This window comes from Scyliorhinus canicula, chromosome 12 (assembly GCF_902713615.1).
Source record: "Scyliorhinus canicula chromosome 12, sScyCan1.1, whole genome shotgun sequence".
Taxonomy (NCBI): Eukaryota; Metazoa; Chordata; class Chondrichthyes; order Carcharhiniformes; family Scyliorhinidae; genus Scyliorhinus; species Scyliorhinus canicula.
Genome location: NC_052157.1, coordinates 160,155,496 through 160,225,217, shown reverse-complemented (window position 1 = coordinate 160,225,217; position 69,722 = coordinate 160,155,496). Strand labels below are relative to the sequence as shown.

The 69,722-nt window shown below is 46.7% G+C and overlaps 2 protein-coding genes across 6 annotated transcripts in view; one reads left to right on the top strand and one right to left on the bottom strand.

Annotated features, from left to right (window-relative positions):
- Positions 1 to 9,181: 9,181 nt before the first annotated feature.
- On the top strand, positions 9,182 to 57,050 carry LOC119975136 (transient receptor potential cation channel subfamily V member 3-like). Its single transcript, XM_038814701.1, has 17 exons — positions 9,182 to 9,277; positions 26,237 to 26,291; positions 28,930 to 29,001; positions 31,047 to 31,159; positions 31,919 to 32,071; positions 34,832 to 34,972; positions 36,284 to 36,564; positions 39,577 to 39,753; positions 42,838 to 42,993; positions 45,139 to 45,222; positions 48,934 to 49,007; positions 50,155 to 50,320; positions 50,840 to 50,906; positions 52,000 to 52,271; positions 54,075 to 54,172; positions 55,130 to 55,203; positions 56,036 to 57,050. Exons 3-17 carry the CDS (start codon positions 28,934 to 28,936, stop codon positions 56,317 to 56,319), a joined length of 2,208 nt encoding a protein of 735 aa, XP_038670629.1. The 5' UTR covers positions 9,182 to 9,277; positions 26,237 to 26,291; positions 28,930 to 28,933; the 3' UTR covers positions 56,320 to 57,050.
- An 8,456-nt stretch (positions 57,051 to 65,506) lies between these two features.
- The window catches only part of fam222ba (family with sequence similarity 222 member Ba), a 48,704-nt gene continuing 44,488 nt past the window's right edge, over positions 65,507 to 69,722 (bottom strand). For all 5 annotated transcript variants that reach the window (XM_038814696.1, XM_038814698.1, XM_038814700.1 and 2 more), the window contains exon 2: positions 65,507 to 67,341. In XM_038814696.1, the coding sequence (XP_038670624.1) occupies positions 66,002 to 67,341 (1,340 nt within the window). In that variant the 3' untranslated portion in view covers positions 65,507 to 66,001. The remainder of the gene's footprint in view (positions 67,342 to 69,722) is intronic.

The following is a 69,722-nucleotide window of genomic DNA, read 5'->3' as shown; positions in this document are numbered from 1 at the left end:
GTATCATGGAGTTCACCTGACCCACAACTTTTAATAGATTGTGGTATGGGGAGCACACGGCCCACTCTACAGGTGTGGTACAGCAGAAATGGAAAAGTATTTTTTAAAGCAAAACAATGTTTATTCTATGAACTCAAGTTAACCTTTTAAAAACATGCAGTGAACATCTTAGCAACCATTAATTCAAATACAACCCCCAAAGAATACAACACTATGTAATCCTTAAGCTGTCCTTTTAACATCCAGAAGACTTTAAAAAAAAACTTTTAACAGAAGCACATTAGGTTAAAGTCACTACTGAGAGCAGTTATTAGTTTTAAATCACTAAAGGATTGATTTACAGTCTTTAGATTACAGAGAGAGATTCATACACCTTCTGGCTGTGACTGCAGCTATCCAGCTCTGAAAACAAAACTAAAACACACCCTGCAGCAAACAGCATAAAACGAAAGTAAAAAGCTGACAGACAGCCCAGCTCCACCCACACTCTGACATCACTGATAAACACCCATTTCTTAAAGGTACATTTCTTAAACACCCATTTCTTAAAGGTACTCTCACATGACAACACACACACACATGCCTGGCTGGGTCACACACATACACAGACACACACACATACAGATACACACGTGACCTGGATGGGTCACACACAGACACACACACCTGGCTGTGTCACACACACAGACACACACGCGGCTGGGATGGGCCACACAAAGACACACACACACAGACATACATGGGCCTGGATTGCTCACATACACACACACACATCAAGTTCAGGCACCTTGTGGACTTTGTTTCAGATACCGTTGCCACTCATTTGCCATACATACATTTTGAAAATGTTGAAAGCTGGAACACAAGAGGTCATTCTGCCCCTCTGCTCTGCTCTGCTATCAATCTGTATTTTAACTCTATTTATCCATCTTGGATCCATGACCCTCAATACTCTTACCCATCAGCAATGTGCAATCTCCGTTTGGAATTTTCCATTGGTCCCCAGTCCCAACAGTGTTTTTGGGGAGCGGGCTGCAGATTTTGACCCTCCTTTCTGTGAGGAGGTGATGCCTGACATCACCCCTGGATGGCCTGACTCGAATATTTCAAGGTTCTACCTCTTTGCCCTGGACGCCCCCCACCAGAGGAAATACTTTCTCTTCATCTATCCTATTGTTACCTCTGATCATCTTAAACACCTTGATTAGGTCACCCATCAATCTCCTGTAAAGAAGGCTAACGGTCGGACTTTGTTCTGTTACAGCTTGTCACTGTATTGTGAATACGTCCCTTTCAAGGGACGTTTTAATAGGGTGAGATGAACAAGGAGGACAAGGGAGCTCATGTAGACCAAAAACTTTGGTCAATTGGACTGTTTCGGTGCTGTAATTTCTCGATTTGCGAGCAATCCGATGGAGATAAGATGGAGTTTGGGGTGTTGTTGCAATGATATATATCAGCAGCTTAAAGTAAAAAATATGATACGGAGAATGAGCCACTCAGGCTAGTCTCTCTAAAAACCTTTTGGTGGTGCAGTGCGTTAGCCCTGCTGCCTCATGGCGGCGAGGTCCCAGGTTCGATCCCGGCTCTGGGTCACTGTCTATGTGGAGTTTGCACATTCTCCGCATGACTGTGTGGATCTCACCCCCACAACCCAAAAGATGTGCAGGTTCGGTGGATTGGCCACGCTAAATTGCCCCTTAATTGGAAATAATGAATTGGGTACTCTAAATTTATTTTTTTTAATGTTTTGGTGCGTGTGGAGTTTGCACCTTCTCCCCGTGTTTGCGTGGGTTTCGCCCCCACAACCCAAAATTGTGCATGGTCGGTGGATTGGCCACGCTAAATTGCCCCTTAATTGGAAGAAATGAATTGGGTACCCTAAATTTATTTTTAAAAAAGTTTTGATGATACTGTTGGTAGTTGGAATTGGGACTGGGGTTAAATCTGATGATAGTTTCCAGCTCTCTATTATACTCATTGCCCTGTTTCCCATCCGATTGATTGATAGCTGATTTCCCACTACTGCCAAAGACTATCTCATCCCTTGGATTTTTCCATCTGGCAGACTTTCTGAATTTAAGGGAACTTAATCGTGAATTAGAATATTGAAAACTTAAGAGTTTACAAGATATTTTGTGAAGGAATTGTCTCCTATGTTTAACCACTGTTGAAATATGTCATTAAATTGTGTTATCAGGAAATTCCAATCTTTGTATCTCAGTTACCTTTTAATAAATGTAATTATTTTTAAACTTGTAACAAAGGAACTACATTTGGAAACTTAGAAGAGGCAATTCAGAAAGAAATGGGAGTGATCATCTCCTCCTCCCTCCTCCCCTACCCTCCTCTCATAGTTACATCCCTGCCCTCCCTTTCTCTCAACCTCTCTCCTGCTCCCTTCCCCTCCTGGCCTGAGCCCGTTTGTGCTCTAACGCAGTGTTTTTCAAACTTTTCCCCGGGACCCCTTTTTGCCAATTGGCTGACCCTTGCGACACACGCCACATTCACTCGCCTTTAATGGGACACGTGAGCCTGCTTGGTCTGAACGATCTCACTCCAATCAGGTTCAGAGGAGGAGAGGGCAGTGTACATATCAGGTGCAGGATTCAGCCGATTCCTTTGTGCTGTCTTCACCTTTGTGCGAACGCAAATTCCAACCTCGCACATGTAGGTCGTTGTGAAAGGCAATACCAACAAAATTCCTGTTTTACTCAGCACTAGATACTCCTGGGATACTCCAGAATGCTGACAGACTCATGGATTTTGGGCATTTTTAAAATGTTCTGTCACAGGTCAGGTGCAGCAGTGTAGTCTTTTCATTTAGAGTCAGCTATAAGTTAATAACTGACTCTGGGGTGTCAACTTCAAAAGGAATTTTTCACCCACCTCTGAAACTTCTCCCATTTGCCAGTACTTCCCTGCATATAACACACATGGGCTTTGCATCCTTATTTGCACAAAATAATTATTGACAAAACCATTCCTCAAGAAATCATTTTTATACTGCTTTGTTCCGGAGTTAAGTTTCTTCTTCGTAGGCTATTAAGCAGAGGCCCTGGAGCTCTGCACAGCAACTAACGCTGCTCTGTCCTGCCCTGGACTCTCCTGAACAGCTCTCTCCAGCAGATTCAGATGTAAGTTTTTGGTCAGTAGATATACTGCCTATTTGTGTCTCTGGCCATCTCTTCCTTACAACAAAATAAGAACATAAGAACTAGGAGCAGGAGTAGGCCATCTGGCCCCTCGAGCCTGCTCCGCCATTCAATTAGATCATGGCTGATCTTTTGTGGACTCAGCTCCACTTTCCGGCCCGAACACCATAACCCTTAATCCCTTTATTCTTCAAAAAACTATCTATCTTTACCTTAAAAACATGTAATGAAGGAGCCTCACCTGCTTCACTGGGCAAGGAATTCCATAGATTCACAACCCTTTGGGTGAAGAAGTTCCTCCTAAACTCAGTCCTAAATCTACTTCCCCTTATTTTGAGGCTATGTCCCCTAGTTCTGCTTTCACCCGCCAGTGGAAACATCCTGCCCGCATCTAGAACATAGAACATAGAACATAGAACATTACAGCGCAGTACGGGCCCTTCGGCCCTCGATGTTGCACCGACCTGTGAAACCATCTGAAGCCTATCTGACCTACACTATTCCATTTTCATCCATATGTCTATCCAGTGACCACTTAAATGCCCTTAAAGTTGGCGAGTCTACTACTGTTGCAGGCAGGGCGTTCCACACCCCTACTACTCTCTGAATAAAGAAACTGCCTCTGACATCTGTCCTATATCTACCACCCCTCAATTTAAAGCTATGTCCCCTCGTGTTGGTCATCACCATCCGAGGAAAGAGACTCTCACTGTCCACCCTATCTAACCCTCTGACTATCTTATATGTCTCTATTAAGTCACCTCTCAGCCTTCTCCTCTCTAACAAAAACAACCTCAAGTCCCTGAGCCTTTCCTCGTAAGACCTTCCCTCCATACCGGGCAACATCCTAGTAAATCTCCTCTGAACCCTTTCCAAAGCTTCCACATCCTTCCTATAATGCGGTGACCAGAACTGCACGCAGTACTCCAGGAGTGGCCGCACCAGAGTTATGTACAGCTGCAGCATGACCTTGTGGCTCCGAAACTCAATCCCCCTACTGATAAAGGCTAGCACACCATATGACTTCTTAACAGCCCTATTAACCTGGGTGGCAACTTTCAGGGATTTATGTACCTGGATGCTGAGATCTCTCTGTTCATCTACACTACCAAGAATCTTGCCATTATCCTATCTATTCCCTTCATAATTTTAAATGTTTCTATAAGATCCCCCCTCATCCTTCTAAATTCCAACGAGTACAGTCCCAGTCTACTCAACCTCTCCTCATAATCCAACCCCTTCAGCTCTGGGATTAACCTAGTGAATCTCCTCTGCACACCCTCCAGTGCCAGTATGTCCTTTCTCAAGTAAGGAGACCAAAACTGAACACAATACTCCAGGTGTGGCCGCACTAACACCTTATACAATTGCAACATAACCTCCCTAGTCTTAAACTCCATCCCTCTAGCAATGAAGGACAAAATTCCATTTGCCTTCTTAATCACCTGTTGCACCTGTAAACAAACTTTCTGTGACTCATGCACTAGCACACCCAGGTCTCTCTGCACAGCGGCATGCTTTAATATTTTATTGTTTAAATAATAATCCCGTTTGCTGTTATTCCTACCAAAATGGATAACCTCACATTTGTCAACATTGTATTCCATCTGTCAGACCCTAGCCCATTCACTTAACCTATCCAAACCCCTCTGCAGACTTCCAGTATCCTCTGCACTTTTCGCTTTACCACTCATCTTAGTGTCATCTGCAAACTTGGACACATTGCCCTTGGTCCCCCAACTCCAAATCATCTATGTAAATTGTGAACAATTGTGGGCCCAACACGGATCCCTGAGGGACACCACTAGCTACTGATTGCCAACCAGAGAAACACCCATTAATCCCCACTCTTTGCTTTCTATTAATTAACCAATCCTCTATCCATGCTACTTTACCCTTAATGCCATGCATCTTTATCTTATGCAGCAACCTTTTGTGTGGCACCTTGTCAAAGGCTTTCTGGAAATCCAGATATACCACACCCATTGGCTCCCCGTTATCTACTGCACTGGTAATGTCCTCAAACAATTCCACTAAATTAGTTAGGCATGACCTGCCCTTTATGAACACATGCTGCGTCTGCCCAATGGGACAATTTCTATCCAGATGCCTCGCTATTTCTTCCTTGATGATAGATTCCAGCATCTTCCCTACTACCGAAGTTAAGCTCACTGGCCTATAATTTCCTGCTCTCTGCCTACCTCCTTTTTTAAACAGTGGTGTCACGTTTGCTAATTTCCAATCCACTGGGACCACCCCAGAGTCTAGTGAATTTTGGTAAATCATCATTAGTGCACTTCCCTTACCATCCACTCTGTCCTTCCGAATAGTTTGACACCCTCGGATATTTAACTCCCAGTCGTGACCATCCTTTAACCATGTTTCAGTAATGGCCACTAAATCATCGTCATTCACGATGATTTGTGCCATCAACTCATTTACTTTATTCCGAATACTACGAGCATTCAGGTAAAGTACACTTATGTTGGTTTTTTTACCTCTATTTTGAATCTTAACATCTCCAGTTTTATTCCTTTTAGTGTTACTGGGCCTATTCACTGAGCTCCCCTCAGTCACTGTACCTTGTACTGTCGCCCTTTTGATTTTTGACTATGTCTTCTCTGCCTTGCACTTTTCCCCTTACTTCCTTTTCTTCTGTCCCTGTTTTACTACCTTCCAATAGAAATGTAAAAATCCTCTTTTCCAAAAATATACTTGATTCATAAAATTTATAAAACTGCATATCAAAATATTTCAACATGAAAATTACAGTAAGGGCAATAAAATTCAACTTATCTCCATATTCCATTCCTCAGTGCCTCAATACAGTTCCAATATTCTAGCTAATTACAATGTACATTCTATGTCAGGCACATCCCAAGGGGTTCTCCAATGTTATCGGTCCCCTGGTGTGCTGTGACTGAAAGATCTTAGACCGCGACCTTTCCTCACTTTAATCTTTGAAGCAGCTGCCCCAAGGACATAGTCCTGAACGTTGGAATGTGTGCCAGTCTGCATCCACGCGGCAATGGACAACATTCTGCCCAGGTAAACCGACTAAAGAATGTCTGTCACCAAGTTGATGATCCTCCAGCCGCAGTTGGTGTGTACCTCTGGGAACAGCCCGTGGAGTGCAGTGTCACGAAACTGCTCGCGATCAATCTCAACAAAAACCCCTGCATCCATCTCTCTTCAGACCTTCTTTGCAATGACACATTCCGGAGGAGGTGGACAGCAGTCTGTTCCCCGCTACCGCCACCTCAGGGTCATCGCCAGAAGCAGGTCAGACCCTAGGCAGACAGGGAAGATCTGACGGGGAGGGTCTTTCTCACCACCAACCAAGCTATGTGTCGCTGTTTGTAAGGGAGTTCTGCCAATCAGGCATTCTGCCAAATGACTTTGTCTGTCTGCTCAGCGAACCTTCTGACAAGAGTTTCTCAGATGTGACGTGCAGACCACTGCCTGATGGATTTGTGGTCAAAGGTGTTTATCTGCATAAACCTTTCCACAAGGTCCAAGCCCAACACATCCTTCGCAATGCCAGGGGCAGGTAGAATCTCTTGGTGTTTGCATACTGAGGGTCCGTGCACATCTTAATGCAGCGACTCACAAAGGTGTTCATCAGGATCAGGGTGATATTGGGTTTGGTTTTTCCCCTTTACCTAGAGGTTTGTACATTGTGTCCCTTTGAACGTCGACCTGAGTCAGCTCTTAAAAATGATGAAGAGGCTCCAAAGTTTCGATGTGAAAAAACTGTTTTCACTTTTGGGTCAGTCCAGAAAGGCATGGATAGAAGGTGGTCACTAACAGATTCAATTAAGAATTTAGGAGAAATTCCTTTACACAGTGTGCATTGAGCAGGTGGAACCTGTGGTGTTCTTTGTGTTGCTTCTACTCGGGATGGATTTGTAGTGTACACAAAGACGACAAAAAGCAAAGTCAAATAAACAAAGCTAATATTTATTATGCTACTAATTATACAGTTCGATCACTATTCCTAAAGGAAGCAATATTCTGACTAAAACTGCACTATACTAACACTTGTCTCATGTACACTATCTTAAATTATTCTCTGCTCTGCTCCTAGTCTCTCTAACCTTCTCTCGCCTTCTCTACACTCTCTCCCAGAAGCCTGAGAGGCATTCCTTTTTATAGGCCTGTTGCTCAGCCCCATCTAGTGATCGGTTATAATATTACATTAACCCTTTATGTTCCAGACATTCTACGTAATGTCACGGAACCCATTGGAGCAGAGAACAATGTGCTTGATGCACACATGAGAGAGAATGTTCATATCAAGCTCATATCAAAGCTCCAAAACCTAGGACTTGGCTCCCCACTCTGCAACTGGATCCTCAATTTTCTGACCAACAGACCACAATCAGTAAGAATGAACACCAACACCTCCTCCACAATAGTCTTCAATACCGGTGCCCCGCAAGGCTGTGCACTTAGCCCCCTACTCTACTCCCTGTACACACACAACTGTGTGGCAAAACTTGGTTCCAACTTCATCTACAAGTTTGCTGATGATACGACCATAGTGGGCCGGATCTCGAATAACGACGAGTCAGAATACAGGAGGGAGATAGAGAACCTAGTGGAGTGGTGTAATGACAACAATCTCTCCCTCAATGCTGGCAAAACGGAAGAGCTGGTCACTGACTTCAGGAAGCAAAGTACTGTACACACCCCTGTCAGCATCAACGGGGCCGAGGTGGAGATGGTTAGCAGTTTCAAATTCCTAGGGGTGCACATCTCCAAAAATCTGTCTTGGTCCACTCACGTCGACGCTACCACCAAGAAAGCACAACAGCGCCTATACTTCCTCAGGAAACTAAGGAAATTCGGCATGTCCATATTAACCCTTACCAACTTTTACAGATGCACCATAGAAAGCATCCTATCGGGCTGCATCACAGCCTGGTATGGCAACTGCTCGGCCCAGGACTGCAAGGAACTTCAGAGAGTCGTGAATACCGCCCAGTCCATCACACGAACCTGCCTGCCATCCATTGATTCCATCTACACCTCCCGCTGCCGGGGGAAAGCGGGCAGCATAATCAAAGACCCCTCCCACCCAGCTTACTCACTCTTCCAACTTCTTCCATCAGGCAAGAGATACAGAAGTCTGAGAACACGGACGAACAGACTCAAAAACAGCTTCTTCCCCACTGTCACCAGACTCCTAAATGACCCTCTTATTGACTGACCACATTAACACTACACCCTGTATGCTTCATCCGATGCCAGTGCTTATGTAGTTACATTGTATATCTCGTGTTGCCCTGTTATGTATTTTCTTTTATTCCCTTTTCTTCCCATGTACTTAATGATCTGTTGAGCTGCTCACAGAAAAATACTTTTCCCTGTACCTCGGTACACGTGACAATAAACAAATCCAATCCAATCCAATCCGAATGGAATAAAGGTGGAAATAAGAAATTATTGGGAAGATAATAATAATCTTTATTATTGTCGCAAGTAGGCTCACATTAACACTGCAATTAAGTTACTGTGAAAAGCCCCTTGTCGCCACATTCCGGCGCCTTTTCGGGTACACAGAGGGAGAATTCAGAATGTCCAATTCACCTAACAGCACATCTTTCGGGACTTGTGGGAAGAAACCGGAGCACCCGGAGGAAACCCACGCAGACACAGGAAGAATATGCTGACTCTGCATAGACAGTGACGCAAGCGGGAATCGAACCTGGGACCCTGGCGTTGTGAAGCACAGTAAGAAGTCTTACAACATCAGGTTAAAGTCCAACAGGTTTGATTCAAACACGAGCTTTTGGAGCGCAGCTCCTTCCTCAGGTTGTTGTGAAGCAACAGTGCTAACCCCTGTGCAGACTATAGAGACAAGCACAGACCTGTTGGGCAGTGTGGACTGGTTCTGTTCTATAGATTCAATGTAATTCTACACGAGAAACATTTACCCTTATGTGCCATTCTCGAAAAACTGGAAATGCAACACCTGACAACAAACGGCATCAGTAAGAGTTACAGAACAATCACTATTGGACAGAAAGGACTGGGAGCATGCCCCAGGCACTTTCTGTATCAGCAGCTGACGTGAGAAAATTTTCAGAACTCTATTTCTACTCTGTATTCATCGGCAGGTAAACAATTTATCCCTTGATTTGCAATTTGGATTGGTTTCAGATCTGGACTATGCCTGTCAGGATGCAAGAGAGAGACTGTGAAACCATTCTGTTACATCTCAGATACTCTGTAAAGTGCTACCGAGAATTACGTCTGAATGCACTACCTGCAGTTTCATTTATTTGTTCACAGGTTGTGGGCGTCGCAGGCTCGGCCAGCATTATTTGCCTATCCCCTTACATCTTGAAAGGGTGGTGGTGCGCTGAATTTTAGAACTGCTGCAGTCCATGGGGTGTAGGCACTCCTTGTAAAGTAAAGTAGCCACAGTCCCAGATGACCATAGGTTGCTTTCCCCTTTGAGGGGGGGGGGAGCTGACTGGTGGTGGTTTAACCTGAGGGTCGCCACACCTCAGGCGAGGGGCGAGGTTGAGAAGAGGGGCCTTCGTGAATAACCTCAGCCAGTACGGGAATCGAACCCGCGCTGCTGGCCTCGCTCCACATCACAAACCAGCTGTCCAGCCAACTGAGCTACCACCTACCAGGCTGTTAGGAAGCGAATTCCAGGATTTTGACCCAGTAACAGGGAAGGAACGGCAATATATTTCCAAATCAGCATGGTGAGTGGCTTGGAGGGGAACTTGCAGGAGGTGGTGTTCCCAGCTATCTACAACCCTTGGACTTCCAGGTCATAGAGTTCTGACATTGGAAGGTGCTTCCGGAGAAGTCTGTTGGTTGTACAGAGTGCGTCGGTGATGAAGGGAGTGAAATTTGAAGGGGGTAAGTGGGGTGCAAATCAAGCAGTTGCTTTGTTCTGGAAGATTCTTGAGTATTGCCACTCATCAGACAAGTGAATGAATGAAATGAAATGAATCGCTTATTGTCACAAGTAGGCTTCAATTAAGTTACTGTGAAAAGCCCCTAGTCGCCACATTCCGGCGCCTGTTGGGGGAGGCTGGTACGGGAATAGAACCCGCGCTGTTGGCCTGCCTTGGTCTGCTTTAAAAGCCAGCGATTTAGCCAGTATTCCATCACACTCCTGACTTGTATTTTGTAGATGGTGGACAGGTTTTAGGGAGACTGGGGGTGAATTACTTTCTGCAGGATTCCCAGCCTCTGATCTGCCCTGGTAGCCACAGTATTAATGTGGCTGGGTCCAGTTCAGTTTCTGGTCAATGGTAACTCCCAGGAAGTTGATAGTGCAGGAATCAGTGATTGTAATGTTATTCGGTGTCAAGGTGAAATATTTATATTCTCTCTTGTTGAGGTGGGCATTGCCACTCATATGGCATAAATGTTATTTGCCACCCTAAGCCTGAATCTTGCCACATGAACAGTACTTGAGGAGTCGCGAATGTTCCTGAACATTGTGCAACAGCTCGCAGCCCCAATTCTGACCTCACGATGGAAATATGGTTATTGATGAAGCAGCTGAAGATATTTGGACCCTGAGCAGCTCCTGCAATGATGTCCAGGGACCGAGATGATAGACTTCCAACAACCACAAACATCTTCCTTTGTGCCAGGTATGAAACCCTGATTGCCACTGACTCCAGTTTCGCTCGAGCTTCTTGCAGTCTGCTAGATGCCATCTTAAAGTCAAGGAAAGCCACTCTCACCTCAGCTCTTTTGTCCATGTTTGAACCAAGGCTGTAGCGAGGTCAGGTTCTGAAGGACCCTGGCAGAAGCCAAACTGAGCAGGTTATTGCTGAGTAAGTGCTGCTTAATCGAACTGTCAACAGCCCCTTCAATCGCTTTGCTGATGATTGAGAAAAGGCTGACAGGGCAGTAATTGGCCGGGCTGGACCGTACCTGGGCAATTTTCCCCATTGCCGGATAGATGCCAGCGTTGTAGCTACACTGGAACAGCTTGGATAGGGGCACAGCTACGTCTGGAGCACAGGTCCTCAGCACTATTGCCAGAACATTGTTAGGTGCAATAGCATTGGCAGTCATTTTTTGATGCCACGTGGAGTTAATTGAATTGGCTGAAGACAGGCATTTGTTGGGCACCTCAGGAGGAGGCCGAGATGGATTATCCACACAGCATTTTTGGCTGAAGATTGTTGCAAATGCCTCAGCCTGATCTTTAGCCCAGACGTGTTGAGTTCCTCCATCAATGAGAATGCGATATTGCTCCTCAAATGATTTGCTTAGTTTGTTCATCACCATTCACAGCTGGACATGGCAGAACTGCAAAGCTTAGATCAGATAGAGAAAATACAGCACAGAACAGGCCCTTCGGCCCACGATGTTGCGCCGAACTTTTGTCCTAGGTTAATCATAGAATTTTGGACAATTTTTCATGGCCAATCCACCCAACCTGCACATCTTTGGACTGTGGGAGGAAACCGGAGCACCCAGAGGAAACCCACGCAGTCACGGGGAGGATGTGCAGACTCCACACAGACAGTGACCCAAGTCGAAATCGAACTTGGGACCCTGGAGCTGTGAAGCAATTGTGCTATCCACAATGCTACCGTGCTGCCCTTAAGAAGTTAACCTACACTCCATTATTCTACCCTAATCCATGTACCTATCCAATAGCCGTTTGAAGGTCCCTAACGTTTCCGACTCAACTACTTCCACAGGCAGTGCATTCCATGCCCCCACTACTCTGGGTAAAGAACCTACCTCTGATATCCCCTCTATATAGAACAGTACAGCACAGAACAGGCCCTTTGGCCCTCGATGTTGTGCCGAGCAATGATCACCCTACTTAAACCCACGTAACCCGTATACCCGTAACCCAACAATCCCCCCATTAACCTTACACTACGGGCAATTTAGCATGGCCAATCCACCTAACCCGCACATCTTTGGACTGTGGGAGGAAACCGGAGCACCAGGAGGAAACCCACGCACACACGGGGAGGACGTGCAGACTCCACACAGACAGTGACCCAGCCGGGAATCGAACCTGGGACCACTGGAGCTGTGAAGCATTGATGCTAACCACCATGCTACCGTGAGGCCCCCAATATATCTTCCACCATTTATCTTAAATTTATGTCCCCTTGTAATGGTGTGTTCCACCCGGGGGAAAAGTCTCTGACTGTCTACTCTATCTGTTCCCCTAATCATCTTATAAACCTCTATCAAGTCGCCCCTCATCCTTCTCCGTTCTAATGAGAAAAGGCCTAGCACCCTCAACCTTTCCTCGTATGACCTACTCTCCATTCCAGGCAACATCCTGGTAAATCTCCTTTGCACCTTTTCCAAAGCTTCCACATCCTTCCTAAAATGAGGCGACCAGAACTGCACACAGTACTCCAAATGTGGCCTGACCAAGGTTTTGTACAGCTGCATCATCACCTCACGGCTCTTAAATTCAATCCCTCTGCTAATGAACGCTAGCACACCATAGGCCTTCTTCACAGCTCTATCCACTTGAGTGGCAACTTTCAAAGATCTATGAACATAGACCCCAAGATCTCTCTGCTCCTCCACATTGCCAAGAACCCTACCGTTAACCCTGTATTCCGCATTCCTATTTGCCCTTCCAAAATGGACAACCTCACACTTGTCAGGGTTAAACTCCATCTGCCACTTCTCAGCCCAGCTCTGCATTCTATCTATGTCTCTTTGAAGTCGACAACAGCCCTCCTCACTATCCACAACTCCACCAATCTTCGTATCATCTGCAAATTTACTGACCCACCCTTCAACTCCCTCATCCAAGTCGTTAATGAAAATCACAAAAAGCAGAGGACCCAGAACTGATCCCTGCGGTAAACCACTGATAACTGGACTCCAGGCGGAATATTTTTCCAATTAAGGGGTAATTTAGCATGGCCAATCCACCTACCCTGAACATCGTGGGTTGTGGGGGCGAGACACACACAGACACGGGGATAATGTGAAAACTCCACACAGACAGTGACCCAGAGCCGGGATCGAACCTGGGACCTCGGCGCTGTGAGGCAGCAGGGCTAATCCACTGCGCCACCGTGCTGCCTAGATCTGATCTGTTGGTTGTGGGAGCATTTAGCTCTGCCAATCTCATGCTGCTTCCGCTGTTTAGCAAACAAAGTAGCCCTCGAGTAATAGTCACCATGTTGACACCTGGGACTGCATTCTCTGATTCTGGGGCTATGTCCCTCCGCCAGTGTGGAAACGATGGTGTTTTACGCCAGAAAAATGATGTGAAATGGCCATCGATTCCCCATTTTGCTAGGGACTAGCATGCCGGCAGCGTAGAGCTCCCAGCTCTTGCTGTCGATACGGCCCGAAGAATTTCCGGGTCCACGGCCGCGCATGCACATGGCGGCGGCTGACAGAGGCTGCGCCGTACAACATGACGGTGGCTGCTCGCAGACCCAGCCCGCAAAATAGTACCCTCCTTCGGCTGGCTCGCCTGCCCCGGCCCCCTGCTCCCACAGTGCCCTCAGCCCCGAGTAATGTCCGTCCCCCCCTTTGCCCGCAAATCGGCCTTCCTCCAACTGAGTCCGCAGCCACCACGTCGAGCTCACGATGGATCAGACCACATGTGACCGACGCCGTCAGGAACTCGGCCGATCGGGGTCGGAGCACGGAGGGGGGGGGCGGGCTTCAGGCAATGTCCTGAGGCCGTCGATATGTGGTGCGAGTACGCCGCCTTGGAGGACGGGAGCATCCCGATAGCGGTGCTGCCCCCGATTTTGTTGTGAACTTTGATTCTCTGGCCGATTGCCGAACACGATTTCGCCGTTGGCGACCAGAGAATCCAGCTCCTCATCTTTCATTATGCCTAGTTCTGCTCCTGTCGTGCCATTCTGCACTCTTCCTTAAACCAGGGTTGATCCCCTGTCTTGGTGGCAATGGCAGAGCGGGGTATATGCCGGGCCATGAGGTTACAGATTGTGGTTGATACAATTCTACAGCTGGTAATGGCCCACAGCGCCTCCTGCAGGCCCAATTTTGAGTTGCTTGGTCTGTTTGAAATCTATCCCAGCTCGCACAGTGGAAGGGCCACACAACACAATGGGAGGCATCCTCAAAGTAAATATGTAAACGTGGAGAGTTATGTCTGTGATCCAACACTCAGGAACAAGCTGACTGAATAACAAACCGGTTATTTATTCAGAGATTTTGTTTGACTAGCTCCACATGTCCTTTCTGTGATCCCAATCTCACGGGATTTAGGGAGTGAAGGACTGCCAAGGCTTTTAAAAGTTGATCTTTTTCTAAAAATGAGTTACATTTTGCACACAGCATCTACCTTAACTTCAACCTTATCTTGCAGTTTCTTTCAGTGGTAGTCAGCAGTAAACTAGCTGTCTGCTGGTGGCAGTTACACAGTTAGTTAGTTAGGTGGCTAATTAGATCTGCTAATTACAGAGGGTGACTCAGCCCTTTGGAGGTTTTACCAGTACACAGGAGGTTGGCTGAAACATGGAGTCCAATTCTAAGAGTATTAACCCAGTAGAGGGTCCAGTGTCAGCACAGAGGGGTGCGGGGGTAGAGGAGGGTGGGGGGTGGGGGGTAGAGGAGGGGGGGGGGGGCGGTGGGTAGAGGAGGGTGGGGGGGGCGGGGGTAGAGGAGGGTGGGGGGCGGGGTAGAGGAGGGTGGGGGGGGCGGGGTAGAGGAGGGTGGGGGGGCGGGGTAGAGGAGGGTGGGGGGGCGGGGTAGAGGAGGGTGAGGGGGCGGGGTAGAGGAGGGTGGGGGGGGGGGGGGCGGGTAGAGGAGGGTGAGGGGGTGGGGTTAGAGGAGGGTGGGGGGGGGCGGGGTAGAGGAGGGTGGGGGAGGCGGTGGTAGAGGAGGGGTGGGGGGGCGGGGTAGAGGAGGGTGGGGGGGGGGGTAGAGGAGGGTGGGGGGGGGCGGGTAGGAGGGGGGGGGGGCGGGGTAGAGGAGGGTGGGGGGGGGGGCGGGGTAGAGGAGGGTGGGGGGGGGGGGTAGAGGAGGGTGGGGGGGCTGGGTAGAGGAGGGTGGGGGGGGCGGGGGTAGAGGAGGTGGGGGCGGGTGGTGGGAGGGGGTGGGGGGCGGGGGTGGAGGGTGGGGGGGCGGGGGGTGGAGGAGGGGGGCAGGGGGGGAGGGTGGAGAAGGGGGGCAGGGGTGGAGAAGGGGGGCAGGGGTGGAGAAGGGGGGCAGGGGTGGAGGAGGTCAGAGATCCAGGCGAGGTCAGTCTGTGGACCGACATTCCTGTGGAAAACAAAACCAGACTGTGACATCAGTGGGAAACAGGTAGTAGATCGGTTGGTGAGGGTTTTTTTTGTCATTTAGACTCATAGAATCAAGAGGGTCTACGCTAGGATTCTCTCAGAGGTGGCAGCCGTTCATCGACTTTCTCGGGGAAAATTAAAATGTCAGCAGCAGCAGCAAACCGTAGGGGGGGGGGGCGTGGGAGGGGTGAGGGGGTGGGGGGGTGAGTGCTTCATTGGGATGGTGTGGGAAGACTGGGTCGTGTGGGGTAATGTCCATTTAATTGTTTTGTATATTCTCTTTTTACACTATGTTGATGATCACACTAGTTTGTTTTGTTATTATTGTTACTACCGTTTTATTATGAAAAATTCTGCAAAACCGTAATAAAAATAGTTTTTAAAAACAAGAATCATAGAATCATAGAATTTACAGTGCAGAAGGAGGCCATTCAGCCCATTGGGTCTACACTGCCCCTGAAAGAGCACCCTACCTAAACCCAAACCTCCACCCTATCACTGTAACCCAGCAACTCCAACTAATGATTGGACATTATGAGGCAACTGAACGTGACCAATCCACCTAACCTGCACATCTTTGGACTGTGGGAGGAAACCGGAGCACCCGGAGGAAACCCACGCAGACACGGGGAGAACTTGCAGACTCCGTACAATGACCCAAGCTGAGAATTGCTCCAGGGTCCCTGGTGCTGTGAAGCAGCAGTGCTAACCAGTGTGCTACCGTGCTGCCCCATTTCTAAGTAACTAAGAGTTTATTAATTATAAATTAAGAAAAATATTTACTTAATACATAATAAAGATGGCAGGGCAGGTGATATGTTGTGACTGAGGAATCTAGGAGCTTCAGGATACCGTTATTATCCAGAGAAACATGTCTGCAGTAAGTAGTTGTGGCTCGAGGAGCTTTGGCTCTGAATCAACGAGCTGGAGGCCGAGCTACAGACACTGTGATCCATCAGGAAGGGGAAATTTACCTGGACATTTCATTCCAGGAGGCAGTCACCGCCCTTGGGATGGGGCCTTCAGATTTGATCAGCGGTCAGGAAGGGGAGAGGAGGGCGTGACTGCAAATGAGGCAGGCAGGGAGAAGTGGAGGAGCCTCAGCTCTTGCAATTATACTATAGGTTTGAAGTGCTTTGCTTGGCCGAAAGTGGTGTCTGTCAAGTGGATGAGGAAACTGACCATGACACCGTGGTACAGGAAGCCATTCGACGGGGGGGGGGGGGGGGGGGGATTACTAGGAATATGGTGGGTAATAGGGGACAACATAGTCAGAGGGACAGACGCAGTTTTCTCAGCCAAGGGAGTCCAAACAGCTGTGGGTTTGGGAACATCTGCTCAGGACCAGAGAGGAACTTGCAATGGGAGGGGGACGATCCAGTCATTGTGATCCATGTAGATACCAACGGGATCGGCAAGAGTCAGAAAGAGAGTGTAGGAGGAGATAGGGGCCAAATTAAAAAGCAGAACTTCAGGGGCGACACAGTGGCGTCGTGGTTAGCTCTGCTGCCTCACGCGCCGAGGATCCAGGTTCGAGCCCGGCCCCGGGTCACTGTCCGTGCGGAGTTTGCACATTCTCCCCGTGTCTGCGTGGGTCTGACCCCCACAACCTAAAGATGCGCAGGGTAGGTGGATTGGCCATGCTAAATTGCCCCTTAATTGGAAAAAAAAAATGAATTGGGTCCTCTAAATTTATTTTTTAAAAGCAGAACTTCAAAAGGTTAAAAAAAATGCTGCTTATTACCCCAGCCACAAACAAATTGGCAAAGAGTAAATAAAATTAGGGAATTAAATGTGTGGCTCAAAGAGTGGTGTGGGCGAAACGGCTTTAGATTCTCGGGACATGAGCATCGTTACTGGAGAAAGGACTGGCTTCAGCAGAACCTGGCTGGGACTAATGTTCTGGCAAGTTGTACAACTAGGGCCACTTTAAACTAAACAGTGCGGGCAAGAAGTCACGTTTGGGAAGATGTGGCCAACCAAATAGGGAAGGCCAAGCAAGGTAGCAATAGGAGAAGTGATAACCAGAGCGTGGCAGGGAGGTGGGGCAGCAGACAAGGTTGCAAAAATAGTGAAAGGGCAGAACTAAAGGGCTCTGTATCTAAATGCCTGCAGCAGTTGTAACAGCAGAGATGAATAGGGCCACAAATAGAAATAAGGACGTATGATCTGATAGCTGTCACAGAGACATGGCTGCACAGATGATCATGGCTGGAACCTGAACATTCAAGGATACATGACATTTCGCAAGGAAGAGATGCTGAGGTAACTGTTAATTAAGGATGACAGTCTTCAGCCATCCGGAGAATTGGCTATTCTAGATTTGCTTTTCCAAAATCCCCTAGATTCTGGAAAGATCACAAAATACTCAATGTAACTCCTCTTTCAAGAGAGGTAGACAGAAAGCAGGAAACTACAAGCCAGTTAGCTTAACATCTGACATGAGGAAAATGCTGGAATCTGTTATTAAGGAGGTTATAACAGGACACTTAGAAAATCTCAATACAATCAGGCAGAGTTAACATGGTTTTGTGAAAGGGAAATAATTTATTGAAGATTTTTGAGACAGTAACAAGCAACGTGGACAAAGAGAGGAACCTGTGATTGTGATGTACTTAAGATTTGCAGTAGGCAGCTAATAGGACGTGAGTGCCCTCTCCCAGGCGAATATCTCCAGTACCGAGACACTGGTCAGGCTTGACCAACTGCGATGAGCGCGCATGCAGAATACAAGACTCCCGAAACAAGTGCTCTACTCCGAGCTCTGCAATGGCAAGCAATCACTAGGAGGGCGGAAGAAATGCTACAAAGACACTCTGAAAGCCTTCCTAAATAAATGCAACATCCCCATTGACACGTGGGAATCGCCGCCTCAGAACGCACAAGCTGGAGAAGAAGCATCCGTGAAGGTGCCAATCACCTCGAGCGGCACAGGGTGGAGCACGCAGAGGCCAGGCGTAAACAACGGAAAGAGAGCGCGGAATCCAGAGCGTCCCACTCACCCATCTCATCAAACACCACCTGCCAAACCTGATCGGACTATTCAGCTACTACAGAACCCACCTCCCCGGAGTGGAAACAAGTCATCCTCGACCCCGAGGGACTGCCCAAGAAGGAGAAGCCGACATCAAACATTAATGCACAAAATAAGAGCTCATGGTGTTGGGGGTAACATGGATAGAGGATTGGTTAGATAACATGGAACACAGTAGGCATCAATGGGTAATGTTTGAGTTGATGTGAACCTCAAATATTTACAATCTGCATCAATGGCTGGGGTGAAGGGACAGAATGTATTGTTCCTAATTTGCTGATGACACAAAGATAGGCCGGAAAATAAGTTGTGAAGAGGATGGAAGGTAATAGGTTGTAAGTGGACAAAGGTGTATGGAGTATAATGTGGGAAAATGTGAACGTGGTCACTTTGGCAGGAAGAATGGATAAGCAGCAAATGATTTGAATGGAGAGAGACTGCAGAACTGTGCAGTACAGAGGGACCTGGGTGTCCTGGTACATGAATCACAAATGGTTAGTCTGCAGGCGCAGCAAATGGTCAGCAAGACAAATGGAATGTTGATGTTTATAATAACAATCTTTATTATTTTCACAAGTAGGCTTACATTAACACTGCAATGAAGTTACTATGAAAATCTTCTAGTCGCCACATTCCGGCGCCTGTTCGAGTGCACAGAGGGAGAATTCAGAATGTCCAATTCACCAAACAGCACGTCTTTCGGGACTTGTGGGAGGAAACTGGAGCACCCGGAGGAAACCCGCGCAGACAGTGACCCAAGCGGGAATTGAACCTGGGACCCTGGTGCTGTGAAGCAACAGTGCTAACCGTTGGGCTACCATACTATCGTGCAAGGGGAATGGAATATAAAAGTAGAGACATTTTACTACAGTTCTACAGGGCAGTGAGTAAGGCCAGATCTGGAGTACAATGTACAGTTTTGGTCTCCTTAGGGGAGGTAATAGGGCAGTGATAGAACATAGAACAGTACAGCACAGAACAGGCCCTTCGGCCCTCGATGTTGTGCCGAGCAATGATCACCCTACTCAAACCCACGTATCCACCCTATACCCATAACCCAACAACCCCCCTTAACCTTACTTTTTAGGACACTACGGGCAATTTAGCATGGCCAATCCACCTAACCCGCACATCTTTGGACTGTGGGAGGAAACCGGAGCACCCGGAGGAAACCCACGCACACACGGGGAGGACGTGCAGACTCCGCACAGACAGTGACCCAGCCGGGAATCGAACCTGGGACCCTGGAGCTGTGAAGCATTTATGCTAACCACTATGCTACCGTGCTGCCCTGATACTGTCTCTGGATTAGTAATCCAGAGACCCAGTGTAATGGTCTGGGGGGCCCAGGTTTAATCTCACCACGGCAGATGGTGAAATTTGAATTCAATACATGGCCATGAAACCATTGTCAATTGTAAACAGGTAGATAAGGTGGTTATGAAAGCGAAAGTAGGCCTTTATTAACCAAGGAATAGAATATAAGAGCAGGGAGGTTGTGATATAAAACATTGTTATAGCACATCAGTTATGTACAGTCCTGGTGGCCACACTATAAGTAAAGTAAAGTCACCACAGTTACAGACGGCCATCGACTGCTTTCCCCCTTTGAGGGGGGAGAGCTGACTGGTGGTGATTTCACCTGAGAGTCACCAGACCTCAGGTGAGGGGAATGTTGAGAAGGCGGGTGGGGGGGGGGGTGTTCACTATAGGAAGGATGATTGCACTAGAAAGGGTGCAGAGGAGATTGACCAGGAAATTGCCTGGGCTGGAGCGTTTCAACTATGAAGAGAGGCAGGTTAGGCTGGGGTTGTTTTCCTTAGAGCAGAGATGGCTGAAGGGGGGACCTGATTAAGGTACAAAATAATGAGGAATATAGATAGGGTGGACAGGTAGGAACTTTTCCCCTTAGTAGAGGGGTCAATAACCTGGGGAGCGTAGATTTAAGATCAGGGGCAGGAGGTTTAGAGGGGGTTTGAGGAAAGACCTTTTCACCCAGAGGGTGGTGGGAGTCTGGAACTCACTGACTGAAAGGGTGGTGGAGTAATTTCAGAAGCATTTAGGTGAGCATTTAAGATGCCCTAGCATACAAGGCTACAGGCCAAGTGCTGCAAAAATTGAATTATAATAGACATGTGCTAAATGACCGTTGCAGACACATTGGGCAGAATGATTTATTTTTCAGCTGTAAAAATCTATGATCCTACACTGTTAAAAGCCCATCTGTGGGAGGCACGGTGGCGCAGTGGGTTAGCACTGCTGCCTCACGGCGCCGAGGTCCCAGGTTCGAATCCCGGCTTTGGGTCACCGTCTGTGTGGAGTTTGCACATTCTCCCCGTGTCTGCGTGGGTTTCACCCCCACAACCCAAAGATGTGCAGGTAGGTGGATTGGCCATGCTAAATTGCCCCTTAATTGGAAAAAATGAATTGGGTACTCTAAATTTATTTTAAAAAAGAAAAAAAAAAGAAGCCCATCTGCTTCACTAATGTTCCTTAAGTGAGGAAATCTCCTGGTCTGCCTACATGTGTCTCCAGATCCACAGCAATGTGGTTGACTCTTACCTGCCCATTGGAATGCAGAGCAAACCATTCCGTTCAAGGGCAATTAGGGATGGAGAAGAAATGCTGGGCCAGCCAGTGACGCCTATATCCAATAAATGAATTTTTTATGCACAATCGCCAGGCAGGAATGTTCCCTTCCAGTCGGGGAACACTTCAGCAGTCAAGGGCATTCAGCCTCTGATCTCTGGGTAAGTGTTCTCCAAGGCGGCCTTCAGGACGCATGACAACGCAGAATCGCCGAGCAGAAACTTATAGCCAAGTTCCGCACACATGTGTACGGCCTCAACTGCGACCTTGGATTCATCTCTCAATACATTCACCACCCACCATCTGGCCTGGGCTTGCTAAATCCTACCAACTGTCCTGGCTTGACCCAATTCACACCTCTTTAACCTGTGATTATCTCTCTCTCCAGTCGCACTGTTTGGACCTTTAAAGACTTAATTACCTGCAAAGACTCGCATTCAAAGTTTTGTATTGCATCTTTGAATTTGTCTCTGTATGAGTTTGTGGAACCCACCTCTTCACCCACCTGATGAAGAAGCTGTGCTCTGAAAGCTAGCAATTCCAAACAGACCTGTTGGACTTTAATCTGATGTTGTAAGAGTTCTTACTGTGCCCACCCCAGTCCAATGCCAGCATCTCCACATCAAGGAACCATGGTTAGTTCCTACAGTGCATCTTGTAGAGGGTACACACGGCTGCTACTGTGCGTCGGCGGTGGAGGAAGTGAATGTTTTTTGAAGAAGTAGCAATCAAGTGGGTTGCTTTGTACGGGATGATGTTGAGCTTCTTGAGTGTTGTTGAAGCTGCACTCATCCAGGCAAGTGGAGAATATTCCATCACACTCGGTGTCTTGTTGATGGTGGACAGGCTTTGGGGTTTCAGGTGATGAGTTACTCACCACAGGATTCCCAGCCTCTGACTTGCTCTGGTAGCCACAGTATTTATATGGCTAGTCCAATTCAGTTTCTGATCAATGGTAATCCCCAGGATTTTGAAAGTGTACCGCATTACAGAGGGAAAGACCAGGAAACAATACAAGGAATACAAAAACAGGTTTAGGATGCATGTACATGAATGGACAAAGAGGTTGGTGAGTTACAACCACAAAAACCCATTTGGGGATATGATGATGTGGTGGCACAGACGGAAGGGTGACTCAAAGATGGTGAGGAATGTGTAGGGAAGGAAAAAGGGGAGGGGAGGGGAGGATGGCCACACTGATTAACAAAGAGTTGTGTTTTAGTTAGTGTTGGAGAAGAGGACAAAATCTATCTGGTTCGAGTTGAGAAGCACAAAGGGTGTGATTACACTGCTGGGGGGAATTCTGTAGGTCTCCAAATAGTGGGAGGGAGAGAACGAGAAAGGAAAAGATCTGCAGGAAATCACAGATGTGCAAGAGGCATACCATGACGCTACTGGGGGACTTTAAATACCGAACTATCAATCGGAGTAATGTTTTTTAATATAAATTTTGTTTACAATTAAGGGGCAGTTTAGCGTGGCCAATCCACCTACCCTGCACATTATTTTGAGTTGAGGGGGTGAGACCCACGCAGACACAGGGAGAATGTGCAAACTCCACATGGACAGTGACCCGGGGCCGGGATCGAGCCTGGGTCTTCGGCGCCGTGTGGCTGACCCCAGAATAGAAGTTGACGTACAAGGGAACCCAAATATCCTCCACCAACATGTAAACAGTGGGTGGGTAATACGGAGTGGATGCCGAAGCCTATTAGAAACAAAGATGATTGTGAAGAGTGCGGGAGGGGAACGGCAAACCATTCCCATGTGTTCTGGGAATGCTCAAAGCGGGGGTGGGGGGGGGGGATTTCTGGTATTTGACACAATATTGGAGATAGTGGGGGTAAAACTAGCACCGTGCTAGTGAGAGAAAATGAGTAACGGGAAATGTGGAAAAAAAACAACAACAAAATCTTCTTTAATGTGCCCGACGATTTTGCGCCAGGATTTCACGCAGCAGAGTTCTGGAGATTTAAATTCCTGCAGACTCAACAGTCCAATCCTGGAGAGGTGTAAACACGAAACCCTGGCAAACATTGTTGTACTGAGGGAATGCTGCATTGTCAGGGGTGCTGGCTGCCTTTCATTAAACTGAGATGCCACCCGCCCTCAGTTTATGACAAGTGCTGCTTGTGGGAGCTTGCTGTGCGCAAACTGGCTGCCATATCCTCATGTGAAAAACGACTACACTTCAGAAGTACTTTTGCTGCAAGTGTTTTTGGATAGCCTGAGACAGTGAAAGGTGGTATATATATGGTATATATTTGGATATATATATACGCTAATTCTTTCCTCTTTTTAGTCAAGTTGCTTCGGTTTGTTATCGGAAAGCCAGATGGCCATTGCATAAATGAAGTTCCTTCCCATCATACAGAAATGAAAAAAAAAAAGAAAATTGCTTATTGTCACAAGTGGGCTTCAAATGAAGTTACTGTGAAAAGCCCCTAGTCGCCACATTCAGGCGCCTGTTCGGGGAGGCTGGTACGGCAATGAGGACAGAATGAGCAAATCAATCATTTCAGAGGATGACATGAAAATTGGTGACGTGGTAAATAGTGAGGAGGAGAGCCTGAGATTACAGGACAATATAGACGGACTGGTCAGAGGGGCAGGACAGGGGCAAATGGAATTTAACCCCTCTTAACGTAAACTTAGGTTTAGGTTAAGAGGGGAAAGAATGAACAGGAACCAAAGAAGCAATCTTTTTTTTTTGCACAGAGGGTGGGTCGTACGTGGAATGAGCTGCCGGAGGGAGTGGTTGAGGCAGGGACATTGACAACATTTATACGGCATTTGGACAGGTACATGAATAGGAACGGTTTAGAGGGATCTGGGCCAAACGGGGTGAGTTTAGATGGGCGTTTTGGTTGGCATGGACCACTTTGGACCGAAAGGCCTGTCTCCATGCCGTAGATTCTATGAAATGTGTGAGGTGGTGCATTTTGTTAGGACTAACAAGACAAGGGAATACACAATGAATGATAGGACGCTAGGACATACAGAGGACCAGAGGGATCTTGGGGTGCCTGTTCATAGATCCCTGAAGGCAGCAGGAGGTAGAGCAGGTGGCACAGGGGATGCTTGCCTTTATTAATTGAGGCAGAGAATGTAAGAGCAGAGAGGTTATGATGGAGCTGTATAAAAGGCTGATTAGGCCGCAGCTGGAGTACTGGGTGTAGTTCTGGTCGCCACACTATGGGAAGGATGTGATTGCACTGGAGAGGGCGCAGAGGAGATTCCCGAGGATGTTGCCTGGGCTGGAGCGTTTCAGCTGTGACGAGAGGCTGGAGTTGTTTTCCTTAGAGCAGACAAGGCCGAGGGGGGGACCTGATCAAGGTGTACAAAATTATGAGGGACAAAAATGGGGTAGATAGGAAGGAACTACTCCTTAGTGGGGGAGCGAATAACCAGGGGGCATAGATTTATGGTAAGGGGCAGGAGATTTAGAGGGTATTTGAGGAAAAATGTTTTACCCAGAAGTTGGTGGGAATCTGGAACTCACTGCCTGAAAGGCTGGTAGAGGCGGGAACGCTCAACATTTAAGATAAACACTTGAAAATCCATAGCACACAAGGCTATGGACCAATGCTGGCAAATGGGATTAGGATAGACTGGTGCTTGATGGCTGGCTCTGGCACGATGGGCTGAAGGGCCTCGTGCTGTAAAACTCTCTGGCTCTGAGAGTGATTGCAAAATCCTGCAGATGCTGAATAACTGAAATAAACAGCAGAAATGCTGATAACACCCCAGCAGCTCAGATAGCCTCAGTGAAGGGTCAGAGTGGGGAGAAAAAGTTAGTTCCACTTACCCCCTCCACACATCTTGCTCGAGTCAGTCCATTAAAAGTTGTGCAAGAAAAGATAAGAATCCTGTCCATGAAAAGGGCCCCCCTGAATGACATCCTCTTTAAAGCACCGACTGCTTCTTAAAGAGGCACGGAATCAGTAATTGATCACCCCATCGCTCCCATCCTCCTGGCCTGTGTAGGCCCATCACCTCCCTCAGAACAGGAACAGGAATATAGATTTGCACTTCTATTAAAACACCCACTTGTGTTTATATAGAACAGAAGGCAATATTAAGACAGGTGACCAAAAGGCAGGTAGGTTTTAGAGCATCTTGAAGGAGGGAGAGAGGGAGACAGAGATTTGAAAACAAGGGTAAGATTTTTTAAGTAGAGGCACTGGTTAACTGGGAAACAATGTAGGTCAGCAATTCGGAGGTGATGGGTGAACGGGGCTTGGTGCAAAGTGGAGTACGGGCAACAGAGTTTTAGATCACCCCAAGTTCATGGAGTGTAGAATACAGGGAGGTGGCCAAGAGTGAAGTGGAACAGTCAAGTCTCGAGGTAACAAAGGCACAGGTCCAGGTTTCAGCAGCTTATGCGTTGTATTGGGGCCATGGTTGGATGATATTTCAGAGGTGGAATAAGTGATCTTATTGATCGTGTGGATATGTGGTTGAAAGTTCATTGCACTGTCTAATGTGAGACTGAGGTTGCGAACAGTCTGGGCCATGGATAGATCCTTGCGGACACCAGAGGTAAGAGTGCAGAAGCAGGAACAGAAACCAATGCAGCACCTAATGCAAATATTTCAGGACAACGCAAAGTACTTTCACGTGTACTTTTTCTTAATGCACCAATTTGTGCAGAGGAAGATCTCACTGTCAGCAATGCAATAACAAGATAATCTACTTTCAGTGATATTGGTTAAAAGTTGCAAGTTGGCCTAGAACTCCCCTACTCTTTTGCAGAATTGTCCCCTGCAATCTCTTACATCCGCCCCAGGAGACAGGGGGAGCCTCAGTTTGAGTGTCATCCAAAATATGGAGTCTTCGACAGTGCAGTGCCCCATCAGTGCTGCCCTGGGAGTGTCAGCCTGGATTATGTGCTTAAATCTCTGGAGTAGGACATGAATCCACAACCTATTGACACTCGGGTGAGCGTGCCTTCCACTGCGTTACAGTCGACACTGAAACCTAACCCACCGCAAGGAGCCAGGCGACCTCACACGATCTGCTGTGAGGGGCCGAGACCCTGACCCCCTGCCTCACAGTGAGGGTGCAGCTCAAGAGCTGTCAGTTTGTGGACTAGAACCTCACTGCTTAAAATGTTCCAGATCTTTCCATGTGCGTCTGAATATTTCTAATAAGTTGGCGGTTTCTACATCACTGATTGTATTTCCACTTTTCCACTTCCCCATTTTATGTGCCAGTTAGACCTGGAACAGGAGCAGCAGAAGTTTGTTCAGCCTCGTGAGTGTGAACCAGGTAAAGAGACTTAATTCGCACTTGTACCCTCTTGATAACTATGATGATTCAAATGGTTCACTGGTGTCTTGCCAGCATTTTCTGTTTATATGTCAGATTTCCAGCATCCGTTAGTATTTTGTCTTTGTAAGAATTGTTTCTGGTTTACTGGTTGACTGCATTGTGTAACGAGACACTGGCACTGCTGATTTCTCAGCGATGATAGGTTGTCGGTTGCCAGTAGGTGCTGCACATCCTCCGACTGCACTCCTGAAACCTAAAGTTCTTCCATATTAAAGTCTCGGCTCAAGCAATTCGAGCCTCTTGCTCTTCTGTGCCTTAAGGTGCCTGGACCTAAATCACTAGAATCACCCCCCCAAACCTCTCTGACCCCACCCCACCCCCATAAATTGGTTACCCAAAATGTCCATCGCCACACCGGCCCACCTTCCGAGGCGAGGCACAAAGTGAAGACTTTGGACAATTTGGGACCGTCAGTCAAATATTCTTTTTTCCTCCATCGCCAATATTTGTACAACAATAAACTGAAACGTTGAAAGAAAATTTTGGGGAAAAAACGCACCTAATAAGTTTTTGTGTGTCTGGACAATCTTTAATGTCTGGAGACTCCAGAATAGTCCAGGGGGGTTTTAGAAGATCTTATGAGGAAAGGCTGAGGGATTTAAGGCTGTTTTCGTTAGAGAGAAGACTCAATTGAGGCATACAAGATGATCAGAGGATTAGATAGGGTGGACAGTGAGAGCCTTTTTCCTTGGATGGTGATGTCCAGCACGAGGGGACATAGCTTTAAATTGAGGGGAGATAGATATAGGACAGATGTCAGAGGTAGGTTCTCTACTCAGAGAGTAGTAAAGGGTGTGGAATGCCCTGCCTGCAACAGTAGTGGGCTCGCCAACATTAAGGGCATTCAAATGGTCATTGGATAAACATATGGATGATAAGGGAATAGTGTAGATGGGCTTTAGAGTGGTTTCACAGGTCGGCGCAACATCGATGGCCGAAGGGCCTGTACTGCGCTGTAGTGTTCTATGTTCTCTGTAGTGCAGCAAAACGTCAATGGCCTCCTTAAAAACAGAAACACAAGGCTAGCCATGCAGTTCCTGTAATGTGAATGTCCTCCTCAGTCACCGGCAGTACAGAATGGCCTCAATAATCATCACCATTTTACTTTGCTCTTGTATGATGCCCATTGTTCTCTGAGATTCAGATAACTGATCACATTTATAAGAACAGAAAATGCTGGAGAAACTCAGCAAGTCTGGCAGCATCTGTGGCCTTGTTGACTGGCCAAGTCAGTCATGATCAGCACCTCTCCAGTAAAAGGATTCACTTTCTGTCCCTGTTGATTATTAACTCACACGAGGATGTTCGAGATGCTTAGCTACCCTTCTTTAATCAGTGCTCAGAATTTAACCCCTAATGCTCCGCTATCATTCTGGTTAATCTTCCCTCTCACAGCCAAAAACTCGCAAATATCAACACTGATTCTTTATGGTTGTAGTTCAACAGTTAGCTCTCTGACCACGAGGTCAAAGTCCTGTTAGGTTCAAGCCCCAGTTCATAGACTACGTAATGCAGGCTGACACTCCCAGTTCAGTATCGAGGGAGTGCTGCACTGTCAGAGGTGTCACCTTTCAGGCCCAATTTGCCTTTATGGGTGGATATAAAAGATCCCCCAGCACTAACTCAAAGAACAGAGACGTCCTTGCCCATGTCTTGGCCAATATAGCCCTCCCCAAGAGTGGTAAATACAGATCATCTGGTCATTACCGCATTGCTATTTGTATAAGTTTGCAGTGCACAAATTGGCTGCCGTATATCCTATGTTACAGCAGCGACTACATTTGGCTGTAATGCACACTGCGACGGACCAAAGGTGCTACATGAATGCAATGTTTTCTTCCTTCGGGGAGACATAAAGGCTTTTCAAAGGCGAGAAGCGATGGACGAGCTATAAGGAACTTCAGTCATGGATGTGGAAAAGATCGGACTAATTTCCTTGGAACGGAGGCGGTTAAAAAGTGACTCAGTAAAAGGTTAAGATGAGAGGTTTTAATAATGATGTGGAGATGCCGGCGTTGGACTGGGGTGAGCACAATAAGAAGTCTTACAACACCAGGTTAAAGTCCAACAGGTTTGTTTCAAACACGCTCCGAAAGCTCGTGTTTGAAACAAACCTGTTGGACTTTAACCTGGTGTTGTAAGACTTCTTACGGTTTTAATAAAGCAGATAGGGAAAAGTCATCCCGTCTGGCAAATAGATACATAACGAAAACCCATAGATTCTAAATCATTGACAAAGGATCCAGAGGGAAGATGGAGATTTTTTTCATTCCGTTCAACACTATTTGAAAAAGTGGTGTACATGGAGTCCATAAATTATTTTACAGAGTTGACCAAGTACTTGAGGATGAAGAATTTAAGGTCACAGGAAAAAAATGGGGATGTAGGACTAAGCACAGCTATTCTTTCAAAGAGCCAGTGCAGACCAGACAGGCAAATGGCCTCCTTTGTGCTTCAAGTTTCTGCCTCTCATACTCTTATCTCTTCTTGACATCAAAGAACTCTTGCCCAAAGCTAAAGAGTGACAGTGTGGCCACATTTGTATCACGCTTTTCTCCTGTACTTTTTCCCACAGGGCAATGGATAAAAATCTCCGATTACTCATACAGTCCGACATATTAGACGGAATTGCTGACAACATAGAGAGGTCAGTAACTTTGCAATTGATGTGAAACAACGAGCCACAGCACTTGTACTTTTGCTCAAGTCGCAGGACGCGAACCAGCCTTCAGCTCAGTGGTTAGCATTCCTGCTCAGAAGAGGGGAAATAGGAGATGAATCATGTTGTTCAGTCCTTTGAGCCTACTCCATAATTCACCATGATCCCAGCGGATCTTCTACCGTAACTCCATCTTCCCCTCCGAACTCCATATTCCAGAGTTTCCTTAATACCCCAAAATCTGTCACTCTCAGTCTTGAGGCACCCACAACCCTTGAGGTAGAAAAGTCCAAAGATTCCCAACCCTTTGAGTGAAGAAATTTCTCATCTCTGTCCTAAATGATCAGCCCCCTATTCTGAGACTGTGTCCCTTATACCCTAACTCCCCCAGCCACGGGAAACAACCTCCGTGTTTCGCCGAGATTTCTCATTTTTCCAACTCTGGGGAATCAAGGCCTCAGTCTCTCCGCCTCGTACAATCTCCTCATCCCAAGAATCTCCTCATCCCAAGAATCTCCTCATCCCAAGAATCTCCTCATCCCAAGAATCAGTCTTGTGAACCTTTGTTGCACTCCCGTGAGGGTAAGTACATCCTTTCATAGGTAAGGAGGCTAATACTATACACACCGCTCCGGGCACAGCCTCACCAATACCCTGTAGAATTGTAGTCAGAAGGTCTTGCATTAATCACTGCTCTAGACAGTCCTGGCGAGTGCAGCTCTCAATTAATATTAATAATCTTTATTGTCACAAGTAGGCTTACATTAAAACAGCAATGAAGTTCCTGTGGAAATCCCCTAGTCGCCACATTCCAGCGCATGTTTGGAAGGGCAGTCATTGTCATTTAGGAAACGCAGCAGCCAATTCACATTCAATCACAGAGGGTACACCGAGGGAGAATTTCAGAATGTCCAATTCACCTAACAAGTACGTCTTTCAGGAATTGTGGGAGGAAACCGGAGCACCCGGAGGAAACCCCACACAGACACGGGGAGAACGTGCAGACTCCACACAGAAAGTGACCCAAGCTGGGACTCGAACCTGGGACCCTGGCACTGTGAAGTAACAGTGCTAACCACTGTGCTACCATGCATTCCAATTGACACTCAACAGGATATTTCACCCAGTTTCTCCCTTCAACATCTCATAACATGGGTTGTGCGCGCCCATAAAACCCTCTCTTGGCTGGTATAATATGCAGGTGGCCATTGAAGGTTGGAGGTGGCCATGGAAGGAGAGTTGATGCCATGGGCTGCTGGGACTGTTCGGTCAGCATTCCACAAAGCCTTTCTACTGCTTTACCGTATTCTTTTTTTTAATATAAATTTAGAGTACCCAATTATTTTCTTTCCAATTAAGGGGCAATTGAGCGTGGCCAATCCACCTAGCCTGCACATCTTTGGGTTGTGGGGTTGAAACCCACGCAGAATGTGCAAATTCCACAAGGACAGTGACCCAGGGCCGGGATTCGAACCTGGGACCTCAGCGCCAAAGTCCCAGTGCTAACCACTGTGCCACATGCCGCCCTGCTTTACCATATTCTTAAAGGATTGAGGATCAAATTGGCTGCTGCCTTTCCTCAATGACAATGACTGCACTTCCAATGTTCTTCCAAGTCTGTGAAACATGCTGGGTTGTGAAAGGTGCTCAGGGGGCAGCAGGGTGGCACAGTGGTTAGCACTGCTGCCTATGGCGCTGAGGACCCGGGTTCGAATCCCGGCCCTGGGTCACTGTCCGTGTGTAGTTTGCACATTATTCCTAGGTGGATTGGCCACGCTAAATTGCCCCTTAATTGGAAAAAATAATTGGGTACTCTAAATTTTATTTTTTTTTAAAGTGAAATGTGCTCAATAAATGCATGTTCTACAATTGCAGAGCAAATGGTATGAGTCAGCAGTATCTTGTTATCTAATGGGATCGGGAGTAGGGGAGTGGATAATCAGCCTCTCTTGAACTTTCTTCATTTATAAACAAGGATACTGTGAAGCTTGTTGAAAAACATGAACAAATATATATTTATTCTCGTTTCTTAGCAACCTGCGGCGTAATCTGACACGGCAGTTGTTCTCCTCCATTGCTGATGGGGATATGGATGGAATAAGGCATTGTTTGCAGGCGACCAGAATAAAGCTGACAGAGCTCACAGGTATTGGGTCACACAAAAACAAAATACAGGCCATTCGGCCCACCTGGCCCTCTTAGACCCCACACAAACCTTCTCCCACCTCGACATCATCTCACCCAATCAATATATCCTTTGATTCCTTTCTCCTGATTTGGTTAAGCAGCATTCCTGTAAATGTACCAACGCTCCTCACCTCAGTCCACTTGTGTCGGTAATGGAGGAAGTGAAAGTTTAAGGTGTTAGATAGGGTGATACAGCCAGCTTCTCTGACCTGGATGATGTTGAGCATTGTTGGAGCTGCACTTATCCAGGCAACTGGAGAGCATTCCATCACACTCCTGACTTGTGCCTTTGGAGGACCGTGATGGGTCACAAGATGGGAAGAAATAGGAGCAGGAGTCAGTCATTAGGTTAGTGCGGGTCGGGGGTCACATATAGGCCCAGACCAGGTGAGGCACTCTCAATTACGACGCGAGAGCGAGGTCGGTAATCAAAGGCTTTAATATACAGAGAACAGGACAGCATTCGAGAGAAGTGTGCTCGCCACATGGAGCCTTATCCTATATACTGTTTCCTGGGGGGGGTAGCCAGAGGCGGAGTCCCCCAGGGTTCCAAGCCTCTTAAAGGGGCAAGGTATTAAAGGTAAATACCGTTCATCAGACCAGGTAAGGAAGGCAAGTCCCACCGCTGAAGTCCAAATAGTCAACCAACTTGGGGGGGGGGGGGGGGGGGGGGGGATTAGTGAATTGTACAATAACTGTTATTTTTCCTTCAAAACAGAATCAAAAACAGGAAAAACCTGCCTTATGAAAGCCTTACTGAATCTGAATGCCAACACAATGATGATAGTTGAGGAATTGATAGCGGTGGCAGAGCGAGATGACTATTTACAGCAGCTGATCAATGCTGAATATTGCGATAAAGATTACAATGGTAGGTTAACGGGGTTGCACAGGACTAACTGCAAAAATGTTCCAGGGACCCAAATGAACAGTTCAGCCTAATTCAGTCTTTACAGGAATTTCTAAGATGTAAGCCAGACAAGTGAATAGAAATTCCGTTTCCTCCTGCAGCCCACCTCCTCCTTATAACTTGTGTGTTTGTTTTTTAATTCATTCATGGGACCTGAGTGTTGCTGGCTGGAGCAGTTATTGCCCACTCCTAATTGCCCTTGAACAGAGGGACCTGTTGGTTCATTTCAGTGGGCATTTAAGAGTCAACCACATTGCTGTGGGTCTGGAGTCACATGTAGGCCAGACCAGGCAAGGACGGCAGATTTCCTTCCCTAAGGGACATTAGTGAATCAGGTGGGTCTTTACAACTGTTGGCAACGGTCATCATCAGAGTTCTAATTCCAGATTTACATTGAATTCAAATTTCACCACCTGCCAGAGTGAGATTTGATCCCAGGTCCACAGAGCATTACCTGGATCTCTGGATTACTTGTCAAGTGACAATACCACTGTGCTACCGCAGGCCCAGACAACCCAATCTCTTCTCGTGACAATCCTACCATCTCAGGAATCAGTCTACCTGCACTCTCTGGCAAGTATTTCCTTTCTTAGACAAGGAGACCAAAACTGCACACGTTACTCCAGGTGTGGTCTCACTAAGGCCTTGCACAGCTGCAGTCAGAAGTCCTCGCTCCTCTTGCGATGAAGACAAACAAAACATTTGTCGCCCTGTTTGCTGTACCTGCATGCTTGCTCTCAGTGACAGCCAGGTCCCTCTGTTCCTCCATCGGAAGTGGATAACTTCACACAATTCCACATTATACTGCATCTGCCGTGTATTTTTCTCACTCACTCAACTTGTCTAAATCATCTTGAAGCCTCCTCCTCATGTTCCCGATCTTCCCTCATCATTGATGTGCAATGTGGACAGCGAGGGCCCAAACACTGGGGGACCCCATTGGTCACCGCCTGCCACTTTGAAAAAGACCCATTAATTCCTATATACTGTTTCCTCAATCCATGTCAGTACATTGCCCCCAATCCCATGTGCTTCCATTTCACACACTGAATACTAACCTTTTAATCAAAAGCTTTCAGAAAATCCAAATACACCACATCCACCGGTTCTCCCTTATCTAATCCACTAGTTATTCCCTCAAAAAACTCCAGTTGGTTTGTTAAACATAATTTCCTTCATATAAATCCATGTTGACTTCATCCAATCCCGTTGATGTTTTCTATTTTTTTTAAATTAAGGGGCAATTTAGCGTGGCCAATCCACTTACCGTGCACATCTTTGGGTGGTGGGGCGTCAAATGCACGCAAACATAGGGGGTGGGATTCTCCGACCCTCCGCACCGAAATCGCGCTCGGCGCGGGGCGGAGAATTACCCAAAATAGGCTCCCACGCCGGCACACGATTCTCCAGAGAATCGCCACCAGTCGTGCGATCGACGCGGCGCCGGTCGGGGGCTGTTGAAAGCGGCTCCCGCGGCGATTCTCCGCGCTCGACAGGCTGAGTGCCTCCCAAATTCCGCTGGCGTGCTTCACGTGTTCCCACCCGGCAGGACCTCGGCATTCTGGTTGCGGGGGCCGTCCTGGTGGGGGGGGGCGGGGGCGATCTGACCCGGGGGACGGGGGCGTGGCCAGGCCCGCGATCGGTGGCTACCGATTGGCGGGCACACTCATTCCTGGGGGGGGGGCTATGTTCCTCTGCGACGGGCCCCTGCAGGGCTCCGCCATGTTGCTTGGGCGGACCCACGGCTGGCCGCCGTGCACAGCCGCGCAGCCATAACTGCAGGGCCCCGTCAGCAGCTGGTACTGCAGGATGCACGACGGGGACCTGCTAGCCCCTTTGAAGACGGAGAATCACCCTGGACTTACTAGGAAAAAGTCCAGAGTGATTCCCGCCCGTTTTCCGGCAGGCATGGGGACTTATTCCCCAGAAGGGAGAATCCCGCCCAAGGTCCTTTGATATTTTCTAACTGTCCTGTTATCGCATCCTTTACAATGGACTCCAGCATTTTCCCTACTTCTGATGCTGGGCCAACTAGTCTGTAATTTTGTGTTTCTGTTTTTAAATAAATTTAGAGTACCCAATTTTTCTTTTCAATTAAGGGGCAATTTGGCATGGCCAATCCACCTGCCCTGCAAATCTTTGGGTTGTGGGGTGAGACCCACACAGACATGGGGAGAATGTGCAAACTCCACACAGACAATGACCCAGAATTGAACCTGGGACCTCGACGCCGTGAGGCAGCAACGCTAACCACTGCGCCACCCGTACTTTCCTGGTTCCTCACTCTCTCTCTTTTTAAGATGTCTTACAACACCAGGTTAAAGTCCAACAGGTTTGTTTCAAACACCAACTTTCGGAGCACTGCTCCTTCCTCAGGTGAATGAAGAGGTTTGTTCCAGAAACATTTATATAGACAAATTCAAAGATGCCAGACAATGCTTAGAATGCGAGCAGGTAATTAAATCTTTATAGATCCAGAGATAGGGGTAACCCCAGGTTAAAGAGGTGTGAATTGTCTCAAGCCAGGACAGTTGGTAGGAATTCACAAGCCCAGGCCAGATGGTGGGGGATGAATGTAATGCGACATGAATCCCAGGTCCCTTTTTAAATAGCGGGGTTACATTTGCAACCCTCTAGGCTGCCGCAACTGTTCCACAATCTTGACTTTGGGTTGGAAACAGATTCTTAGATTTGTGACATTTGCTTTTGTTTTATCCTGAGGTCAAACGGCCCTGCACATCGCCATAGAGAGACGCTGTCCGGATATTGTGCAAATCCTGCTGGAGAAAGGGGCCAATGTCAACGCAAAGGCGAACGGGAAGTTTTTCAGATCAAGCAGGGAGCATAACGGCTTTTATTTTGGTGAGTTAAATAACCGTCTAGTTCCAGATTGCACAAATTATATTTTTTTTTTTAAAAAGAGGAAGAGTGTTGAGGTCTAGAAGTTAGAAAAGAATGAGGGAGAGAAAAATCAGAACTATTATTGGATTGATAAAAGAAATGCGGTGAGTGATTGGGTAACACAGGAAACAAATGTGGCCACATGCGAGGTCATCCGTTTTGGATTTACTCAATAGCGAGAAAAGCAGAGGCGTACAGGAATCTGGGTAGCGATGAATACAATCACTAACAGCCAGTGTTCATGTCTAAAGAGCAATCAAAGTGGCTAATGGAATATTGGCTTTTATCTCGAATATTATGGGAAAGAGGTGATGCTTCTAACGACAGAGCATTGATCAGACCCATGTGGAACTCCTTTCCAGTGGCAAGACCTCAGGAAGGATATATTGGCCTTGGAGTGCGTGTGGCACAGGTTCACCCCAATGATACTGGGCCAAAAGGGTTAAATTATAAGGCGAATTGTATAAATGAGACTTGTTTCGCCTGTGTTTAAAGATTAAGGGATGATTTAATTGGGGTATTAAAATGTTAAAAGGGTTGGAGAGGGTAGAGGGAAACGACCAACTCTGGTGCTTGGTGCACGGGGCAGCACAGTAGCACAGTGGTTAGCTCTGTTGCTTCAGGGGGCGGCGCATGGTGCAATGGTCAGTACTGGGACTATGCACCGAGGTCCCAGGTTCGAATACCAGCCCTGGGTCACTGTCTGTGTGGAGTTTGCACATTCTCCCCGTGTCTGCGTGGGTTTCACCCCCACAACCCAAAGATGAGCAGGGTAGGTGGATTGGCCACGCTAAATTGTCCCTTAATTGAAAAAAACAATTGGGTACTCTAAATCTATTTTTTATGAAGAAAGAAAAAAAAAAACACTGTTGCTTCACAGCGCCCGGCTTCCAGGTTCGATTCCCGGCTTGGGTCACTGTCTGTGCGGAGTCTGCACGTTCTCCGTGTGTGCGTGGGTTTCCTCCGGGTGCTCCGGTTTCCTCCCGCAAATCCCGAAAGACGTGCTATTAGGTAATTGGGACATTCTGAATTCTCCCTCAATGTACCTGAACAGGCGCCGGAATGTGGCGACTAGGGGCTTTTCACAGTAACTTCATTACTAATGTAAGCCTACTTGTGACAGTACAGATTATTATAAATATTAATATTACTGGCAGCAGAGAGTGGAGGATGGTGATAAGTGGGGCGCAAGCATTCAGGGAACAGTCGTGTCTGGGAGCTGACAAAGGCAGTGATGGCTTTTGCTGTTGCTAAATGTGTCACACTTCACAGGTGAGCTCCCGCTGGCCTTGGCGGCCTGCACCAATCAACCACAGATAGTTACACTCCTCCTGGACAATCCGAGAACGAACGTTGGGGAGCAGGATTCCTGGGGGAACACGGTGCTACATGCGCTGGTCTCCATAGCTGATGACAATGAGGACAACACAATGTTTGTAACAGAAATGTACAACACAATCCTGCTTGAAAACAAAGAGAAAAATCTGGAAGAAATAACAAATGCAAAAGGACTAACCCCGTTACAGCTGGCAGCCAAACTGGGCAAGCTGGAGGTAAGAATCGTTTTTATTTCCCTAAAGGATGGGCACTGGATGCTTTATTACTGAGAGGTAGCTGCTGCCTTCCGAGCAGCTCCCAGTTTCCGTGTCCACCTCAACTGGCATGAGAAAGGTGCGCCACAGCCACGCTGCATCCAGTCAGAGTCACACATGAACACACGCATGTTCATGTGTGCATGAGGGCAGCACGGTGGTGCAGTGGTTAGCACTGCTGCTTCGCAGCGCCGAGATCCCAGGTTCGATCCCGGCTCTGGGTCACTGTCCGTGTGGAGTTTGCACATTCTCCCCGTGTCTGCGTGGGTTTCACCCCCACAAACCAAAGATGAGCAGGGCAGGTGGATTGGCCACGCTAAATTGCCCCTTAATTGGAAAAAATGAATTGGGTACTCAGTTTATAAAACAAAAACAAAATGTGTGCATGTGCGCTCAGAGTCAATAGCCATCAATGTTCTGGGTATGTCAATGAGAAGGAACTTCACTCACTCACTAAGTGGATGTGGAGTGTGACCTGGTGCGAGATCGCCCTCTGCCAACTGATCTCTGCACTACATAAATAGAATATAAATATATAAAATGCATGGAAATCACTGACCGATTACTTCAGGTCTCTCCTGCTCCTTGCTTTAACTTCAGGGGGGACTGTTTTCATACTTAAATGAAGCAGCATTTTGCATCCATGGTAGAAGCACAAGTCCCGAAAGATGTGCTGTTAGGTGAATTTTCCATCTGTGTACCAGAACATTACACCCTGAGTTGGGGGGGGGGGGGGGGGGGGGGCGGCGGAGTGGGCTACCCACTGAGCCATGGGGGGGGGGGGGGGCAGAGTGGGCTACCAACTGAGCCATGGGGGGCAGAGTGCGGTACCCACTGAGCCATGGGGGGGGGGGGGGGGGGTGGGCAGTGCTACCCACTGAGCCATGGGGGGGGGCAGAGTGTGCTACCCACTGAGCCATGGGGGGGCAGAGTCTGCTACCCACTGAGCCATGGGGGGAGGGGGCAGAGTGCGTTACCCACTGAGCCATGGGGGGGGGCAGTGCTACCCACTGAGCCATGGGGGGGGGGCAGAGTCTGCTACCCATTGAGCCATGGGGGGGGGGGGGGCAGTGCTACCCACTGAGCCTGGGGGGGGGGCAGTGCTACCCACTGAGCCATGAGGGGGGGCAGAGTCTGCTACCCACTGAGCCATGGGGGGGGGGGGCAGTGCTACCCACTGAGCCTGGGGGGGGGGGGGCAGTGCTACCCACTGAGCCATGGGGGGGGGGCAGTGCTACCCACTGAGCCTGGGGGGGGGGCAGTGCTACCCACTGAGCCATGGGGGGGGGCAGAGTCTGCTACCCATTGAGCCATGGGGGGGGGGGCAGTGCTACCCACTGAGCCTGGGGGGGGGGGAGGCAGTGCTACCCACTGAGCCATGGGGGGGGGGCAGAGTGTGCTACCCACTGAGCCATGGGAGGGCAGAGTCTGCTACCCACTGAGCCATGGGGGAGGGGCAGAGTGCGTTACCCACTGAGCCGGGGGGGGGGGGGGGGGGGGGGGGGGGCAGTGTACACTACCCATCTGTTCACGAATGCTCTTTGGGGAAGGACTCCTTCCAGACTAGGCCGGTGACTGATTACAGTCTCACACCACACGTGTATAGCCTCAGCTGTCCTCTTGGAGGGATCCAGGAATAAAGATGACCACCTCCTTTGCAGGGTTACTGGGGATAGACAATGAATTCTGCGATTCTGTAAGATGTTAGGATGGGTGGAACAGAGATCTCAGACGGTAAAGGACTGGAGGATGTTAGAGAGATAGAGAGGCGACATCGCGGGGAGATTTGAAGCAAATGTAGATCAGCAGGCAGGGGTCACACAAAAATGTTTAATGGTATAAGCCAGTGGTGGTAAACCTGCGATCGGGGACCACATGCGGCCGACCTGGATTTGGAGTGTGGGCCAGGTGACATTCTGTTGACTGTTACCCACACTGTGCAGGGTTGCCACATTCCGCTGGTTTCCATCAGTGTCCATTAAATCCGACCAATGTGATTGAGGTGATACAAAGTGAAGTGAGGTGCATGCTGATTGCTCACATCATTGACTGCGAGACCGTGTGCTCCATGTCCACAGTGTAAATGTTTATTTTGCTCACCATTTGATGTTGATTACAGTTCTATTAATATAAAGACAATTAAGTATTTTCTACAATTCACGGAGCTGTGGACCCGGGTTCAATCCCGGCTCTGGGTCACTGACCGTGTGGAGTTTGCACATTCTCCCCCGGTCTGCATGTGTCTCACCCCCACAACCCAATGATGTGCAGGGTGGGTGGATTGGCAACGCTAAATTGCCCCTTAATTTATTTATTTATTTTTTAAAATTTAGATTACCCAATTATTTTTTCCAATTAAGGGGCAATTTAGCGTGGCCAATCCACCTACCCTGCACATCTTTGGATTGTCAGGGTGAAACCCATGCAAACATGGGGAGAATCTGCAAACTCCACACAGACAGTGACCCAGAGCCGGGATTGAACCTGGGACCTTAGCGCCGTGAGGCAGCTGTGCTAACCACTAGGCCACCGTGCTGCCCTAATTGCCCCTTAGTTGGAAAAAATAATTAGGTACTCTAAATTTATTTTTGAAAAGTATTTTCTATAACTCGTGAAATATTTGTTGTGTTTTAATTGTGTTTCACCTTATTCGTAGGGTCACGGTTAGTGAACAAGCCGATTTCAATCGCATGGCCCTCTGAGGTGAAGGAGGGCCTCTCGTGTGGCCCACTCACTGGCCTCGGTTGCTGATCACTAGTATAAAACTAACCTAGAAGCACAGTGACTATTGTGTGGGCAAGCACTACACACTGAAAGCCCCCAAAGGCAGCTGTACTGGATCGAGGACCAGCCTAGATTATGGTCCCAGGGTTGAAAGCCACAGCCTCTCGCCCAATAGCAGGGCTGCTGCTACCAAGCCTTGTAACCACATTCTCAGCGTGGATTGAACTGACATTTTGTCTCTCCTTGCAGATATTCCGAAATATCCTCAACAGAGAAATGTACGACAAGCAGCACATGGAACTTTCTAGAAAAATTACAGACTGGGCCTATGGGCCAGTTTCCTCTTCGCTCTACGACATCACGGAAGTGGACACCTTTGCAAAGAATTCAGTTCTGAAAGTTATTGCATTTAACACCAAAATCCAGGCAAGCTGGCTTGAATTTAACTCTTTCACCGGTTTAGCACTTTTTTTTACCAATAGAGTTATGAAAAAAACCATTGCTCATCATAGTGCTGCACAGAATACAGATCTGATAATCTGATAGGTAGTCCACCTCTCACCTCATCTTTCCCTCACCTCAACCCTCCAATCTCCCTCACCTCAGCACAACCTTTCCCTTTCTCCAATTTGGAAGTACGACTCCGTGTTGTTCTACCAAAGGGCCAGCACAATGGGCTGAGTGGCCTCCTTCTGCAATGTAGCATTCCATGATCCCGTCAAACATCCATTTCCCTGACTGATCTCAGGCCATCCCTGCACCAGGCTCCTCGAGATTCAAAAGGAGGAAATATTTACCATCCTCATTTCAGCATTCCCCTCGACGTTCCGCTTGTAACCAACTCATTAATTTGCAACATTTATTTCCTCTTCTCCTCCCCGCAACCCCTCCACCCACCCCAATTCCGAATCCTTCATCTACGTTTCTCAACTCAACGTGTGCAAGTTAGGAATGTTTAAAACTAACCGCAAACTGAACACCAGAAAACATGCTGCTGTGCAGAGGGACCTGGGTGTCCTATTGCATGAGTCGCAAAAAGTTGGTTTACAGGTGCAACAGGTAATTGAGAAGGTAAATGGAGTTTTGTCCTTCAATGTTTGAGGAATGGAGTTTAAGACTAGGGAGGTTATGCTGCAACTGTATAAGGTGTTAGTGAGGCCACACCTGGAGTATTGTGTTCAGTTTTGGTCTCCTTACTTGAGAAAGGACGTATTGGCGCTGGAGGGTGTGCAGAGGAGATTCACGAGGTTAATCCAAGAGTTGAGGGGGTCGGATTACGAGGAGAGGTTGAGTAAACTGGGACTGTACTCGTTGGAATTTAGAAGGATGCGGGGGCATCTTATAAAAACATATAAAATTATGAAGGGAATAGATAGGATAGATGCAGGAAGGTTGTTTACACTGGCGGGTGAAAGCAGAACGAGGGGGCATAGCCACAAAATAAGGGGAAGTAGATTTAGGACTGATTTTAGGAGGAACTTCTTCACCCAAAGGGTTGTGAATCTGTAGAATTCCTTGCCCAGTGAAGCAGTTGAGGCTCCTTCACTAAATCTTTTTAAGATAAAGATAGGTAGTTTTTTGAAGAATAAAGTGTTATGGTGTTGAGGTGGGTTTGTTTTTTATAAATTTAGAAACCCAATTCATTTTTTTCCAATTAAGGGTCAATTGCGCATGGCCAATCCATCTCCCCTGCACATTTTTGGGTTGTGGGGGCGAAACCCACGCAAACACAGGGAGAATGTCCAAACTCCACACGGATAACCCACGAATAGCTGAGAGTTGTGGACGGTAATTAACAGCTTGAACACTTGTTCGAGGAGATTTTTGTTCCTGCAATACCCCTCAGCCTCCCAGCTCAGAGGGACAAGATAAACTGCGGAGTCTAATTAGAATCATAAAAGGGGCGGCACAGTGGCGCAGTGGTTAACACTGCTGCCTCACGGCGCCGAGGTCCCAGGTTCGATCCCAGCACCACGTGGAGTTTGCACATTCTCCCCCTCTCTGCATGGGTCTCACCCCCACAACCAACAGATGTGCAGGGTAGGTGGATTGGCCACGCTAAATTTCCCCTTATTTGGAAAATAAATGAATTGGGTACTTTAAATTTAAACAAAATATTAGAATCATAAAATCTCTACATTGCAGAAGAATGCTGTTTGACCCATCACATCAGCACCAACCTCCTGAAAGAGCACCCTATCTGGGCCCACTCCACCACCCTCTTCCCATAACCCCACCTAACTTGCACATCCCTGGCACGAAGGACAATTTTTTAAAATCATGGCAATATTTAAAATCATGGCCAATCCACCAACTTCGGACTGTGGGAGGAAAGCCACACAGACACTGTGCAAACTCCACACAAACAGTCACCCGAGGCTGGAATGAAACCATGGTCCTTGGTGCTGTGAGGCAGCAGTGCTAACCACCATGCTACCCCACCTACAGATAGTTTACTTTTAAGCTTTGTGTTTGACTTTTCCTTTGTCTCTTCTCTTTCTTAATCCAAGCTTTTCCTGGCAGCACAGTGACGCAGTGGTTAGCACTGCTGCCTCACATCACCGAGGTCACAGGTTCGATCTCGGCTCTGGGTCACTGTCCGTGTGCACATTCCCCCGTGTTTGCGTAGATTTCACCCGCACAACCCAAAAGATGTGCAGGGTAGGTGGATTGGCCACGCTAAATTGCCCCTTAATTGGAAAAAATGGTTACTCAAAATTTAAAAACAAAAAAATAAACAAGCTTTTCCTATTACTCTATCCGCACCGGCTTTGATACTTCTCTATCATTCCCAGAGTCTTTTTTCAATCTTTCAATCACATTGGTTAAGGAGTTAGACCGTTAGCCTTTTAATTCACCATGGTACCAGGTGCTGTGTTGTTCTCCATGGTACCAGGTGCTGTGTTGATCACCATGGTACCAGGAGCTGTGTTGTTCTCCATGGTACCAGGTCCTGTGTTGTTCACCATGGACCCAGGAGGGGTGTTCTCCATGGTACCAGGAGTTGTGTTGTCCACCATGGTCTCAGGGGCTGTGTTGTTCACCATGGACCCAGGCGCAGTGTTATTCACCAAGGTCCCAGGAGCTGTGTTGTTCCCTATGGTCGCAGGAGCTGTGTTGTCCACCATGGTCGCAGGACCTGTGTTGACCACCATGGCACCAGCTGCTGTGTCGTCCACCATGGTACCAGGAGTTGTGTCGCCCACCATGGTACCAGGGGTTGTGCCATCCACCACGGTACCAGGGGCTGTGTTATTCACCATGGTACGAGGGGCTGTGTTGTTCACCATGGTCCCAGGAAGTGTGTTGTTCACCATAGTCGCAGGAGCGGTGTTGTCCACCATGGTACCAGGAGTTGTGTCGTCCACCATGGTACCTGGAGTTGTGTTGTCCTGGGCACATAGTTATCAGCTCACAGTGTCAGAGCAAGGAAAGTTCCAATTTAATAATTTAACATTCACAGCGCAGCATCATAAATTGATCTAATTATCTATTTTCTTCTTCATTTAGAACAGACACCTGTTGCTTGCTGTGGAACCCTTGAACACTTTGCTTGAGCAGAAATGGGACAGATTTGCAGTCTATATGTTCACTGGCAGCTGCTTGCTGTATGTGTCATATGTGATCATTTTTACTGCCATTTATTATGATACCTCTCAAGCAAACGTAAGTAGCTCCTCTACTTGCATTTCCTTTTTAAAATTTAAAGTACCCAATTCTTTTTTCCAATTAAGGGGCAATTTAGTATGGCCAATCCATCTAACCTGCACATCTTTATGGGTTGATAAAATTGGACAGAGTCAGCACAGCTTCGTCAAAGGAAAGTCATGTCTTACAAATCTGTTAGAGTTCTTTGAGAAGGTAACAAGGAAGTTAGACAAAGGAGAACCAGTGGATGTGATTTATTTAGATTTCCAGAAGGCCTTTTTCAAGGTGCCATCTGGGAGATTGCTAAATAAGTTAAGAGCCCATGGTGTTTAGGGTAAGATCCTGGCTTGGATTGAGGATTGGCTGACTGGCAGAAGGCAGAGAGTGGGGATAAAGGGGTCTTTTTCAGGATGGCAGCCGGAGACCAGTGGTGTGCCTCAGGGATCTGTGCTGGGACCACAACTTTTTACAATATGCATTAATGGGCAGTACGGTAGCATATTTTACTATCCATTAAAAGTAGGACTTTTATAGTAAATTATATGAGTCGGATCCCCCGGCTGGGGAGGAATGAATGAGGCAATTTCTGGATAAGTTGAGGTTCCTGAGGGTGTAGGAGGACCTGGTTGAGGGGCTGGGAGCCCCAACTGAGATTGAGGAAATAATCAAGGGGCTGGAGGGCATTCGGTCGGGCAAGGCCCCGGGGACTGACGGCTACCCGGTGGAATTCGATAAGGGGTTTTCAGAGATATTGAGCCCACTGCTGGTGATTACATTTAAAGAAGCAAGAGAGAAGGGAGTCCCCCCCCTCCAACAATGTCGCAGGCCTCGATTTCATTGATCCTGAAACGGGAGAAGGATCCGGAGCAGTGCTTATTGTCACAGGTAGGCTTCAAATGAAGTTACTGTGAAAAGCCCCTAGTCGCCACATTCCGGCGCCTGTTCGGGGAGGCTGGTATGGGAATCGAACTGTGCTGCTGGCCTGCCTTGTTCTGCTTTATAAGCTAGCGATTTAGCCCAGTGTGCTAAACCAGCCGATGACCAATGCGGGTCTTACAGGCCGATTTCTCTACTGAATGTGGATACCAAACTGCTGGCGAAGATACTGGCCACAAGGATAGAGGACTGTGTCCCGGGGGTTATAGGGGAAGACCAGATGGGATTTGTTAAGGGCAGGCAACTCAAGGCCAATGTTCGAAGGCTTCTAAATGTTATAATGCCCTCAGAAGGAGAGGAAGCGGAGGTGGTGGTAGCAATGGATGCAGAGAAGGTTTTTGATCGGGTGGAGTGGAATTACCTGTGGGAGGCACTGGGAAGGTTTGGGTTTGGTGAGGGCTTTATTGAGGGTACAGACTGTGAAAATGTCGGTCCTCCCTAGATTTCTGTTTGTCTTTCAGTGCCTCCCCATCTTCATCCCCAAGGCCTTTTTCAAGCGGGTGAATAAGATTATTTTGGGCTTTTGTGTGGGCGGGTAAAACCCCACGAGTGAAGAAAGTGTTGCTGGAGCGCAGTTGGGGGGGGGAAGGGTGGGTTGGTGCTGCCTGTAGATTGTGGCACTGTAGGCCCATATCCCGACACCTTGTAAATGAGTTGAAGGTTTCTGCCTCTACCACCTCTTCAGGCAGTGAGTTCCAGACCCCGACAACCCTCTGGATGAAAACCTTTCCTCATTTCCCCTCTTTGGGCAGCGCGGTGGCAGTGGTTAGCACTGCTCCCTCACAGTGCCAGGGACCCGGTTCGATTCCGGCCTTGGGTGATTTGTCTGTGTGGAGTTTGCACATCCCCCTCGTGTCTGCGTGGGTTTCCTCCGGGTGCTCCGGTTTCCTCCCACAGTCCAAAAGATGTGCAGGTGAGGTGGATTGGCCATGCTAATTTGCCCCTTAGTGTCCAAAAGGTTAGGTGAGGTTACTGGGATAGGGTGGGGAAATGGGCTCAGGTAGACCCTCTTTCTGAGGGTCGGTGCAGAGTCCATGGGTCGAATGGCCTCCTTCTCCACTGTAGAGATTCTAAGATATAATCTTTCTACCAATCACTTTAAAACTACCACCTAGTCACTACTCTCTCTGCTAAGTAAATAGGCCCTTCCCATCCACTCTATTCAGGCCCTGCACATTTGTGTTATATTTGTAATACTGAACATTTTAATTTTCTGTCTCCTTTCAGACAAACACCACAACAACCACACCATGGTATCTGGGTGGACAAATTTTAGTTTTTTCATGGGCTGTGGTTTTATTTATCCTGGAAGTAAGTATAACATTATTTATTGTAAGTTGTGGAACTTAACATGCAGGTACACCAAGCAATTAGGAAGGCATATGGTGTGTTAGCTTTCATAGCAAAATGGTTGGAATACAGGAACAAGGAGGTCATGTGGCTTGAGATAGTGACCACGTCTGGAAGGTCCTGTGTAAAGTTTTAGTCTTCTTCCCAAAGAATTGATATACTGGCCTAAGAGGCAGTTCAACAAATGTTTGATTCTTCGGGTGAGAAACCTCTCCTGCGAGGAAAGATGGGAGTGAAATGGGCTTATTTTCTTTGGAGTTTAGACGTAGAGGTTATTGCATTGAAACATGCAAGATTCTGACAGCGTTTGACAAGGTGGCTACGGATCGGCCGTTCCTGTCGGTTGGAGAGTCATGAACTGGGCGGGGCGGGGGGGGGGGGGGGGGGGGAGGGTGTTACAAGTCTCAGAACGAGGGGTTGGTTAAGACAGATGAGGAATCTGTTGATTTGCATGAATAGATGGAAGGAATAATCTTTCCCAGAAAACCAGGAGTATATTCAAGACTGGGATTTTCAGATTTTTGAGCACAAAAGGAACGATGAAGAATAGAGACCAGATAATTCTGCCGTGACTGCAGGGATTCTATGGTATGGAATAGGGGAGATAACGCAAGGAGCCATATGATCAATTCTTGCACCTATTGTGGCAATTTTGATTCTGTTCTGAAGTATCTGGTGACCTTCAGCAAGCTGTGCCTGCTTGTGTTGAACTGGTCTGTGGTAATTTAGTATATTTTGTGTTATTGGTTTTGGAACATTGAAAGTTTGATTGGTTATTTGGATAGGTAATGCTTTTTTTGGTCAAGCTGGTTTTGGCGAGTTGGGATAGTTTTCTGATACAGTTGCATCGTGTACTAGTAACCCAGAGGGCCTAGAGCAATGACCCAGAGGGAGGTGATCAAATCCAATGGTAGCAATTCGCACATGCTTAATGTTAAATGGAATAAATCTAGATTAACAAACTAGTCTTGTATTAGCAATGGTGATCATCAAGCTGTTGAATTATTGAAAAAATCCAACTGGTCCACACATAGCCTTCAGGAAAGGAAAGCTGCCATCCTTAACTAGTCCAGCATCTTAAGTGACTCCCTAGCCACATCACTCAACTGCCCCGTGAAATGGCCTACCAAGGCAAAGGCAGCTCACCATCATCTTGTCAACAATAATTAATAATAGGCAATAAACAATGATTTCCCAGTGGAGGCAACATCGTAGAACAAAGAAAAGTACAGCACAGGAACACGCCCTTCAGCCCTCCAAGTCGGTGCCAATCATGGTGCCGTATCCCTCTAACTCCTCCCTATTCCATTTTCATTATTCATGTACCCATCCATATGCCTCTTAAATGTTGCTGATGTGTTACCTCCACCATATCCTCTGGCAGCGCTTTCCAGGCCATCCACCACTCTGCGTGAAAAACTTACCTCTCACATCTCCCTTAAACTTTACCCCTCTCACCTTGAATCTGTGGCCCCTTGTAATGAACACTTCCATCCTTGGAAAAAGCCTCTGACAATCCACCCTGTCTTTGCCTCTCATAATTTTATAGACCTCTATCAGGTCTCCCCTCAGCCTCCGTCTTTCCAGTGAAAACAATCCCAGTTTATTCAACCTCTCCTCAAGCTTCCACGTGCTTCTGATAATGTGGTGACCAGAACTGCACACAATACTCCAAATGCGGCCTAGCCAAGGGTTTATATAGCTGCAACAGGATTTCCCAACTCCAGTACTCAATGCCCCGGCTGATGAAGGAAGCGCGCCATATACCTTCTTAATCACCTTGGCTACCTGTGTTGACACTTTTAGGGAACTGTGGACCTGCATGCCCAGATCCCTCTGTATGTTAATGTTCCCAAGGGTAGTACCATTTACAATATAATTCATATCTAGATTTGATCCTCCAAAATGCATCATATGGATAAATACATTTTAAAAAGTAGCATTTGTACCAGCAGCATCATGGGATTTGTTTGGGCGCATGGCACCCCAAGGGTGAAGAGGGTCTTCTTGGAGCGGAGTAGGGATGGGGGGGGGCTGGCGTTGCCCAACCTCTCGGGGTATTACTGGGCGGCCAACGTGTCGATGGTGCGTAAGTGGGTGATGGAGGGGGAGGGGGCAGCATGGAAACGGATGGAGAGAGCGTCCTGTGGGGATACAAGCCTGGGGGCCCTGGTAACGGCGCCGTGGCCGCTCCCTCCCACGAGGTATACCACGAGTCCGGTGGTGGCGGCTACCCTCAAGATTTGGGGGCAGTGGAGGCGACATAGGGGAGAAGTGGGGGGCTCGATGGAGGCTCCGTTAAGGGGGAACCATAGGTTCGTCCCGGGGAACATGGATGGGGGATTTCGGGGATGGTATAGAGCGGGCATTAGACAGCTGAAGGACCTGTTTATCGACGGAAGGTTTGCGAGCCTGGGGGAGTTGGAAGAGAAATTTGGGCTCCCGCCGGGAAACATGTTTAGATATCTGCAGGTAAAGGCATTTGCTAGACGGCAGGTGGAGGGATTCCCTGCGCTCCCCGCGAAGGGGGTGAGTGACAGGGTGCTCTCGGGGGTCTGGGTCGGGGAGGGGAAGATATCCGATATCTACAAGCTTATGCAGGAGAAGGAAGAGGCGTCAGTAGAGGAGCTGAAAACGAAGTGGGAGGGGGAACTGGGGGAACAGATCGAAGACGGGACATGGGCTGATGCCCTGGAGAGGGTAAATTCTTCCTCCTCGTGTGCGCGGCTTAGCCTCATCCAATTCAAGGTGCTGCATAGGGCCCACATGACTGGGACGAGGATGAATAGGTTCTTTGGGGGTGAAGATAGGTGTGCCAGGTGCTCGGGGAGTCCAGCGAACCATGCCCATATGTTCTGGGCATGCCCGGCATTGGAGGAGTTCTGGAAGGGGGTGGCGAGGACGGTGTCAAGGGTGGTGGGATCCAGGGTCAAGCCAGGATGGGGACTCGCGATCTTTGGGGTTGGGGTAGAGCCGGGAGTGCAGGAGGCGAAAGAGGCCGGTGTGCTGGCCTTTGCGTCCCTAGTAGCCCGGCGAAGGATTTGCTACAGTGGAAGGACGCGAGGCCCCCAAGCGTGGAGACCTGGATCAATGACATGGCGGGCTTTATTAAGCTTGAGAAGGTTAAATTCGCCCTGAGAGGATCGGTGCAAGGGTTCTTTAAACGGTGGCAACCTTTCCTCGACTTTCTGGCTCAACGATAGGGTACTGGGACAGTAGCAGCAGCAACCCGGGGGGGGGGGGGGGGGGGGGGGGGTGGTGGGTGGGGGGGGGGGGGGGGGGGCGTTGATTATGTTAGCTTATTTTATTTAAATTTGATTTATCTAATTTTAATTTATGGTTAAGTTCTCTTGTTTGGGGGGGGGGGTGGGGGAATGTGATACATGTGATGTTACGGTATGGGGGGAATTGTGGGTGTTATGGGGCTGTTAGTTGCATATTACTGCTTTTTGCTATACTTTTTGTTATATTTTCTGCAAAAAATTCCAATAAAAAAAATTTAAAAAAAAAAAAAAAAAAAAAAAAAAAGTAGCATTTGTTTATATTCACACAGAGTTGAGTTTTTAAAAAAATTAGTTGGGTTAGTTTTGTTGAGGTATGTGTTTATTTGTGTCGCACTCTGTTGGTACATTCGCTATCAAAGAACCCATAAAATATTATTTAATCTTTTAGTTGGCGGTGATAGCCCAGCTGAGGCTTTCTTATCTCCAATCAATAATGACAGATGCCTGGTTCCACATCCTGTTGTGAGTATGACCAAAATAGTACAAGATTCCCTTGCTGATGAAGAAATGGTAAAATTGAGTCCCACTCAAAGACTGGAATATATAATCTCGGCTGGCATAGGGAATGCTGCATCATCAAAGATGTATCGACGACGAGGCAAAAAGGAAGCCAGCTAGAGCCCTCTGGAGCAAGCAACCTGTCCAGATCATCAACGTGGCATCTCACCATCTTTTATATTTGTTCTCACTGACTGTCTGCAATAGTTCCAGTTGGCACTGGATTCTTTATGAATTAGACAACCATCCTTTCAACCAAAGTCACAGAGTTGAAGGCCTAAGCACAAAAATCTAGGTTGACACTCTCTGGTGCAGGTTTGAAGGAATGCTGCACTGAACACTGTCAGAAGTGTTGTCTTTTGTAAATAAAATAAATAAATAACCTTCATTGTCACAAGTCGGCTTGCATTAACACTGCAATGAAGTTCCCGTGAAAAGCCCCTAGTCACCACATTCCGACATCTGTTCGGGGACACAGAGGGAGAATTCAGACTTCTCAGCTGGTACGGGAATTGAACCCGCGCTGCTGGCCTTGTTCTGCTTCACAAACCAGTTGTCTAGCCCCGGAGCTGAACCAGCCCTGCTATTTAAAAAAAAAAAAACCCCAATTCCTTTTTTTCTCCAATTAAGTGGCACTTCAGTGTGGCCACTTTACCTGCACATCGTTTTGGGTTGTTTTTGCAGGGGGAGAAGAGAAAGTGAAAGAGAGAGAAAGAGAGTGCGCGCAGACATGGGGAGGATGTGCAAACTCCACACGGGCAGTGACCCAGGGCCGGGATCGAATCCGGGTCCTTGGTGCAGTGAATCAGCAATGCTAACCACCGTGCCACCCTCGTGTTGCCTTTTGTATGAGCTATCTTCCCTCTCAGGTTGACAGAAAGGATCTTGTGGCCAAGACGCATGATCCAGCAGTGCCCTGGATCAATATTTAGCCCCCAATTAACACCGCAAAAAAAAAAAATCTTCCAGTCCTTTTGCCTTGCTCTTTGATAGCTTACTATCCATGAGTTGGTTGCCCAGTTTCCTACATTACAACAGCAACCACACCTCAAAAGTGTTTCATTTTGCACTTTGGGATGATATAAATACAAGATCTATCTTTCCTTTCCAGCATATTACAGGCTGGGTTGGCAGCCTTGGGCATCATATTGAACTGGACCGGTGTGGATCCCCATCTGGCAGTAGAGGTGGGGGCGATGGCTCTTGGCTGGATTAATATCCTGTACTACACACGGGGATTCCAGAGCATGGGAATCTACAGCGTCATGCTACAGAAGGTAAGAGTGAACGCCAGATCCAGGAATGTTCGGAGTGCAAAGGGAAGGCATATGAAGTGGTTTCCCCACACTGAGGAACCAAGGTAATAGAATTAAGCAAGGAAAGCTATTTTAAGGGGCAACGCGATGGACTTCCAAGAGACAGAAGTGTTGGTGGAGGGGGAAGGGATTGAGCGATCGCAAGAAGGTGGGATATGAGAATGAGTCCAAGTTATGAACAACTTCATGCATATTGCACTTTTGATAGAGGAAAGCAACCCAAAGGTACCCTGCAGCAGAGTTATAAGACAAAAATTGAAACCGAGCCAGAAGACATTGGGACAGGTACCCAAAATCGGCCACAGAGGAATATTTTAAGTAGTCAGTCAAAAGAGGTTTAAATTGGGAACACTGTTTAGGGCCTAAATTGCAGATGTCCCAGCTGTCACAGCCAAGGGAGCAGGCTCATAAACAGAGATCTTGAAGGGTTGTAGGAGCTACGATTCTGTGAATTTCATAGTTCTTGCTTTCCTCTTCCAGATTCTGCTAACTGATGTCACCCAATTTCTGACCGTCTATTCACTGTTCCTAATCGGATTTGCAGCAGGTAAATTTTCTGTTACATGTTTGAGTTAGTTATTCCCTTTAACATCCCACAGATTAAAACTGAAAATCAGGAGCAAAAAGGACAGCCACTGAATGCCACATTGACTGAAAGAAGCAGGTCCCAGAAACCATTCCATTGCACATTAAAAGCTGGTGATTTACTGCATTTACTCAATCCCAATTCCATTGTCAGATTTCCGTTCCAGCAATGGTTTGAAATGTTCACCACCTGAAAGATCCATCAGGATCGATTTTAAAATGAGCATTCATGATTCTTCAGACAGCTTGAAGTTTCCAAGGCCTGACCATCTCCTTTTCAGAACGGACATCCAATCCCTCTGCTCCCCCACTGCCATCAGACAAGCCAGAAGAAAGTCTACTTCTTCCTGGTGCAGAAACCCAACGAGTCCACATTCACTACCACCGCCATCCACTGCCTAACGAAACCTGACTCATCAACGGTAGCATTGTGGAAAGCAGAATTGCTTCATAGCTCCAGGGTCCCAGGTTCGATTCCGGCTTGGGTCACTGTCTGTGTGCAGTTTGTACATTCTCCGTGTGTGTGCGTGGGTTTCCTCCGGGTGCTCCGGTTTCCTCCCACAGTCCAAAGATGTTCAGGTTAGGTGGATTGGCTATGCTAAATTGCCCTTAGTCTCTAAAATTGCCCTTAGTGTTGGGTGGGGTTACTGGGTTATGGGGATAGGGTGGGGGTGTGGACCTTGGGTCGGGTGCTCTGTCCAAGAGCCAGTGCAGACTCGATGGGCCAAATGGCCTCCTTCTGCACTGTAAATTCTATGATCTATGATCAAGACTGGAGAGAATGCTGGAGCTCACGACCAAACAGCACTGTGGATACACCTACGGTAGATCATAGACTGCAGCGGTTCAAGGCAACTGAAGGGCATTAAGGGTGGGCAATAAATACTGGCCTTGCCAGCAATGCCCACATCCCTTATGTTAATAAATAAAGAGAGCTTGTTATGTGACACCACTAGTTTTCTCCAGTTAGAGGTGTTGCTATGGAGCAGTATGAGGGGTTGGGGTTCAGTTTCAATTTCACTTTCTTCACACAATGTAAATTCTGACACCAACAGCACTTGCCTCCCTGATTCAAGGATGTTCCAACAATGAAGAATGTAGCTCCTTTGAAAGCTTCAACACTGCAACACTGGAGCTCTTCAAGTTAACTATTGGACTGGGTGATCTGGAAGTGCAGAGACAAGCAAAACACCCACAGCTCTTCCTCTTCCTCCTGGTGTTGTACGTCATTCTGACCTTCATCCTCCTGCTGAACATGCTGATCGCACTGATGGGGGAGACGGTGGAGAACATTTCCAAAGAGAGCAAGATCATTTGGAAACTACAGGTATCACAAACTATCTGCATCTCCCAACAGCTTGACATCAGGTTTCTCCAGCTTAGGAGAAACGTTACCTCACATCTGTTGTCCTAAAGGCATCGCCTCACGCTACAGGCAGCAGTTGCTCCCCTGTACCTTATTCAAGTGTTTCCCAAACCTGTGATCTCTACAAGGGCAGCAAAGACACCAACACACCAACAATGCAAGTTCCCCTCCAAGACATGCACCATCTGGACATTGAATGGTATCCCCATTCCTTCATAGTCACTGGGTCAGAGACCTGGAACTCATCTCCAAGAGTAACTCATCTCCAAGAGCATGTGTGTACAGCACATGGACTGCAGCAGTTTAAGGCGGCAGCTCACCACCTTCGAGAACAATTATGGATGATCAGAAGTAGGCAATCCAGCCCAAGGAGCCTGCTCTGCCATTCAATATGATCATGGCTAATCTCAAATGCCAACCTTGCCAGCAACACGTATACATCCCTTGGATTAATAGAGAGCTTGAAAGGTAAACTTTGCCAGGCATATTGAACATATAACAGAATCAAATCCGGCCTCTCTCCAAGTCCCTGCACTTCCAGTAAGTATCAAATTGCACTGATCAGGACTGGGAATTCCAGCCAGGTTTCCCTCTCTGGAACCCAGGGGCACCAAAGTTTATCGTTTCCTTTCCAACACCTTAACTGCGATCAGTTGAAGTAGCTCAGATCAACACATGGGCTTTCAGGTAGGAAATCAAGGGCTGAGCAAAGATCCTAGTCTCTGCACAACCATGTCAGCCCAGGCAGTGTAGTCACCTACTCTGCCATTATGAGAGTTGACAAGACATTAAGCATACATTGAAATAGAGCAGGTTACCAAGGGTGGGCAGACTCATTAGATTTTAAGATCGATCCTCGAGCAGAGGCTACTCTGTTGCTACACCATTAACAATTTGTGCATGACAGGCCAAAAAATTTTATAAATTTTGGCAACCAGATTTCTTTTCATGTAAAAATGACTTTAATAGGCCAATTCAAGAACTGCATTGAAAGCAACATCTTTTCCTCAAAAGTCATCCTAAGTAACAACCAAGCTTTTTTAATAAATTATTTCAGGGGATTGAGCATCACTCATTTATCGCCCATCTCAATTGTCCTCAAGCCACTGACAGTAAACTGCCTTCCTGAACTGCTGCAGTCTGTGTGCTCTCGGCCCATGCATAGTGCTGATAGGAAGGAGTCCCAGGGATTGACCTAGCAACAACAGAAGTTCCAGGTCAGGGTGGTGTGGGCTTGGGGAAAAACTTGTAGGTGGTGGTGTTTCTATGCATCTGCTGCCCTTGTCCTTGGAGGTGATAAGACGTCACAGGAGCTGTCAAGAGGCTTGGTGAGTTGCTGCCATGCATCTTGTAAATGGTACATGCCAGCAGTGAAACAAATGGATGTTTTAAGGTGATAGATGGGCTACTTTATCCTGAATGGGGTCGGGCATTGCGAGCATTGTTGGAGCTGCACACATCCAGGCAAGTGGAGTGTATTCCTTCACTCGCCTGCCTTGTGCGTTGTAGATGGACAGGCTTTGGAAACCAGGAGACAAGCTACTCACCCAGCTTCTGACTTGTTCTTGCAGCCTCAGTATTTCTATGGTGATCCAGTTCATTTTCAACATTACTGAACGACCAGGTTACTAAAAATTGCTTTTGACTAGAACAGATCCAAGTCTTTAACTGAGCATATCTGGTTCTGCTTGCTAGATGAACTCAGGAAGCGGAGTATAATTATTTTGCTTTGTTCTTTTCTCCCAATGACAAAATTGATCGAAGAGAGCAAGAACCATTCTGAATTTGGAGAAGTATTTGCCAAAGTGTCTGAAAGAGAAATTTCGACTGGGAAAAGAATTGAACGGCAAGAGATACATCAGGTAAAGTGAGATATGTATCAATCACTTTGGGTATGCTGCATTTCTTTTAAGAGCAAATTTGAATCTTCTCAAAGCCTCGCCACTATCTCCAAGACACAAGTCAAGAGTGTGATGGAATGCATGGCACTTGCCTGGATGGGTGCAGCTACAATGACACTCCAGCAGCTCTATACCATCCAGGATAGAGCTATCTTTACTATAATAGTTGAATAGTTTCCATTCTCCATATCCTCAAGGAGTGAGAATGCTATTGGAACGAGCAAAGAGAGGGAGAGATGAATTCAGGAGAGCTGCAGGAAAATGCTGTTAGAACTGGGTGAAAGTTTTTTTAATGAATTCTCAGGATTATGGATGTGATTTGTTAGGCGAGTATTCTGTTGCCCCTCACTAATTGTCCTCAAGGTGGTGGCGAGCTGCCTTCCGTACGGCAAAGGCACTCTCTGCAGTGTTGTTCGGTCAGGTGTTCCAGAACTTCGATCCAGCAACAAAGAAGAACAACGCATTTCACAACCTCAAGTAGCCCAAAGCACTTTATAACCAACAAAATAATGTATTGTCATTGCAGTAATGTATAACCTTCAACTTGCACACCGAAAGCTCCCACAAACATTGTGATAATAGCCAGTTTTTTTTTTTGTGTTGCTTAAGGGATACGTATTAGCTGGGACACTAGGCAGAGCTCCCTTGCTTTTCGTTGGAAATAATGCGGAGAAAGCCTCAGTTTAACATCTCATCCAAAAGACGGCACCTCAGGCAGTGCAACACTCTACTGTACGCGCGAGTTGTCAGCTCTAATTTTTGTGCTCCAACTTCCCAGAGCAAGACTCAAACCCACCCCCTTCTGACTCCCAAGGCCAGTGCTACCAACTGAACCACAGCTTCTTCCATACCAAAACAACGCAAATGGCTTCAATCAACCAGTTGGTTTTAATTCAAGTTTATAATTTCTCAAATCAGGATCAATGAAGTTAACTGGACAAAGTGGAACACTACTTTAGCTCGTATCCATGAAGACCCAGGAGAGGAGCAAGGTAAATTGTTAGCGTTGGTCAGGTGGCTGACCCCAACTGATGATAATGATTAAGCCACATTCAATAAAAACACTTAAACAATGGCGTTTATGTTCATAAGTTATGAAGAGACCTTTGCTTTATCAGTAGGAGACAAGAGTACAACAAAAGGTTCTGATGCTAAACCTTTATAGAACACCGATTGGCCAACTCTTTCAAAGTACCAATATACCGAATAACCACATTGTCCTGTTTGATTCCAATTATAGCTCATTTTAAGTGAAATAAATGTTTTAGAGACATGATAATGCAGAGGGGGACAACCTCCAGCCCACAAGACATTATGTTGACCACTTTCCACGCGCAGATTCCACTGATTTCCGTCCGAATGTTGTTTCCCTACTGGGATGACATAAGTGATAAGCATGTAAAGTGAGGGAAAGAGAAGAGAGATGCATTCGGATTGCTCACAACATTGACTGAGAATGTTGTGCACTCCCTCTGCATCCAAAATGTAATTATTTTTTCTGCTTTTACCATTTGAAGTTGATAACAGTTGATATACATAAATGATTAACTAGTTATGAAATATTCAACAAATATTAAAATGTATTTAATCTAGTACATAGGGTCATGGTTAGTGAACAAGCCCGATTTCAATCTTGCGGCCCGCTGAAATGGAGGGCCTCTCATGCGGATCACTCACTAGCCTCGGTTTGTCCATTACTGTGCTAAACGTGTTATATAAATGAAGATCTATTTTTCCAATATGTCAAAATCCCCTCCATAAGCAATCAAAGTTTACTGGCTTATCAGAGACTAAGAAAAAAAATTGACATTATTTGTTTTCTAGAAGGAATGGTTCCTGAAAACCCAGATGAAATGCATAATATGTGGCTACCTTCGAGAAAAAAGTCTCATAGAAGTAAACGTACTCACAGAACACCAATAAATATCTGGAGCAGGAGGATATCAAACTTTGGCTTTTCAGCAAAACCACACAGGAAATCAAGGCAGGCGGATGTACAATCAGAGATGGTGATGGTTTCTGAACAAGGTACACCATCAACATTGGGGACTGCAGATTGCAATGAAGCAGGCGGCGAGGTCAAGCGAAGTGGAGACTCAATGATTTAACCTGTTTATGGTGGAACGGTGCCACCTATTTGATCTCACTCATCACCGAGAACATGACCTTCTGGCTGTCAGCTAAATCATGAATTCAAGCCACATTTTAGTGACTTAAAACACTTGTTCCTGGTTGACACTCCAGTTCAGCACAGAGTTAGTGTCCAAAGTCAACTGCCAAGAGACATTCTGTTCAGCATGACGTTAAGGATCCAAGGGTATTGTTCAAATATCTGGCAGTTCTCCAAGCATCCTGGCCACATTCCTCCTCAAACACAACCAAAAAACAAACTGCTGCTTTTTTTCCACATTTGACTGCATCTGATTTTCTAAAAAGAAAAACGTTTTGATGATATGGAATCTGCTGCTTGAAATGGTAGCAGAAGCAGCTTCAATGGTAACATTCAAAATGCAACTGGATATCTACTTTAAAAGAACTTTAGGGAAAGAGCAAAGAAGTGGGACAAATGGGATCACTCTCAAGAGCTGGCATAGGTACAGTGGCTGAATGGCCCCCTTCTGTGCCCTATGATTCTAGCTTATTGCTGAATATGCTTTGGAGGTATGCTGTACAACTGCAAGTCTATTTTTCCTGCACTTACTTTGTAGGATGGATGAACTGAACCATTTGATATTTCACATTTGATTGCTTTTAACCACAATTGTGTTCAATATTTACACTGTGCTTATGGGATAAGGTCTACTGATTTAAAAATAATATCTCAAATGCTTTAATCACATGAAATGATTACTCTTCAAGGGCCATGATTATTCAGGAAGAACGTGTTTTTAAAAATAAATTTTGATTACCCATTTATCCCCCCCCCCCGCCCAAAGGGGCAATTTGGCATGGCCAATCCACCTAACCTGCACATCTTTGGGTTGTGAGGGCGAAACCTACGCAGACACAAGGAGAATGTGCAAACTCCACACAGAAAGTGACTCAGGGCTGGGATTTGAACCCGGGTCCTCAGCGCCGTAGTCCCAGTGCTAACCACTGCGCTACATGCCACCCCAGAGTGTTTTTTTAAAAGACACTGTCCCTTCAAGGGTTAAAGCAGGACTTGGATTGATGCAGTTCCTGGAAAAGACAGAATTCTACAAGAAAAGGTAATTAAACATTTTTAAGGACCCTGGAAACCTCTTGACCCCAGTGGACAGAAGGATCGCGTGGTGGTTTGTGGCTTTGAAAAAAAAAAACACTGCTTTGAAAAACTGCTTGGGTAAAGGAGGCTTCAGACCCAGTCAAGCAAAAGGTGAATGGAGGTTACTGTGAAAAGTCGCTCGACATCTTGCAATCAACCGACTAAAATTTTTCATGAAGTCCGCTTGAAAAGTTATGCAAGATTCTCCGATTTTTTTTTTTTTTTTGCAGATAATGCTGAGGGAGCGGACACCCTTTCAAGGAATGCATCTTTTTTTAAATCCCTTGAACCATTGACGTCCACGACAGAATTAGTCTATCTGATTTTGCTTTGGTGGTGGTGGTTGGGGGGGGGGTTAGGGTAGTTTGAAATACTTCCATATTTCATACTGTATGTTAATAAGCTTTGCTGCTACTTGGCAATTATTAGTTTATTATAAAACCAAACTGTTTATTGAAGAAAGCTGGGCGTTAAGTGGTCATTCCGAGATTCATAGAGAAGCAGATTTGGCCTTATGAAATCATTTAAATATATGTTGCGGCCCATGGGATAGTGACTGGGACATAAAGTATACACTATGACTTCAACTCAGTTAAAATATCCTTGCTAGGGCAGCACGGTGGCGCAGTGGGTTAGCACTGCAGCCTCACGGCGCTGAGGTCCCAGGTTCGATCCCGGCTCTGGGTCACTGTCTGTGTGGAGTTGGCACATTCTCCCCGTGTCTGTGTGGGTTTTGCCCCCACAACCCAAAAATGTGCAAGCTAGGTGGATTGGCCGCGCTAAATTGCCCCTTAACTGGAAAAAATGAATTGGGTACTCTAAAAAAAATATCCTTGCTGTGGTGCATAACAGTACTGCCACATTCAACACTGAGTCACACTAACCAGGAACATTGTATATTGGTCTGTGTTACCCTCAAAGGTGGTAAAGGAAGGCAGTCGCATTAGTTTAAAATCCTTACTGGGAAAGGGGAGGGGGGAGTTAGCTAGCCAGAGTTTCTGCTGCCATCACTGCTGGAAAGTACACATTTGGGGGTGTTGGGAGAAGATTTGGTTCATGTCAGAATGCACAAGCCACACTTATGCAGAGTGGCTACTTGACCGCCTGCCCAGCCCAACAACCCCAGGGTGATTCAGCAAAGGGACAATAATCATCCAACCCTTTCACTGATCTACAACACGGACTTCCCACGGCCTCTGCAGTAGTCTATAGATTGCAACTTGTTTACATGGTCCCAAATGTCCTAAATTTGGGATGTTTGAGTTCATCAGTTCATGCTTTTGATGTATAAACTACTGCATAATCCTGTAACATAGGGGGAAAAGAAAGTTAGAAATCTGAAATGACAAGAATGTTGGAAACAGTCAACCTCCTGAGGTCAGAACAGACCTATTAAATGCTGCAGATTGCAGTCCTTCATAAGAGTGGAGACAAGATCATTTGTCTCCTCAATCCCTCCCATTCCACAGCTTGTGCCCAATCCATCCCAGAACATGCTCTTCCTCACCCATCTTCAAAGTGCTGTATTTTATTAAAACACCCCCCAATTGCAAAGAGTGTCCAGCCTGCAGCCTCTCACGAGGAAGTCCAGCTCGTCGCCAGTTGCAGGCAGTCCCTTATCCAGTCCCATGAACTGCAGCAGGTTAAGAGGAAATTTCAACATCAAGCTTCTTTAATTTAGATGTGCAAATTTTTATTTTTTTATTCTTCATCAAAATGTAGTTCTACAATAGTATACAGCGTTTTCATACTGAATTTGACATATCCTCCAACAGCAAGAACTGCTCACCATCCACATTTCCATCTTCGAGACATTGAAAAACACACACCAACCAGTTAGTGTTGAGCCTTCCCTGTGTGGAAGGAAAATTTAAGGTTTTTAAGCCCTCCTGATATATTTTTTTTAAATCAAGAAGCCCGGTCATAAATTATGAAGTTTCATACATCAATATCAGACAAGTGACCATTTATCCAAACAAGACACCAGGTGGCTGCTGATAGGGGACACAGTCACTAAGGTGTAGATGTTGCTTCATTCTACCCTTTAAGAATCTGTGGTGTGTCTTCGTTTAGATTCACTTGCTCCTAGCAATGAAGCAAGAAATGGATACTCTACAATCGCGCTGTTAATTAATACTGGTTCAGCCCCCAGCAATGGTGTTCAGAGTCTTGTACAGAGCTTAAATGGGTCATTCAAACTGTCAACACATTGGCAAGTTTCTTGGTCCTGCATGATCAAATAGCATTGCTGCTTGAAGGAGACACACCACCACCTGTATGTCCAAGTTACTCCCCTCTGCTAACAATAGGGCTACCTAGAAATTTACGTCCTCTGCACTCCTAGCTGGCAAGCACAATTTGAGGGGCAGAGATACGAGAATGTGTATACAGGACTCTGAGCACAAAGGACAGAAAAAAGCAAACCGGGGTAGGGGGTGCTGGTAAACATATAGCTTATTTAAAACAATACCAACAGGATTCTATAGTTGGTAGAAGTTTAAGTGGAAAAGGCTTTAAAAACCCAACAGATACAGCTATCAGCTAACTTGCTGCACAAACAGGTGATCCCAGGCAAGTTGGGTTGCCCAGGTCAGTTGGACGACATATAATCCCAACCTAAAGAACGCACTGCTCTACAAGATCAGCCACTCACAAAACAAAGTGTTACATCAGTAGATGCTTTTAAATAAAATAGCAGCCCAATGAGGTCAGCATCTCTGTGAAAGAGCTGATACCAGACTGTACGAGGGTGACCGGAGTTGGGGGGGGGGGGGGGGGGGGGCTGGGCAGCACATGTCTGAAGAATGTAGTTTACAAAAATACACTTACATGGTAATAGAACTCGTATTTCCTACAAACACGTCTGTAAAAATGCACATGGTAGATTATTCATGAAAATTGGGTACAAATTCTTAATGAAAAAAGGTGCACCCCCCCCCCCCCCCCCCCCCCCCCAAAGGTTAAGGGCTCTCACGATAATGGTTCTGCTTCAGAAATTGGCACTGTAGCTACAGGTTTTAGGCCCCAGTCTTGTCCATTTAGGTCCACATGAAAATGCAATTATCCACCGGCGTATATAATATTGCAGCTCCTGCTCCAAACACATCCTATCCCTAAGCTTGGTGCCGATTAGGTGCAGTTTTTCCAACAGTAACTCCATCAACTGCAATGTTTCCTGCAGGTGGATCAAGTTTACCCGTAGCACGTATAAAAGCAGCTTATATTTATCTTTTCTTGTTTTTAAAGAATACAGCAGCAGTCTCCTCCACAGTGGGCAATTGCAGCAAATAAGTTAAGCCAAGCTCTGTGGAGGCACCCTTTTCACATCATAAGCAAAAAGAAAAAAAAAAAAGTGTTCATTTTAGAATTAGGGCTTTTAAAACAAAAACAAAAAAAACACACTTTAAAGCTACTCAAATTATTAGAACAGGCACATGTCCCATTCCAGTATGGTCATTGGATATTTGAAACCCTAGACTAGAGAAAACACAAAATAAATACACTTAAGATGTCGACACACTTATTTCCATCATCTCAACCTGCTCCTGCCTCCACCAGAAACAGTCCTATAAATTGTCAGCACTACCTTGCCGGGACAATATTTGTAAGCTCATTCCACTGCTTTGGCGGATTACTTGCAACTTCAGAGGACTATTGCTCATCTTTACTGAAATCCACGGAGGAGAAATATTCGTAAATCTGCTGCATGAAGATTTCACACTCCCAGCGCACGTTAAAAATCCTAGTGACAACACAGCACGGCATCTTTGCAGATATTCAAAATCACAGGGACAAAGCCTTGGAGGAAAGTTACCGTTGAGTGTGTAACATCTAGGACACACAATTGAAAAGAATACCAAGAGACGGCAACTCCAGGAGACCAGAATTATCACAACACCCTCCCCCTCTGTATACAGTCTACAAACTAATTTTAAAATCCATTACTAAAGCCTCTTCGTTGAAAATTGAAAACACTGGATGGCAGTTAAACTGCTTTAGTCGGTCACACCTGTAAACGCTGTCAAATACTTTTCATCAGGAATAAAATTGATTTCCACAGCAAGGCCATACATTTAACCACAATAGTCATCACTACACCTATCTGTGCTAGAAGTCAATTAATAGGATGCTCAGTTCTTGTCAAACATTACAATTCTGACCCTTTCTTGATGTGCAGTGAGGCACCCCGCCCCCCTCCATGGTGTGTGATGCTGTGTTGCTACACACACCACTCATCAAAAAAGCAGTGATTTTCTGAGATACAAAATTATTTTAATATCTCTGTTTTTGCTTAAATCTCAGCCCTACTATCACATCCAAAGAACACAGCCATTTCCGTGCTCTTGCCATGCTGATTTAGCATATGGATGCCAAGGAGACATGGGAAAGGGAATGCTCTTAACTTGCCACCAAAACTAGTGACAGACCCGTACATACCAGTACTTCACCTAGTATTACACAGCTCAAAATACTCATTAGTCACAACTAAAATTCAGAAAGGCATGATCCGTCATTGCGCTCTAGAGTGATGAACATGGGAAAATGTCAGAGAAAGTTGCTCGATACTGCAATCTAGTGACAACACTGAAATCTAATGGCACACCAGATATTCTACCATTTCAACCATCACAAAGTCTTAAAAGTCTCCCAGCTAGAAAATGAATCACCATTAATTCATCAATTAATTTATCAGACTGAATTATTTGGGTGCGCGGGTGGAAACAGAAGCTTGATTAGGGGCCCTGCCTTCTCTAACATGCAGATTCAAACAAAGAATCCCCAAAACAAGTACGGTGGTCATTAATGTAAGCGCAGGAGTTCAAAAATTATTTTCAGATAAATTTGTTATTCCCTGGCATTTTTGGATTGGGGGGGGGGGGGGGTGAAATTTGAGGGGACAAGAGTCAGCACAAAGAGACAATAAAAAGAAAACGCTGCACAGTTGATCCAACAGCCGCCCGCCCGTCACCCACAGACTTTGTGATGTGTGGTTTTATATATAAGCATAAACAGGCACCATTTCAGTGTTTGTCCAGCATCATTGGCACTGTAGTACTCTCCACGGTAACCTGACTGAGCTCATCAAATAGTAACTCCAAACACAAGCACCTCTCGCATAAGTAGTCAACATCGGTAAAGTTTTGAAGTCTTGAAAGGCTTGGGGCGGGCGGGTGGGAGAGAGAAATTGTTACAGCGCTAAACATAGACATAGAATTTACAGTGCAGAAGGAGACCATTCGGCCCATCGAGTCTGCACCGGCTCTTGGAAAGAGCACCTTACCCAAGGTCCACACCTCCACCCATAACCCAGTAACCCCACCCAACACTAAGGGCAATTTAGCATGGCCAATCCACCTAACCGGCACATCTTTGGACTGTGGGAGGAAACCGGAGCACCCGGAGGAAACCCACGCACACACGGGGAGAATGTGCAGACTCCGCACAGACAGTGACCCAAGCCGGGAATCGAACCTGGGACCCTTGAGCTGTGAAGCAATTGTGCTATCCACAATGCTACCGTGCTGCCCTTAAACAATTGAACAAAATATTCCAAATCGAATTATTCCGAAAACCACTCAAGAACGATCGTTGCTATCCAACCGTATCGGTGTGCTAAAAACAGTGCCAACTTTCTATTTCCAAACCACCATTAACAGCTCTGAAGCGAGCAAAGACTTAAGGCTTTTCAACGGGCTTGTGAGGCAGACCAATGACTTGCAGGTGCCAACGGCATCACTCGCACATGACTGCTGTTACTCGGACCCTCACTAACAGGCAACATTCATACAGAATTATTACACATTTGTTTAAGTTACAGTAGTATAGCAATATTCAGCCAGTGTATGGAAGAGAAAAATAAGAACGCATTTAATGCCTTTGTTGCCAAACTTGTCAGCAATTAAAATTCATTTTGTTTATGAAGGATTACCAGTAGAAACTACTTTAAGCCTTCCAGACAGACCAGTGATGAGGAATAGCATGGACATGGAATTTATAAGATGTATTCCAAGGATAAGTCCTGCCTCTGATGACCAGAAATAGAAGCTCTATAAATAGATTATCCAGAATCACCCATTTAATGTGGAGGGAGTGGGGAGGCAAAATCAAATAGCATTTTAGTTTTTGCAATTAAGAGTTCTTTGTGATTGGAGAAGGGTTATTTTCAATTTCCTCCCTTTTAATTGGTTCCTCTACCAAAGCTAACTAAGTTCAGATTTGAATGTATTATTGTTAACATTCCTACTGCCCCCATGACCAGTTACTTTCCCAGTTCTGGCCCTAACAGCACGCACCGTGTCATTTGACTGTGTAGGGCATCGCTGTTGAGACCGATATATCCAGCATCCACAACGTCTAAACAGGTGGTCATTGGAGAGCAACATTGGAGTGGAAATGTGCAGAGAACAGCTTCCACAGGACAGTAAAGTCAAATGCAGTGATTAAAAACACAGCCCAGGACTCAAACCCAGGACCTTTGCACCAGTTCTCCAGTTAATTTGCCATCAAGGAGGAATCATTAATTTAAGACAACCTCATCTAAAGGAAGACATAACTGCACAGTCTGATTCAGTGCATGGATTTGCATTTTTTAAAAAAATCATTTATTGTGCATTTGATAGCTCCTTTTCTAAAAAAAGTCATTCTTTTGATGTGGAAATCACCAACAAGACCAGCATTTATTGTCCATCCGCAATTACCCCGAGAAGCTACAGGCAGGCTGTCTTCCTCCTGAAATATTGCACTCTTTGCAGCAATTTGTGTTGCAATTGAGCAACTTCTTAGGCCACTAAATTAGTGTGGAACTGAAGTTGCATACCAGCCCACACCAGGTAAAAGCAGCTCGCTTTGGTCCCCAAAAGGACACTCGTGAACCAGCTGGATTATCAGAGGGCTTCATGGTCACTTGTAGTACAAGCATACCTGGTGCAAGGCAAAAAGATGTCTCCTCCCAGCCACCTCAAACACTGCAGGTTTTTAAAGGCACGATATTACACAATGGCAAACCTACATAGGTCAATAAAGCAGGGGGCAAGGAGAGGGGCTTTACTAGCAGATGGCAAGAACTATTCACAGTTTTCAAAGTGATGAATGGGTCACGATGCACCTCTGACTCAACACAATTATTCTACCTCCCCATATTACACAGATTTGCTGTATGATATCCGAGCGTTAACTAAAACCCTGAATACTTACAGCACTAAGTATTAATTGAAACAGTGCATGCCAGTCTCTTGGACCAGAAATATAGGGATTCCGGAAATACAGACTTGACAGCAAAAAAAAAAACACTTAATTACCTGATGGAAATGACCAAGAAGCTCCTCCCTCAAACAACTAACACCTACCATCCGAGGCAATGTGTGTGCTTTACTAGGCACCCCGGGGGACGTCACCCACCACACAATATGGTGATTCCATCTTTATGACTGAAGATCTCTCCCCCTTCCCATCCTCTTTCCCCACCCTTCACCAGTGAGCTCTGGCCGGATAAAAGGTGTTGGTCAGTGTTACTTGGCCACGAGGGTGAAGTCAGCATTTCAACTTATAATTGCCCTTCACTGCGAAGTCCACAGGCTCTTAATTTATTTCACTTGCCCTTGAATTCTTCCCCTCTCTCCTAAAAAAAAAAGAGAAACAGAAAAGAAGAAATGGAGAGGGTGAAAGGAAAGCACAAAAGGCTTTTAAATAAATTACCATAAAATCCAGACTGCACTGTCATCTGCAGTGACAGTTCTTCCTTTTGCTTTGATGCTACGGCCTATTTTGATCTACATTGCAGAAAAAAATAAACAGCTCTGTAGATTTAAATGAGTTTCCAATCTGTCACTTCTTGGGTCATAAATATCACTCTGAACATTTTCCCTCCCGGTGACAGCGCTGCAAATGGATCATCCATCAGGGTTAAACAGAGCTCTGCAGTTCAGAGATTACAGAGGCTGCTACAAGCAGCAGTACACATGGGATGCAAGAGGAAAGGGAGCGGGTGGAGGAACCACTAAAAATGTTAAGCAGAAGCCACATGACCACAACCTGCTGGTAGGAAAACAGTCCGGCGGATGCTAAAGAAAATTCAGATAAATATGCTGACACGCTTGAAGTGATATAATGGGGCTCCTGCATCTCTCTCGAGAACTGCTAATGGGGACAATTGTGCAGTTTTACACTAAACCTCGCTAGTGCTAGTGAGTGATGTGTGGACACTTGCCAGATAATTCAACAGCTGCCATCAGCCTTTCACACCTCACTTCAAATCAAAGATTCTGACACTGCAGATGTTTTTGCAAGATTGCATCTGTTTTGCATTCTTTCCCCCTCCAATCCTGTCACTGAAGCCAGTTTCTAATCATACATCAAGGTGGTGGCTAGACACACAGACCTCAATCTCACGAAATATTCTTCCTCATGAAAAGGGATGAGATGTTTTTTTAACTGGAAGGTTTAAAAAAAATTAGACAAGTTTGGCAATCAAAAGGCATTAACACAAATAACATGATCCAAAATTGCTGTTAAGACTGACTAGAGCACCAAAGTTACTTGAACCCAGCTCATCTGTACACATGGTGGTGAATATGACTATTCTGATTAAGATTTGGTTCTGGGCCTCGGCTAATCGAGGGCCTGTGGACCTTCCCCAACATCCCCATAGTCTGGTCCCTAAAGCAGGAGTTTTGGTAGTCCCCACCTAGGTAGTCCATGGTCTGCAGGACATTTGTTTGGCTGGAGGAACCAGCCCCAGCTCGAAAGTGAGTCCCTGCCACACAGTCCACCGGGCCGGAGGCTCCTCCATGAAACACCATTCCCAGGTCCTGGGACCCTGAGCTGTCGCTGTTGGGAGTCGGAAGGATGTTGTTCCATATTGGCTGGAAGTACTGCCCGTTGGAGTACGGGAGAGCCCCCTGGATTCCATTCACTGGCGGCGATGGCGACAATTTATCTCCAGGAACCTTTAGATTGTAAGGCTGGCCCAGGCACAGCTCAGCAGGGTAACTCAACGTTTTGCTGGTGAAGCCAGCTCCAGAAATCTCTCTGTGGAGCTTGTTAGGATGCCCTGTTCCAGCAGTGTCTCTGGTCAGATGTTGCAACTGTGCCAATTGGTGCTGATGCCATGTGGCAGAATCTATGTCATTCTGGTAGGCCGCTTGCATCCTGCTCAAATTGCCCATGGCAACACCACCAGGGGCAATGGCTGTCATGGCGATAGTTGGGTCGCCTGGATTTACGATGCAGGGGGGCAGGTGACCTGGCACACTGTGGCCAGACACCCGGGTGCTGGCGTGGATCAGCACATTGCGGCTGATGGGGCTGGGGTTGGCGATCTGTCCCTCACAGACTGAGGTAGTGGTAAGGCCCGCGCTGGCCTGGCACATCTGGTATATCTGGTGCACAATGCTGTTCAAGTCAGAGGGCCGGTTCTGCTGCAGGTTAGCAGCCATGGAGAGCGGAATGGTTGAGGTAGACACTGTGACGTTGGGAGGGGCATCCCCGTCTGGGCGCATCTTCCGATATCCATGTAGACCCGGTTGCAGCAGCATGTTTTGGGGGTAGGATAAAGTGCTAGGTGCAGCATACGGAGCAGACGGGGGGTTCATGTCCGGCAGCAACCTTGCGCGGGTTCCGTTGAAGTCTTTCACAACCCTTTTCGTGGGCAGCTTAACAATTGCGAGCAAACCACGATGGGAGCTGGCCTGAGAAGGGTAAGGGCTGAATCGCTGGCCCGAAGTATCCAAACCGTTTACCGTACGACGGAGGTGTTTCCTTTGTGGTACTTTGACACTATTTGGGAAGATTTTTATAGTCAGTGGATTGTTGGCAACTTTCTTAGCATATGCATCCAATTCTGCTGGGGTTGGGTACTGTGCAGATCTCATCTTCTGTGTATTTTCCCCTATGAATGAAGAAAAGAAATATATGAATGACATATTAGCTTGCTCTACAAGGTTAGCTATCAGGAGAACAGTATTTCAATAATTTCTCCCCCCTCAAAAAGTAAAAGCAGTTGATTTTGACCTTCACAATTATAAACTGGGTGTCAATGTGAAAACCTGGCAGAATCTGAAGTAAAAAGAGGCGATTTACATAATGCAGTGTCGGCTGTAGCTCAAGTCGGTTGCACTTATGCCAGAGTCAGAATGTTCAAGCCCATAATCCAGGCTGGCACTGCAGTGCCACATTGAGGGAGTGCTGCACTGCCACAAGTGTTTTTTTGGATAAGACTTTAAACCCAGACCCTATCTCCATGGCCAGGTGGTAAAATAGCTGCCATGTTTCCTACCTCAACTGACCCAAAGGAACAGCTCGTGATATCCTTTATAATTAAAGCTTCACCCTCACTCCTTCATGTTTTTAAAGTAATCTTATTTTCCAATTAAGGAGCAATTTAGCCTGGCCAATCCACCTACTCTGCACATCTTTGGGTTCTGGGGATGAGACCCACGCAAAGACTGGGAGAATGTGCAAACTCCACACGGATAGTGACCCAGGGCCGGGATTGAACCCGGGTCCTGAGCACCGTGAGGCAGCAGTGCTAACCACTGCACCACCGTGCTGCCCAACCCTCACTCCATTAAATCAACATTCTTGTCCTCACTATCTCCAATAAATCTTTACTGCAGCATCCTGCATATTCTTTCGGATATGCTCAGAAGCTAGAAGTTAAAGTTCAACCCGTTTCCTCCTGCAACTCACTCAGATCTTCGAATGTTAAACTGAAAACTCATTTTTCCTTTCCTTCTATAATATAAATGGCTACTAATAAAAATAATCTCAACAGTATCAGTAACTAGTCAGATTATTTAATAAACTGTTAATGTCTCACCTAAGCCCTACCTTGGTCACTGGAAGGAGAAAATTCAATTGTCCAGTGTTGTACATAAGTACATGAACAACGTGAATCAAAAATTATTTCATTAGTTTCTCTTGCTGTGCTTCAGATCCTTAGCCACGTTCAGCCAGAGATTTGTCATTTTGCTTTCTTATTGTGCAGCCAAGCTCATTTAATGATCCTTCCTCGAGCAAATTCTAACACCTTAGCTCTGGTCTATCAATATCTTGGGATTTGTCTGAACAAAGCCTTAAAACAATTAACACAGGAGGACAGAGTGAGACAGGAAATTTTTGGAGGTGAAATGAATGACCTTTTGATCAGCGACAGAGAGGTGCAATGAGAAGCATTCACTTCAGAGCACAGTCAATTAAAAGCAACAGTTCAAGGCTGCAGTGCAAGTACAGCCGGCGTCAGCCTGCCGTGAAGACTGAAAATATTTGCAGTTTACGAGGACAAAAACAAAATCAAGTTTCAGCTTTAAAGATCCGTGGTGGAGAGTAAAGATTTGCTCGCAAATGCTCATACCCGAAGCGTGATAATAGCACAAATAGAACCTACAATGAGCCATTAAGAGCACAGTTCAGAGTTAAGTGTTTAATCCACGAACATTGTACTACTGTGTGCGCAATGCTTTAATCTCATTATTCACATTCCGATAATGTAACTTGCCCTAAAGCAGTCAAAACTACATGCTTTGTTTCACGGACTGCTTTGAGAATTAGTGACACGGAATTTTTACTTGCACGATTCTGCAGCAGTACCAAAACTGGGCAAAATGGAAATTAAAAACCAGAGTAACAGACTGAAAGACGACAATCTCATAACTCTCGGGAAATCTCCACCTTCACTACCCATTAGTCGAAGCTAGGGCAGCACGGTGGTGCAGTGGTTAACACTGCTGCCTCACAGCGCCGAGGTCCCAGGTTCAATCTCGGCTCTGGGTCACTGTCCTTGTGGAGTTTGCACATTCTCCCCGTGTTTGAATGGGTTTTGCCCCCCACAACCCAAAGATGTGCAGTGTAGTAGGATTGGCCGCGCTAAATTGCCCCTTAATTGGAAAAATTAATTGGGTACTCTAAATTTATAAAAACATTAGCTTGTCAGTCAGCAGGCAAGTAGACTGGCTAGCATGACACTACCGAGCTAGTGCAGAAACTGCCTCTACCAGTTCAAAAACTAGAGGTCTCTCCTAATCTTGGCGGGATTTCATAGAATTTACAGTGCAGGAGGCCATTCGGCCCATCGAGTCTGCACCAGCTCTTGGAAAGAGCACCCTACCCAAGGTCAACACCTCCACCCTATCCCCATAACCCAGTACCCCCACCCAACACTAAGGGCAATTTTGGACACTAAGGGCAATTTATCATGGCCAATCCACCTAACCTGCACATCTTTGGACCGTGGGAGGAAACCGGAGCACCCGGAGGAAACCCACGCACACA

Excerpts from the sequence above, each read along its gene's own strand:
- LOC119975136 (XM_038814701.1), top strand. The coding sequence starts at position 28,934 with ATGGATAAAAATCTCCGATTACTCATACAGTCCGACATATTAGACGGA. Across the intron at positions 32,072-34,831 it reads TTGCGATAAAGATTACAATG|GTCAAACGGCCCTGCACATC; the intron begins GTAGGTTAACGG and ends TTTTATCCTGAG. Across the intron at positions 52,272-54,074 it reads AGATCATTTGGAAACTACAG|AGAGCAAGAACCATTCTGAA; the intron begins GTATCACAAACT and ends AATTGATCGAAG.